The sequence below is a fragment of the Delphinapterus leucas genome, unplaced genomic scaffold (assembly GCF_059928025.1).
Source record: "Delphinapterus leucas isolate spDelLeu-1000000601 "Yukka" unplaced genomic scaffold, BTC_Dleu_Yukka2 spDelLeu_asBTCV2_sq40, whole genome shotgun sequence".
NCBI classification, from domain to species: Eukaryota; Metazoa; Chordata; class Mammalia; order Artiodactyla; family Monodontidae; genus Delphinapterus; species Delphinapterus leucas.
Genome location: NW_028322249.1, coordinates 6,393,785 through 6,465,873, shown reverse-complemented (window position 1 = coordinate 6,465,873; position 72,089 = coordinate 6,393,785). Strand labels below are relative to the sequence as shown.

General features: G+C 38.0%; 1 protein-coding gene across 1 annotated transcript; it reads left to right on the top strand.

Moving 5' to 3' along the window:
- The first annotated feature begins 13,570 nt into the window (after positions 1–13,570).
- Positions 13,571–51,200, top strand: LOC149743971 (uncharacterized). Its single transcript, XM_089905931.1, has 5 exons — positions 13,571–13,648; positions 15,007–15,517; positions 22,047–22,137; positions 29,005–29,190; positions 46,035–51,200. Exons 1-4 carry the CDS (start codon positions 13,571–13,573, stop codon positions 29,102–29,104), a joined length of 780 nt encoding a protein of 259 aa, XP_089762057.1. The 3' UTR covers positions 29,105–29,190; positions 46,035–51,200.
- The last annotated feature ends 20,889 nt before the right edge of the window (positions 51,201–72,089 follow it).

Here is a 72,089-nt window from a genome sequence, read left to right as displayed (position 1 = left end):
AATCGGGCTTGCTGTGGGCGAGATGAGGAGTGATGGCGAGGCTGCAGAGATGAAGGCGTCTGTGAAGGTGCTGACTGTCTCCTCCCACACTACTTGGGACAGGGGAGAACTACCCAGCTTCGGAGAGATACCCATTGCTCAGACAATGACGATCCTGTCTTGGACCTAAACATCGGGATGAAAGAGGGCTACTGACAAGACAGACGTTGTGCAAGCATGGGGTTGCACTTTCATTCCAGACATTGAGGCAAACATTTCACTCCTGGTGATATAAGACCTCCCCTATTTTTAGGAACTTACAAGAAGCGTTATTGCTTGTTCTTACCGGCCAGAAGGAAAGGCGGGAGAACGAGCACACTGCAGTGAGCCCCCATCTCCACTAGATGGCGGTGTACACCTTACTCAGAAGCCAGGCGGGCGGCGCTCCGGGCAGCTCGTTGGCCTAAGCAAGACAAGGGCCGCTCTTCTTTTGGGAGACAGGCGTCTCCTGTCATTGTCGGCACAAACAGCCCCAAACAATTGCACTGACCACACAGCTCTAAGCCACGTTCCAGGGCACTGCCGTCTGTTCAGGAGTGAATGCTGGGAAAATGAACCACGCTGCTAATTTGCTCGATTGGGGGGAAAATAAGATCTCAAGTGACGGTGGGTGTAATTTATTTTTCCAACAAGAATAGGGGCAAAGCCATTTCATCCCCCCCCCCCCCCCCCCCGCCAAGTGCTACCATAAATGAAAGCAATCACCTAGTTAGTCCTGAATTACTAACTGGCAGGGTAAAGATCTGCTGGAAGTCAAGCTGAAGTGGGGAGTCTGGAGAAAGGGATGTGATTTCTGCAGGGGAGGAGGGGAGGGGTAGGGCGGGGTGGGAGGGGCGGGAGGAGAGGGGAAGGCCTGAAGCCCATTGTGAGGTCCTGCGCCCCTGTGGTCTGGGAGCCGTGCTGGCCCTGACCCTGGGAGAAAAAGAGGCTCAGTGATGTCTTCAGGCCGTTTATTTTGTGCAGGAGAATGACTTTATAAAGTGAAGGAAAAAGAACCTGTTGGAGAAAACCTATCCGAGAGTTTCTCTGAAAATGCTACAGATGGAGATGAACTGGCTTGGGAAGGAGAGCACAGCCCTGTGGCGCCTGGCCACCCCGCTGCTGGTGGACCCCCCAGGAAGGTTCTGTCACGGAAACGACAGGCAGATCTGAAACCAAGTTGGGCTTTACGTCATTAAGAAATCCCCCAAAGGAATGGAATAAAGGCCTCCTTTCACACTTTGGGTTTTGCATGTGTCCTGAGGAAGCGCCTCTTCCCCAGCTGAGACAGCGCGCTGTCCCCGCGACCCAGTGAGCGGCCCTCGTCCTGCGGGGAAAGCAAAACAGCAGCGGGGTGGGTGCGCGCCCAGAGCTGCCCCTCTCCCAATTGATCTGTTCAGGGATGACTTCTTGCGTTCTAGCTAGATGTGACTTTAATCGAAGTGCTTTCCTAAGGAGATTTATCACAACTGTGAACCGTCAGTTTGCACAGCTGCTGCTCTTTTAGGGAAACGCACAGGCTCGGGAGACGGAGGGGCCGGCGCGGGCTCCCCTCTTTCCCACGGACCGGCCCGCGTGCCCCTCGCCCACCAGAAATATGTGCGCCGCGTCCTCAGAGGCCGCCGCTTCTGTGCTCGGGCTCCTCTGCTGTTTCTGGCTGCTGAACAGCCATCTCCTCTCTCCTGGGAGGGACAGCTGGTTTCCTTTTGGGGCGCTCCCCTTCTCCCCGTCTCAGCTCCTGCAGCGGAGACGAGGCTGCCTCTCTCTCCCTGCACGCTGTGGGCTGGGTGTGCAACCCGGCTCGGGCCACAGTCCCCCACCGTCCCCTCCGACCCCGCTCGGCACCCACCACAGCCGGCAAAGCCCACACGGGGCGCCCAGTTAAAGGTGAACCGCAGATGAAAACCACGACTTTTTAGGGTGTCTTCAACATTGCATGCAACATACTTCTACTAAAAAAATTACTGTTTATCTGAAGTTCAGCTTTAACGAGGCGGGCATCCTGTATTTTGTCTGGCAGCCTTCTTGGTTCTAAAGAAAATGTTTGTCCAGAGCAGGTCAAATTGCAATCAGCCTAGGACTTTTAACTGGAGCTTTGGGGAAAAAATACTTAAAAGGTATCTGTTGGGACTGCTAGGCTGGTAGGATTCATGCTTGCAACTGCTGGGAGCCAGCTTTGCTATAATGTGGGGAGAGCTGCTTGAACTAGAAGCCAACACCACAGAGAGCAGACCTGTTTCATTTGAACAGGTGGATCCAGCTGTTCTTGAAGCTGGCCCGGTGGGTGGTAGAGGTCAGGGTGCTGATGGCCAGGAGGGATAATAATTTCCTACCCCTCAAATCTGGGAAATGAAAACAGCAGGGCTGAATGTGCCCACGGGGCATGGCTTCTGTTCAACTGGAAGAGTGGTGAATGGCTATTGGGTGACAAAAACAGTCGGTCTACTATATTCTTACTTTGTTTGCTAATTGTTTTGCTGCATGTAAACTCTTTGTTGCATTAGCTCTTGTGCATGACATCATGTCTGGAGACAGGGTCTGATAGACTTACATGTGGAATTGGAGACTTAAATTTCAAATCTGCCTCTGCCTGGTTGAGTGGTTTTAGGGTCCTCGTAACCTCTACAAAGTTGAGTTTCTGGGTCTGAAACCTAAGGACAGAGGTTATCGTAATCCATTTGGGCTGCTATAACAAAATACCAGAGCCTGGGTAGCTTATGAACAACAGAAATTTATTTCTCATAGTTCTGGAGGTTGGAAGTCTAAGGTCAGGGCGCGAGCAAATTCACAGTCCGGTGAGTATGCTCTACCTGGGTCACAGCTGGCGTGTTTTCTCTGTAACCTCCCATGGCAGAAAAGTCGAGGGACCTCTGTGGGGTCTCTTTTATGAGGGCACTAATTTTGTTCATGAGGGCTCTACCCTCATGACCTTATCACCTCCCAAATGCCACACCTCCTGATACCATCACTTTGGGGGTTAGGATTTCAACATATGAATTTTGGGGAAGGCAAATGTTAAATCTATAGCAGAGTACTTTCCCCATAGGATGGGGGAGAGGGAAAGTATGTAAGCACCTGTCATAGGGCCTGGTGTGGAGCAGGTGCCCCATACAGATGTTATTACAAAATATTGAGTATAGTTCCCTGTGCCACAGAGGAGATCCTTCTATCTATTCTATGCCTTCTTTGAATGACCATAGCACTTGTTGTCTGTATCATTATTATGTCTGTTGTTGCTTTGTGACTGAAAATGAAAAATTTCTATTTGTCCATGTCCTGGCCCTTACATAAAAATGTGTTCATCTACCTAATTCATATTTATTGACTACATCTTAGACACCGTGTTAGCTGCTTGTTCTAGATGTTAGTAAAACATAGACCTTCCTGCTCAAAGGGTCACAGTATTTGTGGGAAAACAAAAAAATGAACAACTTACGTCTCAAATAGCTTTGTACTTCCCAAAGAGAGCACACCTCGTAGGTACAATAAATATATGTATTATACATAAATGTATAAAGAGTTAATGGCATTAAAAACGTGAGATAACTGCTTTTCTATTCTGAGGAAATGAGGATTACATTTCACCAGGAGCTCAATACCACTCTGAGAATGAGGGCTTAACCCCCGACTTGACTCACTGCATCGCTTTCCTATATAAAAATACACAAGTCTGTACATACGCTCTAGAAAAAGGCTTCTCTGGCATGAATTTCAGATAGCAAGAAGAAAACTTCAAGAGGTTCAGAGAAGCATCCAGAAGCTCAGATGACTGTCTGGCACTAATACAACTTGCTTGACAGGAAAATAGAGCTGTAAATCTCACAAAATTAGATGATCTTTTAAGAATTTCAAAACCTCCTGCTATTAATTGGAAATCCTAGAAGAATAGCTTCTTTTAAAATGTACTGATAATATGCTTTACAGCTTACTATTCAGAAGCCTATGTTTTGGCTAAGTGAGCTTCAGGAAGGAAGGAAATTTGTGGTTGACCTCCACTTACTTTGGAACCGCTGGTTCCGAACATCTACTTCTATGCAGAGTCATCTTATCATCTGTAAAATGGAGGCAACTCTAAGACAACAGAGTTACAGAGATGTTGCACAGCTCCATGTGTCATTGTCTTCATTTGTTTCAGAATACCAATGACATCTAAGCTACTACTGAAAGAGTGCTATATTATTTGGGGTCATCTAGTGCAGCTCTGTCAAAGTAAAGAAAAGGGACCTAGAATGACTATAATTTTCCCAAGAGGACACAATTATTTTATGGTAAATCTGGGACAAGAACCCTGATCTCTTTGATCCCATTCCATCGTTCTTTCATTGGGTTCTGAACAACCCAGAGAAATAAAGAGAAATAAAACTCCTGTGTGCTGTGTCACTGGTACAGGACATGGCGAGATTGGAATTGGAGCACTACATATTAAGAGGTATCTGAGAAATTCTTCAAACTAGTTGAGATATATACCAGGTACATAGAAAACAGTATGTTTTATGAAGATGATTCTGTGCAATGAACAGAACTGGTAGCACACACTGGAAGGTGAATTCTCATTTTCTGGCACCTTGAAAACTCCACCTCAACATACACGTTAAAATAAACATTTGAACTGGGTCATATTTAATTCTGCATGCTCTTGTAAGTCAGCAAAATATTCCATATATCATTTAAGTTGTCACTCACTTTTTAACTTGACTTTCAATTTCTAAAAGTCTTTCCAAACATAAAACAGAGGTAGGAAAATGGTATATGGGAAGCTGCAGAGATGAAATAAGCTTATTTCATTAGGCATAAAGATGAATATCCAAACAACTTCTTCATGGCTGAAAGTGTCCAAATCTACTATCTTCGTTTTGTAGTCAAGGCTTCCGGAAAAATATGCTAATGGATTCCTAATTACCCAAATGCCCCATATCAGTTTCAGTAGGTATCATTATATATTATGGAAATTTTTCTCAGTGACAGTGAAAGACATCCTGGCTGAACATCCCCCTGCCCATGACACAGAGATGATGGTCTCAAGCTATCTTGAAGGCATTGGAGCCCACACTATCCGTTACTAATATTAATGGAGGATAAAACTTCATATTCTGTTTGCTCTGTATTTGTTCAATCACTTCTTCCCTTCATTAAACTGGATGGCCCATAATTGAGTCTGTAGTGTGTCTATCATTGGAAACTGAACAAAGTTTTGTTGGTTTTATTAATGTCATACGTTTCTAGGGAGGGTCTATTCAATAACTAAGTCTAGTTTCACAGTTACAAATAAATTATGATGTAACTTTGAATAAATTAAGCTCATCATAAAGGAAGGATACTGAGAGTTGCTACTATCCCTTCCTTGAGGGGCTCTTGTAAAGCACTAAGTAAAGTAACAGAGGTGTATATGTATGCATATATTTTCAATGATATTTGTACAGACTTAAAAAGAACTCTACAGAATGCATTATAAAAACCTTAATGCTGTGTGTCCCTAGTTCCCAGCTCTCTCATTAAAACTACTTAAATGAACACAATCTTATCTGTTAGGATAGCTATCAGAGTACTCCACATGCTACTTCTTGCAGTACCCTGTCCCAACCACTTGCCATCCTCTTCCCATTAGTCCTCAAGTCAGAAGCTCCGAAGATCTGTTCATTAATTTATGAACACATTTCTTCATCCAGCCAAGAAAATTGATGGATCCCTTACCAAATTTCAGGCACCATTCTTCAGTATGATTTATAGGCATGTTCAGGAAACACAGCAGTGATTAACACAGATGAATATAGTCTCTCTTGAGCTGAGGGGGGAGACAAAAGTAAATAAGCAAATATAAAATCATAAGTATAGTGCTTCCGTGGTGGCGCAGTGGTTGAAAGTCCCCCTGCCAATGCAAGGGACACGGGTTTGTGCCCCAGTCCGGGAAGATGCCACATGCCGCGGAGCGGCTGGGCCCGTGAGCCATGGCCGCTGAGCCTGCGCGTCCGGAGCCTGTGCTCCGCGTCGGGAGAGGCCACAACAGTGAGAGGCCCGCGTACCGCCAAAAAAAAAAAAAAAGCTATGAAAACAAAACCTATGGATGGAGACCTACATGAAAGATGGAAGCGTTTAATAATGGCCAGAGTACATTACTGTGGCAGAAGCAGCAGCCCTTAAGGAGGACAACTTTATAAATTACAAATTGGATTTAAATAGACAGGGAATTGAAAGTGGAGACATTATTTTCTGCAGAAGATGATGGACAGGGGAGAATAAAGAAAATAAAACTGAGATTGTTAACAAAATACAATGCTAAGCATATAAGTTAGGACTGAGTCCTTAACTTTCAGTTTTATTAATGAGTGGCTGAGTACAGATTACTGACTACACAGAACCAAGCCTGGGAACACATTTTATATTTATGATCTTTGTGCCTAAAACTAGATTCTCCTGCAATTTAATATGACACTAGGACAATGACTGGCCAAGTTTTAGATTAATCACTCTTACACAAAGATTTTTCATTCATATAATCTCAAACAAATACTGCGTCACCGATTAAGTTCCAGATCCTGTGCACTCTGGCTGAAGATATAAATATCTTGCAAGCCCAGCGTCACTTTCCTCTTTCTCTGGTAATAAATCACACTTTCTATTATGACAATGGCCCCAGTTATCGGCCCAGGAATAAACACTTGACTCAGGAAGAGCCAATTAAAGCCTTCCTTTAGAGTTGATCGAGAGCTTTAAGGTTAGAGTATTTCAATCTTATGAAATTTTTGTAAAACAAAATTATTTCAAAATCTACTAATTATTCTTTAAGTTCTAGAAACTGCATTCTGTGACTAAGAGGACAATTTATTTGCCGTCGTTTCTGCTCTGCCCACTTTATGTTTCTGTTATTGTGAGATAAAGGCAGTGGGGAATGGCAAACCATTTCTGATTCATTCAACACATGAGTGCTTCTTAGGTACAAAACACCATTCTGAACATTGTCCGAGGTAAAAAGATAAATAATACCTAGCCGCTTACCCTCAAGGATCTTCCAGCTTAGCAAGGGAAATAAAATATGCACACAGATGACTGCAACAAAAAGAAGATAACGATTGCTGCCAGATATTTGGGGAGAATGAGTAGAGCAAAGAGAGAACACAGAATAAGGCAACATTCAACAGTCAGCAAAGAACTATTTGTTGAGCAATTGCAAGCTGTGACCTGGAAATGGAAGAGGAGAACATAGATCTTCACGTGGGCAGGTGAAAAATCAAGTGTTATTACTTGTAACACAGCTCTTCAAATATATTTTTTGGCACCAAGTGCCTACTAAACAGCCTTAAATTAAAAACTAAATAAGGATACAGTCTCTATCAAATATAGCCTGAGGTACTGATGCCTAAATACTAGGATCACAGTATTTGTGTTCCCAAGGATGCCTTTCTATTGCTTTGCTTCTTTCCCCCTTTCCAAATTAGCTAATGCTGCCTTAACAGGATATCTATTTCACTTGTTCCAGCCTTTTTGATCCAATGTATTGAATAGCAGAATAGGTGAGTTACAAGAGGATATTTTGACTTCAAACAACAGAAATAAAATACTATATAATTGAAAAAAAAGAGGCAATCTTTCAGGCACATGTGGATCCAGGAGTTCACATGTTTTAACCAGGTCCCTTTCTCTCTTCCCCACCCCTTCTTCTCTCTGCCTTTTCTCCTCTCTGGTATCTCTCATTATGGGATTCAAATATTTCCCTGTTTATGTGGGAGCTTCTGGCACAGCTGCGGGCTTATACGCTCGCAGCTCCAGGGCTGGCTGGAAGGGGCGGGCGCATCACAGCATAAGGTTGCACGAGGTGTGCACTTATATAGCAGGGCATCACATCTATGAGTGATGGATGATCACATTGTATACAGGGGTAGCTTCGCATAGCTTTTACATCACTTTTCTTGAAGATGGCAGTAAAATGGTATGTGTTTACAAAATCAAATAGTGTAACATTGTCGAAAGATATACATAAAGCATTTAGAGGAAGGAGGCTCCTTTTTCTTTTAACTCCGGCACGGATTGTCTATTGGACAGTGGTAAGCCTATGTCATCAACCTCGTTACTCCAGCAGAAGTCCAGGGATTAGCCCTGCCTAGCTCTTGTTAGCCTCTATTCCCTTCCTTGAACACTGTAGCCAGAAGGTTTTTTTCCTCCTCAAACCTTAAGTATTGAAACCTGGAGGAGGGGCATGTCTGAAAAGAAAATGATGGACTGGACTCTCCCTAGAAGGAAGATAAATGGGTGGTCAACAAGAAAAAAAAAAAATCCTCTGTACCAGGAAATGTTTGAAGTGTTGTTTGGGTATCAAAAAACGGGTGCCCTACACATAAAGCAACAAAGGATATTGGTCTAAAAAGAACACCATGGCCAAAGGTGCATGGCCTATTTCAACAGAAGATTTGAAAGTTAAAAGTTAACCTGTAAAACATTCAATTCAATTTCATCATTTTACAGATGGGCAAAGTAAAACTCAGGCACAGGAACAGAAGTGCCAAGGTCATACAGGTGGTTGGTGGAAGAGACAACCAACTTCCCAACTTCTGACGTTTTAGGTGTGTGTGTGTGTGTTGTTTTGTTTACGTGCAAGGACATTTTTCTTTAGTACACTAACATTACAACAGAAAGTATAGTCTTGTTTTGGTTTTCTCTGCGCCCTCAATTCTGTATAAGACAGTTTCCCTGCACTCCAACAGAAAGGCTCAGCAAGAGTAGAGACCACCATAAGCAGTACACGTGGGCACCAAGGGCAGATACATTGCCCTTCCTTGTGTAGGAACTAGGGCCACTTGTTGCTTTAATGGGCCAAGTTTGGGCTGGACCTGCAGGAGGGGACACCTTTGAAAAACAGCTTCCTAACTGCACTACAACCTGCTCTGGCATCCTGATTCCACTCCCCAACCCCCCCCAAATCTTCAGCCAGAAAAAAAAAAAAAAGAATGGATCACTGGATCGATGGGGAGATTTCTGTCTGCTCCTCCTACTGTCACCTCTTTCTTGCTATTTCCTGCCCGAGGAAACCTGACATCAGCCCAAAAGCATCTCTGGAAATGGGTAGGAGGGAGCCTTACACCTGTCAGCGCCAGAGAAGAAAGTGCGCTCTGCAGAGTTCTCAGTTGTTCCATCTCTTGCGATGAAAGGAAGAAAAGGAGCGAATCCGCCACAGATTTACTGGAGACCAGGGTTACTTCATACGGCTCCGGCCACAGTAACCCCTGAAGACCAAAGATGCATTTCCATTCCCAGCATTTCCTGTTGGCGTCTTTCCCTACAGGCTAGCCCTGTGCCTGGCCCCGGAGAAGTCTCTGCGTAAAGGTTCTTTAGGTCATAGATCAGGCTCCTGTGTGTATGTGTGTTTTTCTTAGGAAAAACTGGCACAGACGAATTAGCAGTAGAGACTGGGGTCTCCCTACTACCCTTCATGCTTGGCGGCATCACCTTCGACTACCTCGCATTCTCCCGGCGCTGACAGCCCCGGCTCCGGACCTCAGGGTTGGAAGCAGTCAGCCCCAGCTAGAACCGCCCTGTCCGGGGCTGATGCCACCCTGTGCCTAGAATGTGCGTGTGGGTGCAGGCGGGCGAGCGAGCGGCTTCTACAGTGAGACCGAAGCAGGAGCTCAGCCTTCGACTGCGACCTGCAATCCCCAGATTCCCTGGGGACCTCGAAACTCCCAATCGGAGTTACTACCCCCCCCCACAGCCGCCCACCCTTTCCCTCCCCCTTTACCTCAGCACGCAGCCCCTCCCTGCGTGATGATGCAAAACCGTGGGAAGGGTGGGCGCTGGGAAGGGTGGGGAGAGCCTGAGAGCGAGCGAGGGTGGGAGGGAGTGGGCCGAGGAGGAGAGGGAGCCGAACGCGCGTTTAAAGCGATAGGCATCCTCGCTCTCTCCCCAGTGCTGGGCTGTTGGAGAGCTCGAGCTGCAAGCCACCGAGCGCGAGCTTGAGCGCGGCGCGCTGGCCGGGGAACCCAAGAGCGCACGGCGCCCCAAGCTGGCAGGCGCCGCGGGGCCCCCCACCCTCGCCGGCTGCCCTTCCCCGGGTGCCCCTACCCTCCTCGCCCGCAGGAGACCCTGGGCTTCCCCGGAGGAGCTCACCCCAAGGGGCCAGGACTCCGGCGAGCCCGCCACCGTCCCCTCGAGTGCCGCCGCCACCACCGCAGCCGCGGGAGCAGCATGGTCCAGCTGGGGAAGCTGCTCCGCGCCCTTTGATGAAGTTTCCCTGCTGCGCGCTGGAGGTGCTTCTGTGCGCGCTGGCGGCGGCGGCGCGCGGCCAGGAGATGTACGCCCCGCACTCCATTCGGATCGAGGGGGACGTCACCCTCGGGGGGGCTGTTCACGGTGCACGCGAAGGGTCCCAGCGGAGTGCCCTGTGGCGACATCAAGAGGGAGAACGGGATCCACAGGCTGGAAGCGATGCTCTACGCCCTGGACCAGATCAACAGGGATCCCAACCTGCTGCCCAACGTGACGCTGGGAGCGCGGATCCTGGACACTTGTTCCAGGGACACTTATGCGCTCGAACAGTCGCTCACTTTCGTCCAGGCGCTCATCCAGAAGGACACCTCCGAAGTGCGCTGCACCAACGGCGAGCCTCCGGTTTTCGTCAAGCCCGAGAAAGTAGTTGGAGTGATTGGGGCTTCGGGGAGTTCGGTCTCCATCATGGTAGCCAACATCCTGAGGCTTTTCCAGGTAGGGGGGCGCTCCCTCCGGGGCAGAGCGCGCCGTAGCTCCCCGCGCTCTTTTTCCTGAAGGCTGGCTTGGACTCCAGGGGTGCGGGGTCTGGTCAGCCTTCGCTCATTTCCACCCTGGAGATCCTGCCGAATCCCTCCCACCTCACCCGAGGAGGTACTTTCCCTGTTTGATTCATTTCCCTTCCACCTCTCCCCTGTCCGCGCTCCACTCCATCCGGCTTGACTTTCTGGATTTATGGCCCCATTGACAAGAAACAGTCTCCGAAAAACAAGGGGATGATTTAAATGGGTTTGCATTAGAGTGAAATATGGTTCCAAAACAGGCTTGTAAAAGTGCCGGACTCCTATGAGAGCCACTTAGGCGCAAGGAATATGAAAGATGAGAAGACGCCTAGAAACTAGGCATTTCTCAACTCCCCAGCTTCCCTGCCCCAAGCCGCCCGACAAGCTGCAGCTCCCTTGGAAAATTTCGAGAAGAGCTTAGGGAGGCAGTTCTTAAACCGAAGGCTAGTTCTTCACCTACATTTGGACGTGAATTGCCCATTTCGCTCGGGTTGGATTTCCCGACCTGTAACCTGTCTCTGCGAGGGCATGGGGCGGAAGGCGTGGGGACTGTCCTCAAGCGGGGAGAAGCCACCCGCAGACGTGCCCCCAGGTGATTTGCTCTGGGCAGTTGTTTGCACCGTCTAAACTGCCTTTGCGATCCGGCCACTGGCAGGAGCCGGGCGATCAGCTTTCTACTCCTGCCAGCTCAGAGCCCGGAGGTGAGCTCATGCTAACTGCGAAACACAGTCGCTTTTTCTGCACCCACCCTGTGCCCATCCTTTCCCACGACCTCCCTAACGCAGCCCCCAACCCCAGTCCTGGGTTTTGAGGGCGATTCTCAGAGCCAGACAAGAAGGCGCCTGGAGGGAGGCAGTAGGGTGCGCTGAGCAAGGCCGGGCGGTCCTCTAGCTCCGGGTGCAGGCGGGCAACGGCGGAAGATGCGAGGTCGGCGGATCGAGCCAGCTGAGCCGTGGGCGGTGCTGCAGTGCTCTCTCACCGCCTGCTCCCGCAGCCTCGGCCCCACGGCTCCTGTGCCGCCCTAGGTATAGATGGATGGCTTCTGTATGAAGAAATTGAGTTTCAGGGTATGCGTGACTATGGGTTCTCTTGTTTCTCTGTCTTTCTTCCTGTGTGTCTCTCTCCTTGTGTCTCTTTCTCCCTGCTTTTTTTTTTTTTTTTTTTTGGTCTCTCTGTTTTTATGTTCTCCCTTTCAATTTCTGCCTCTCTTTTCCTTCTCTACCCCTATCTCCAAGTTTTTTGTTCATCTCTGTCTTGAAGTGATCCTTTCCTAATGCACAGCTCTCTCCCTGCCTGGTAGGACCCAAGCTCAGTTAGTCCCTTCTCCAGGTGTTCTGGCTGACCCTTATGCTCCCCGTAGCTAAAAAGTTGGCTCCCTCTCAAGTGCCTTTCCTGAAGCATGTTGGGTTTCTGGAGGGGACTCCTTGTGAGATTCAAGCTGTCACTACATCAGCACCCAGGGGTATGAAGTTTGTGTTTGTGCCAGAAGGAGGGGTGTCTGTCTAAAGCTGCAGCCTGGTATGGCCCCTCTGAGCCTCTGAGCATCCCTAGCACCTGTTGAGTATGTCACCTCTAGATGTTTGCAAGGCCAAAAGTGCTTCTGGGCAGCCTTCACTTTGAGGTAATGCTTTCAGGAAGAGCCTGGGTTGTTGTAAGCAAAACCCAGAAGCACTTCCTTTACCTCTGAGCTTAACCTAGAGAACCTGAGGAGGCAGCGCTGCAGGGAGGATGAGGCCAGAAGTCACCTGAGAACCACAGGCGCAACTCACCGTGTTTTTACTGGAGCTCTGGGGGTTGAAGGCACATTTGCTGTTTGACATTTTAAAAATTATTTTGGTGCCTTCACTTGGAGCTTGGGAGCTTGCAGATGGGCCTGCCTGTCGAAAAAAGAGTGAAATCTTCAAGTCAAGAGAGAGCTTGCAGACTAGGCTGAAGGATTGTGTTTGCTGAAAAAGATTCCAGGGGGAGCTGATTCCTTCTCTGGTGTGTGGATCTGAGGCACTTGCAAGAAAAGAGAACGCTTGCCTTATGCTTAGTTCCCCCGTTCCCTGGGCTGGGAAGGAAAGGAACTGAATGCCAGCATTAGCAGTGTGGGTTGGGACCAAAACCATTCAGAGAAAACTCTGTCATTTTCCTCTAATTTGCAAATTGCAGCTATTCATGTTGGATTGAACAGCTGAGGGAAAAGAGCCCCCAGTTTTCACCTGCATTTATTGAGAAGAGGCTGGTAGTAGGAGGGATGCACCAACTTGTAGCTTGTGCTGCAAGCTGGATATAAGCTTGGTGTGAGCATCCTGGTTAACCACTGCCCATGTTCAAATATACAGAGATAGATTCCAACAATCTCTTCCCGCAGCCTTATTTTTGCGTGTGATCTTAGAAGCTCCTGGCATGTAAGTCCAGTCCCCAGTTTCCCAGCCTCTGTAAACCTGCAAAATGAATAGAGAGAATAGTGGAACACAGACCCATTGTTCAAAGACACAGTCACTTTAGGGAAAGAGGAAAAGAACGGGTAGGTGAATCTTCTCTGGGATTGCAGGGTTCAGCTCAATGAAGACGGTCCTGTATAAAAGAAACTTCTCTAAATGGTTGAATTCTTAGCTCTCCAGAGATCTGAGTTTTCTTTTCCCCAGTCCCTGTGGGTTGCTGTGGGGAATGTGCCAAACCTATCATTTGAGATAAAAAGTTATGGTGAGGTAAGCTTCTAGGCTGGGGGAAGGAAGACTTAGTGACTGAAATGGGGGATGCTAAGCACTGGGGGGCAGGAAGGAAGAAGGAGCTAGTAATGGATGTAACAAATGCTGCAGCTGCCGGCAAAGCCTGGATTGAAGTTCCTTCCTGAAAATGAGGACCCGGGCAAGAATGACCACTCAGATGTAAACAGTGTCTCTGACTGGGAATTCTCATCTGCCTGCCGGTGGGCCAGAGCTGAGCAAGTCCTTTCTCTCCTCTGTATGCACACTGAATTGGTTAGTAAGTGACGTGTCAGAGGACAGGAATCATATTCAGTGGATCTTTCAAATCCAGGAGTTTGAGGCTAATGAAATTAGTGTGTGGCCAGGGCTCTGCCAACTAGAATTAAGTCACTGCAGCCACACTGCAATGCATTTTCAGCCTGAAGGGAGCATCAGGGAGGAATTTCGGGAGATTTGTTTCTGAGCCTGTACAAAATAATACTCATAATGCTAAGAAAGATTAAATGTAAATTAATATTGACTACGAGTAACATATTTAAAAAATAATCGCCGAGTGGGGGATGGCTTAAAGTGGAGAGATTATATAATATGGTGTCCAAAGAATAAATCTCCCCTGACCACTGTTTCATGGGCTATAAGTAAGATATATTACAATGGAAAGTAATGGGAACGTTTTTAGTCAAGGCTTCTCTGCTATTGACTTGAGAGCAAATACTCTGAGAGTATAAATTACTCTTGCTATGTGCTGACTCCGAATGAACAATATTTCGTGTGCAGTGACATGGTCTAAGCTATAGACTTGGAATTGAATGGCATCTGTTTCAATTGTTTTGTTCTCTCAAGAGCAACTAGATAGAAAAAAGTGGTCAATTTGACCCTTGTGGGAGCGTGTTGCAAATCTAAACCTGTGTCCCTCATACCATAAATGAAATACATTTGTAAATTTGTAAGTGTTTTCTTTCTGTTCATTGATGCTTGAGTATAATCTCAAACTTTGGGAGCAACATTTTATACATAAGTAGTTGGTTTTCTTCCTTTCTTCTTTCTCTTTCTCCTCTCTCTCCCTCTCTCTGTTTCTATCTCTCTCTCTTTCTCCATCTTATGTAATTGGATAGAACTGGGCACCTAGGATGATGTGGTGTTACTATAGTGGGATTTTTTTTTTTAAAAAAACAACTCTTAACTTACCCTTTTAAAAATTTCATAAATACAGGTGTCAGTGCCATTTGGAATAGTCTCTATAACAATTTCTGTCTCCACATTTACTGTGTTTCAGCAAATTTACCTAATAGATGGTGAGTGAGCAATTTTTAAAGGGGCATTTTTTAGAAGAGCGGAGAGGGAAGGAATAGAGACAGGCACATACTGTATTTGAAGTTACCTCCACGTGTATTTTATGTATGTATACCCATACAATTAAGAAGTCTTTGGATGTTTTATCTTCAAGAATAATTCAGATAATGGATTACTTGAATATCATAAACATTTAGGGTTTAACAGATTTGTTACATATAGACGTTGTATCATGGATTTAAAAGACCATAGCCAGCGGGCAGCGGCGGGCGGAGCGACCGCGGGGCGGCGCGGGCTGGGCGGCGGGTGCGGGGGTCCGTGCTTCCTCGCGGTGGAGGGCTGGGGTTCGCCGAAGACGCCGGGTTGCGCCGCGTTGCCAGGTTACCGAGCGCGTGCCCCGCGCCCGCTCTTCCGCCCGGGCCGCCCTCGGCGCCGCCTTAGCCGCGGTGCGGGCTGCGCGGGGCGCCGGTTCCGCGGAAGCCTGGGTCGGGCGCTGCGTGCGGGACTCTCGTCGCTCGTGGACGGGGCGCGAGCGCGCGGGGGACGTAGGGCGCCGACCTGGGCCTCCCCGGCGCTCCGGCTCCGCTCAGGGCGCCCGCTCAGGGGCCTCCGGCGCGAGGCCCCCTTTGTGGTCAAGATGGCGGCGCCCAGGCGGGCGGCGCCGAGGTGAGCTGGAGTCGGGCCCGGAGAGGGGCGAGTCTGCCACGCCCAGGACTTGGACCCCGGGCAGGTCTCCCGTCTCCCGCGGAGCGGCAGGTGAGTGGGCGCGGCCGCGCGTAGGTCCCTCTCGTGGGGTGGTCAGCTCTCCGTGCGTCCGCAGACTTCTGTCGTCTGATAGTCAGATCTGGGGTGGCCCAGGTTGGAGGCGAGGGTGCTTGATTGGGGAAACCTGAGGGGTTTAAGGACTCTATTGGGATCGTTTCAGACCCCAGCAAGAAGCTGAGCAAGTTTCCTCCTGACTCTCTTCCCGGCTAAGTTTTCTCCCTTCTCTGAAGGCGCCAGCTTTTCTGAATCACCTTGTTACCCGGGGGGATACAGTTGGTGGTTCTGACCGTGGAACGGAGGACCTGGCGCGGGGAAGCCTGAGCTGGTTCTAGTTACTTTGTTTGCAAAGCACTTGTTTTGTCTTTGGAATCTTTGTGTATGTTAACCAACGTTGGGAAGAGCCAGCGTTTTCTCCTCCAAAACACTGTGAGGGGTAACTTTATACGTAAGAAACAAGATGGCGTTCACATCCGTCTCTTTTCCAACCACTGAGTTTTGGTTGTGTTTCCTTTCTTTAAGTTTGTCTCGTTCTGAAGTGATAACAAACAAACAAACAAAAAGACCATAGCCAATTACACAAAGTATACTCTAGTCTCAGTCCTGCCATTAATTAGCTTAAGTCATTTAATTTTTCTAGGCCTCATTTTTCTCGTGTGATGTTTTTTCTTTGAAAAAGTATAGTTTCTAGAAGTCTCTAATCTCTGTGTCATAGTTCAGCTTGGAGAAAACCTGTTCTTATCCAAACTCCATGACATTGTATTTCCAGCTCCAACTTTGGACTTTGAGTGAGTTGGGGGCAACTTTTTCAGGATATTTTCACACAGCTTTTTTAGTTAATACCAGTCTAGCTGACTTGTCATACTCAGACTTTCGTCCATATTCTTTTACCAGTGTGTTCCTTAGTCATATATATAAAGACTGTTGTGCGCAAAATGACCTCCTGGGTCAGCTTACTGCATGGTCATCGACACAGGGCAGGGAGTAAGATTCTGTGGATTTTACAGAAGCAGATACAGGTTTCATTATCCATGTCCTCTCCCCTTTCATCTTACAAAAACAGCAGGCTTTTCTTGGAGAACTGCCAGATAATGCCATCCTGCCTCCTCACGGGCCCCGGGGATGAACTCCAGTAAAGCAGGTGATGGCTCATGGGTAGGCATCTGACCTCGGGTGAGTCTATCAGACTCCTCCCCAGGACTTTTCTCTCAGAGAAAAATGGAAGAATTGTCTTTTCTCTCTGGAATTTCTAAGCTGGGGAGATATGACTCTGGGACTCCCAGTGACCATCCAGCAGAAGAAGAGACTTTCTGTAAAATAAAGTCTTGCAGAGGTAAGCAGGGCTGAGCGATGGAGAGAGAGCTGGAACCCTGCTGATACTCTGGAACTTGCAGATCCAACTGTATCTGAATATGGCTGCATCCCTGAATTTCTAGTACTTGTTTGTTGAGGTGGTTGTTGTTGTTTGGTTTTTGTTTTTAAATTTCCTTTGACTATTTTGAATTTGTTTTCAGTAATGTGCATTTGAAAGCATCATAGCTAAAAGAGCTAATTTCCTACATTAATGTCAGGTTTGCTGAGTGGCATTCCTTAAGTGAAAAATAATATCCGCTATTTTCTTTAAATAAAATCCTTCTAGCTCAGGTTTGAGATACTCAAAACTCTGCCTCCTACCCCCCTCTTTTCCAACATTTACTATATCACCTTGAAGCATTTGTGACCACATCTTTCCCATCTAGACGCAGTTGAGAGAGAGAGCAAAGACTTGTGATATAAACTGCAACCTATATGCCTCCTACCTGGAAGCTTTAGAACATACTTGATTCTTGTCATTAAAGCAAATCTTTTGTTGTTGTCTCCAGGGCACAGAAGCGTTTTCATGGCATAATGGAGTACAAAGTACATTAAGCCTAACTCTACTTCTCACCCTCTTTTACTTTAAATAGGCAGAAAAGAACAATCTCAAACACATTTTCCCAACAAATAAAATACATATACGATTATGTTTAGAAGACGTTTATGCAACACATAGTTAGACTGATTAATTAATGGACCTTTTGCCAGTTGGCACAGTAAATATATATGTTCAATGTGCTTAATTAAAAAGAAGACAATAACATTTTTACAGGTTAATTATCTGAGAAGAGTATTGTGCCAGCACACTTGATGCTACAGTATTTCATGTTTGACAGGTAATCTTCTTTCAATTATATTTACTGCTAAATGTTTCTTGGATCAAGCTATTAAATTATAAGGTCAAAAGTAAAATGATACGAAATTACAATGATAAAGGGACACATATCCCACTTTATGAGAATAGAAGTTCTAATTTCTTTTCAATACTACTAGTAGTGACCACAGTACTAATTTGAGCCCTTACTATGAGCCACTGTGCCCATATGCATTTAGTTCTTACAGTAGTTCTGCAAAGGGCATATAATAATCCACACTGCAAAGCTGAAGAAAGTGATTCTCATAGCTGAAAGTCACATAGCTGGTGAGTGGCAAAGTCTAGATTCAAACTTAGAGTCGTCTGACAATGCCCAGGTTGTTGACCACTATGTACACTGCTCAATTGTTGCACCAATAAAGAAGTGCTTGAAATAATTATAGATTTGCCTACCCTGAAACTGCAGTGATTTAAAGACATCAAAGTTGCCAGTTGCTTAACCACATCTACTTACAGTAAGAAATTACATTTTATTTCATTTCTAAAACAAGATTAATTCTGCAGGCCCATAGAAACTTGAGCACACAAATCCTACCTCCAAATGAAAGATGCTTGTTTTCCACTATTCAACAGATGGCCCTGTACAGAGGCAATAAATATATAGTAGAATTTTCATTCAAATAAATGAGAAGAGAGGTTTCTTCTTGTCCTGATTCAGTGCCCATCATTATGGATTATGATGGCTCTTCCCAAACTTTACTTCATTCACTCCACTCTTTCTACAAAACTCCAGTAATGGAATCCATCATTCAGATATATGTGCAAAGCGAAAGGACTGTATTAATACAGTTGCTGAAAGTCAAGTTGATAGAGCACAGGAAATACATCCTAATAAATGCAACATTAATGTTTGTGTGGGCCTTGGAGTTAGCAGTAGAAAACTTTTCAGTTTAATGGAATATTTTGCCTCTTGCTGTGGAAGTGTGGCTTAATAGTCTTGTAATTGGTCATTTACAGAATCCTCCATCTCTGGGTTTCATGCTTTCTTTACTCTGCAGCTGTTGATTCCTTCTCTTGTTCTGGATGGAAGATAGCAACGAAGCCACTTCAAAGGGCTCAGCCTGCCTTTTTGTGTTATTGTTTAGATGAAGATATTTCCATTTATTAAAGCACACTATTTAAACATTTTTATCATGTTTCAAAGTTGACTGTGTTCTGAAGGTATGAGCACAGGCAGACATAATGGGGGATGTTTTCCAGGAGAGAACATACCCTTATCAAAGGAATTATCAGAATTTTCATGTATGGATTGAGAATCAAATTCTGGAGTTAGACCTGAATTTAAATTCATACTCACAACTTATTACCAGTCTCATCTTGATCAAACGGTTACCACACTTCTCATCAATTTCCTTATCTTTGAAAGCGGAATAAGAGAAGTATGCCTGGTGGAGTTACACATAAAGCTCATCTGATAGAATATTCATAAGGATTTTGCACAAAATATACATGGATATATTTTAGCACCGAGTTTAGCATGCGATTCGTCTTCAATACATTTAAGAGCTATTATTTTATTATTATTATGCTATCGTTAAATATCACTATTACTTAAATGTCATTATTGCTAAAATTGCTGTAAAACTACCGCAATAACCCATGATGAATTCCCCTCTTCTGTTTCCTTTGTTTAAATGGAAAATATATATATAAATCTAGACAGAGAACACTTTAGTGATCCTATTCAGTGGAGTGAGAATTTCCATGGCACTGATTAAAACAAATCCTGAATTGCATGGACTTAAGATAGCAGAGAGGGGCTTCCCTGGTGGCGCAGTGGTTGAGAGTTTGTGACCCGATCCGGGAAGATCCCACATGCTGCGGAGCGGCTGGGCCTGTGAGCCATGGCTGCTGAGCCTGCGCGTCCGGAGCCTGTGCTCCGCAACGGGAGAGGCTGCAACAGTGAGAGGCCCGCGTACCGCAAAGAAGAAAAAAAAAAAGATAGCAGAGAGGCTAAGAGATTTGAAGTTAGACATCCCCAGGTGTGAATTCTACTGTGACCCTCTTCTAGCTCTAGAACCTTGAGGAAGTTACTTAAACTTTCTGAGCTTCACTACTAGTTTCCTCATCTGTATCTTTTTCAGGACTATTTATCAAGCATCTTCCTGTTCTCTATGCTTGGACGTATCAATGAATAAATCAGACAAGAGCCTTTGCCTGCGTGCTCCTTCTTGCATGCTTTCTCCCTCCTTACACTCTCGTGTGGAAACGGATGTTATAAATAAATTCTGTGCTTTGTCACAAGTTGACGGGCGCTGCGGGATAAGGAAAAGGATGTGAAGCTCACTGAAGAGGCTTGGGTTGGGAGTGCTGGAGGAGTGTACAGGTAGGTTCCGATTTTAAATAGGGTAGTCAGGGTGGATTTTATAAGTTGACATTTGAGCAAAGACTTGAAGTGAGGGAGTTGTCAGAATGTATGATGGGGAGACCACTCCCTGGGAGCAAGAATAACCAGTCCCCAAACTCTAAGGCAGAAATATGCCGGGCAGCTTGGAGGAATATCAAGGAGGCCACCCTGGCTGACTTAGTCAGTGGGGAGGAAGAGACAGCAGGAGGGCTGGAGGTCGGATATGTGATGGGTTGGATTGGGTAAGTCCTGGGAGGCCATCACATGCATTGTGTCTTTTACTCTAAATGTAGGCAGCCAGGGGCAGGATTTTAGCCGAGGTGTGGTATGAACTGTCTCTTGTTTGAAAAGCATAACTCTATCTGTGGCCTTGAGGATGTGGGGAGAGAGTGGAGTCAGGGAGAATCTCGGGAGGCAACTACAGGATCCTCGAGGTCTATGCTGGTGGCCTGCACCAGGCTGCTAGCGGCTGGTAATTCTCAGAAGTGGCACATTGGGAAGGTTGTGACAGCATTTCGTGGTAGATTGAATGCAAGAATGGAAAGGAAGAGGGAGTCAAGGGTGAATTCGAGATTTAGGGCCTGGGAAACTGGAAAGGTGTGGTTACTGTCACCCAAGATGGAAAAAGTTTGGGGTAGAGCATGTTTGGGGGATTAAAGACCAGTTTTGGAGGTATAAGATTTGAGATGTTTTCGTGACGTCCAAGCAGAGATGCTGAGTACACAGTTGGATACACAAGTCTGCAGTTCTGAAGAAAGGTCTGAACTAGAGATACACTTTAATACAATGGAGATATTAAGAATAATGACATGGAAGCGCTATTTTAAAGATAAAATGAAGTCATGCAGTTAGCACTCTGTCTTCTCAAAACATTTAATAACTGTTAGCTAAAATAATTACCTGAAATGAAAAAATACCTATAGTTTGTTTTGTTGTTTGCAGTAAAAGTGAATAAAATGTCACAATTATTTTAATAGTATTTGTGACACAGTAGTTTTAGTTAAGACACCATGACTACAAACATTTACAAGAAACCTTTCCGTCTCCTACTTTTCACTCTGATAGGGTACTTGGAACCATATTTTGTAAGGTTTAAGTTAGTTGCCATAGGGTACCTCTTTAATTAGAAGTAATTCTGAACTTTCTAGTTCCATGCAGTTTTGTATACATATATGTATAATTATTATTTTATGATTTATCAAACTCAGTTGAAAATTTGCATCACTGATATACATTAGAATTTAAGCATTTACCCAGGTATTCAAGGGAAAAAATGTACTTGTCTTGTAATTTCCATAGGGGAAATTACACATCTTCCCTTCACTTTGCAACTGAATTTGCAATTGAATGCAGGGGAAATACTATCTTACTGGTCTTTGAGTTCCCCTTAGCTATCTGCAAGTCCTTAAACAGCCTTTGTGGCTTAACCAAAATTCTCTTCCATCTTCATTCCGCTAACAGATATTGGTCTAAGCATGTGCTTATACTAAAAAATGCATGACCACGTTGTCTCTACACATCTATAATTTTATGTTAACACTATCATTATGTAAGCTATACTTGAATTGTAATTATAACAGATTTTATGTCAACACACATCCATTTCTAGTGTTCATCTGGTGTTCAAGGGGAGAGCAGCATGTCGTAAATTTTATCAAAATATAACATCTGAAGAATAGAACAGAGGGTAATTGTGTAATTCTGTATTCACTCTAATTAAGTTCAGTGGAGTTGGCATAATAGAATTAAGGTGAAAAAAAAAAAAGACATTGAGGTACCATGGCTCCCTCTCCTAACACACCCTTTTTGTATCCGAGAGCAGAGACTCAGCACCTTTCTGTACAGAAATGGAGACAGGAAGAGGCCAGAGGATGAATGACAGGCACGAATGAGGTGGAACTTTGAAGAGCAACATGGAAATGAAATAATTCTTTTGTATTTGGTAGGTGGGGAAAATGTACCAGCGTGTATGCCTACTGGGACCACGTTTTCCAGAACAGTTAAGCCCAGTGTCAACTATGCTGTCCCACCTTCCTCGTAAGTAGGAACATACTGTTACTTGAATCTTTGCTTCCTGTTTCTTGATACCTGGTTGAGAAGATTATCACAAGAACTGCATCTTGTTAGCAAATACACTGTTTTGAAATGATTGACACTCACTGAAGAGTGGCAGCTCCAAGCTTGCTCTCTCTTGATCTTGGAGTATTTAAGTCTGGAGTGCAGGAGTGGGTTATGGGGAAAGACCATTGGAATTCTTATGTCTTCAGCATAATGGTTATAGCATAATGGTTAGGAGTGTAGGTGCTGGTTCCAATCTCTGCTTTCCACTTGCTAACCATATGAGCTTGGGCAATTTACCTGATTACCTGAACCTCAATACTCCTGCCTATAAAATGATGTTAATAATATTTCATCCCCATAGACTTGTTTTCAATGTTAAAATGAAGTCACTTACACCAAGCACATAATACAATGCCTAGAGCATAGTAAAGTCTATTATTATTACTATTACTACTACTACTATTATTATTATTACTATCACGATGCCAGGTGCTATTTTTCCTATGCCTTATTCCATTATCTTCTGCCCTGTTCCCCCATTTCTGTCTTGTTTCTGTACAAGGGTAGGTTTGTCACAGAGCATTTTCTTTCCCTAGTGTCTGACTCTTAGTCATCAAGGTGACTGGTCCACGACCCCGGCATTCATTGCTGCTCGTTGAAGCAACCCATTTTGAGAAGGGGAGTTGGATATTGATGCCAAGTTGGGTCAAGGAGAGAGAATTTTCTCTCTTCTGCACTCAGAGAGCTAAGTGAAATATTCAGGCCTCAGAAGGAGAATCAGGCAAAGGGCAACATGCTTAATTTCATACCTTAGTGATTAAGAACAAGTCAGACAGGCTGGATTTGAACTCATTTCCGTCATGTACTGACAACGGGATCTTAGGTGCTTTTGTAACCCGTCTGAGGCTCAGTCAACATCTGAAAGAGACGAATAACATTATCAGAACCTAGTGTATAGCCTCGTTGTAATAAGTGAGTAAATCCTTTTAAAACGTTCAGCACGTTGTTTGGCATATAAACACTTAATAAAATTTAGCTTCTTTGACTACTACCGCTGCTAATATTATTAAGTAGCTGAGCAGATCCGAGGCCCATTTTTTTCTTAGATTGCACATAATCATTTGGACAACCAGCTCACATTGATCAACCGTTGCTTATATATAAACCCCCATGAACCCAAAGGTGCTTTAACTCTCTCCCAGTCAGAGCCTGTTCTGGGGGCAGAAGCAACACCGGCACTACCCCCGTCATCTTTGCCTTTATTGTCACTACACTCGCCTGCCGTACTGAGCACTTTCTGTTTGCCAGGCACCAAATTTAGCCCTGCGTATGCACTATATTATGTAGTTCTCACACTCCACTCAGGTGGGAGACATTATCATCATCCCCAGTTTTCAGGTAAAGACGCTGAGGTGTTGGAAAGGTAAGAAACTTGACCCACAGCAAGAGATGGAGCCGGAGTATTCAAACCCTTCTCTCTGACCTCAAGAACCCTTAAATATTAGCATACTACTACATCCTGGTAAGAAAATCTGCTTCCAGCCACTCTGGTGAGAGTAGAAATGATTCTCAGTCCCCACATTCCTCTATTGCCCATGCCACCCTAGCCTCAGGACTAGGGGGGAAAGGAAGTGATCTCTTCAAAGAGCAGCCAAAGGGAACCTACTCCCTTCTGCCTTTTCGTAATCAACTAACCAATATTTTATTTCCTTCTTAAGAGTCCCCACATGTTCCTTTTGGTACTTAGCTTGGCCTTTTAGAATTCTGACATTCTGTACGTGACTCATCCACTGTATTTCATGTTAATTTATTGAGGTCAAGTATAGGGTCTTACTCATCCTGAAGTCCAGTTATCCCCTGTCACATCTAACTCTGTTCTCTTCTTCTTGTAGGACATCTGCAGGTATTTATTTGAATTTTGTTGAATTGTTCTCATCAATAGTACATTAAAAGTTATACAGAAAGTGCTTTCTTATAAGGAAAACCATCTAAATAGATTTCTAGCTCTTTACTTTTTATAGCACTATTGTAGAGATTTTAGATCTCCAGGTAATACTTTTTAGATTGAGTTCTTCATATCATCTTATTTTTACATATAATGATAAATCTGAATTTTCTCTATCAAACCTCCGAGACTTCACTGGCTTGTAACTTAGCTTGTTGATTATGTGTTGTTGACTTTTCCATTTACAATGATATTTGATCCTGGTAAGGATGGGGCTGGGTGGGAAGGTACATCTTAGGGCCATAAATTGGTTTTGTAGAGAACTAACATAAAGATCTAAAGCCTCATCATATTTCTGCAGAACTCATGAATCATTTTATTATAATTCCATTCATTCAGGGAGTATAAAACCATTTTCCAATTGTTATTCCTAATTTGTTCATCTTCTCTTCCTTAGTCTTAGTGAGAAGAGAGCAGGCTGAATGGAAGAAAGTCATTATGACCACTGGGGCCCCTAGGGTAGGCATCAGTCCCAGAGTTTTGTTTTCATCTCTCCGCTATTAATATTGGCTAATGTCTTGAGTGCTTACTTGGTGCAAATTACTTAGCCGACCATGGCAAATGGATTGTGTCATTTCATCCCCTGATAGTCATACAATTAATGTATGTATTATTATGATATCCCATAATGCATACATGGAACAGAGCCTCAGAAGTAGTTATTTGCTCACCAAAATATGGTAGATGTGGAATTTGGACTCAGGTCTGATAGACTCCTAAATCACTCCTAGTGATTTTTACCACTAAATTAAAGTTGTATACCTCTGGAGAGTAGATAGTTTCTAAAATTTCCTCAGCTCTAACGTTTTATAATTAAATTTTTGTCTGATGGCAAGCTTAACAGTTAAGATGGGTAGGAAGGAATGCCAGCCTGTTGAATGGAATTTCCCTGAAATAAGCCTGTTTTATGACACCAGTTCACTCATTCATTCACTCAGCATGTATTGAATGTTTGCTCTGTGCAAAGGCATTTTAGGCATCACAGTGGAGTGAGCGCCCCTTCCATAGACTCTCCTGCAGCACTCAGAGAAGTCTTGGACTGGTTTGCCTGTTATGGAATGGGGCTTGGTGATAGAAGCCTGGTTTGTCCTCCACTGATATAACTAAGACATACTCATATGAGTTTATAGGCATCTTGAAGCCGTGGGATAGTAACACACATGAATCTTACCATTTTTGCCTGGGATTAATGATATAAAGGCTTTGGATTTGGGTATGGAAAATGGGTGCAATTATGGGCGTGTTGGTTCTACATATATATGGACATCACGTGTCATCAGCCTGCAGCTACCTGCCATTCCTCACTACTTCTTTTCACAAACCAAACAAGTACCTTCTTATCTCTCCTGTGGATAAGCTCTTGACAGTGGCACTAGGGCCTCCCTCAATAAGTACATCATTGGCTAAACCAGTGCTTTCTCAGATATGCTCATTGAACAGCCCTTAAGGTGGATTGACATTCCACTGCCTAGAATAGAATATGGTGTTCTTTAGAAATCGGGGGGAAAAAATAGGCCACCAGATGTACTTTCTTTACTTTAAATTGTTTATATATATATATATATATATATATATATATATATATGAACAATTGTTATATATGTGTATGTATACTTGTTCATATATATGAATGATTTAAAATTGAAGATATATATATATACACACACATATATATATGTATATTTAAATTTTGGCTTCTGTTAGCAAGTAGTAAATTAAATGATTAGCAGATCCATACTGCAGGGAAATAACCAATCAGATTTCATTCAATAGCTTGCTTTTTTGTAGATTTATGGTTGTGATTTTATATCTGCAGGTATGTTTGCTGAAGAAAATATTTCTACCACTTTACGCAAAATTAAATTCATTTAATACCAATGCGGCATGTCCCAAATGTCTTAATACAGTTTTAATCTTTAATCGCATCAGAAGTATGGAATTAGAAACATACCCCAAAATCATTTGAAGATATAATTACTTTCATTTCCCTTATACTTTTGAGACTTTTGAAAAATAAGTATTTAGTTGTACTTATCTGTTTCTGTCTCTCTAAGGATAGCAAACACTGAAACACAATTATTTTTAAAAGTCAATATTAAAAGTATATTGTCCAAGATGATCAAGACTAAGGAAGTGGCAAAGAAATTCAAAAATTTAAACTTTCAAAGGGTGCTTTTTTTGTGAATGTGTAGTACTTGTTCTTCTGAAGGAATTAATCTTTTTAAAAATTTAATTAACTTATTTTTTATTGAAGTATACTTGGTTTACAGCATTGTGTTAATTACTGCTGTCCAGCAAAGTGACTCTGTTATACATATGTATATACATTCTTTTTCATATTCTTTTCCATTATGGTTTATCACAGGATATTGAATATAGTTCCCTGTGCTATATAGTAGGACCTTGTTGTTTAGCCAATCTATATATACCAGTTTGCATCTGCTAATCCCAAACTCCCAGTTCATCCCTCTCCCACCTGCTTCCCCCTTGGCAGCCACCAGTCTATTCTCTATGTCTCTGATTCTGTTTCTGTTTCATAGATAGGTTCATTTGTGTCATATTTTAGATTCCACATATAAGTGGTATCATGGCATTTGTCTTTCTCTTTCTGACTTACTTTGCTTAGTATGATAATCTCTAGTTGCATCCATGTTGCTGCTGCAAACGGCGTTATTTCATTCTTTTTTTTATGGCTGAGTAGTATTTCATTGTATATATGTACCACATCGTCTTTATCCATTCATCTGTTGATGGACATTTAGGTTGTTTCCATGTCTTGGCTATTGTGAATATTGCTGCTGTGAAGATCAGGGTGAATGTGTCTTTTTGAATTATAGTTTGGTCTGGATATACGCCCAGGAGTGGGATTGCTGGATCATGTGGTAGGTCTATTTTTAGTTTTCTGAGGAACCTCCATACTGTTTTCCACAGTGGCTGCACCAACTTACATTCCCACCAACAGTGTTGTAGGAGGGTTCCCTTTTCTCCACACCCTCTCCAGCATATGTTATTTGTAGACTTTTTAATGATGGCCATTCTGACTGGTGTGAGGTGGTACCTCATGGTAGTTTTGATTTGCATTTCTTTAATAATTGGCAGTGTTGAGCATCTTTTCATGTGCCTATTGGCCATCTGTATTTCTTCTTTGGAGAAATGTCCCTTTAAGTCTTCTGCCTATTTTTTTGATTGGGTTGTTTGCTTCTGTTGTCATCAAGTTGTATGAGCTGTTTGTGTATTTTGGAAATTAAGCCCTTGCTGGTCGCATCATTTGCAAATATTTTCTCCCATTCTGTAGGTAGTCTTTTCATTTTGTTTATGGTTTCCTTTGCTGTGCAAAAGCTTGTAAGTTTGATTCTGTCCCCTTTGTTTATTTTCATTTTTATTTCTATTGTCTTGGGAGACTGACCTAAGAAAACATCGGTATGATTTATGTCAGAGAATATTTTGCCTGTGTTCTCTTCTAGAAGTTTTATGGTGTCATGTCTTATGTTTAAGTCTTTAAGACATTTTGAGTTTATTTTCGTGTGTAGATAGGTTCATTTGTGAAAGGATGTGTTCTAACTTCACTGGTTTATATAAGGCTGTCCAACTTTACCAACACCACTTGCGGAAGAGACTGTCTCTTTCCCATTATATATTCTTGCCTCCTTTGTCAAAGATTAATTGTCAAAGATTAAGTGAGGTGTGTGGGTTTATTTCTGGGCTCTGTATTCTGTTCCATTGATCCATATGTCTGTTTTTGTGCCAATACCACGCTGTTTTGATTACTGTGACTTTGGAGTACTGTCTGAGTCTGGGGTGGCTATGCCTCCAACGTTGTTCTTTTTCTTCAGGATTGCTTTGGCAATTCTGGGTCTTTTATGGTTCTGTATGAATTTTAGGATTATTTGTTCTAATTGTGTGAAAAATGTCATGGGTAATTTGATAGGGATCGCGTTAAATCTGTAGATTGCTTTGGGTAGTATGAGCATTTTAACAATATTAGTTCCTCCAACCCAAGAACATGAGATGTCTTTCCATTTCTTTGAATCATCTTCACTTTCCTTTATTAATGTCTTACAGTTCTCAGCGTATAAGTCTTTTGCCTTCTTGGTGAGGTTTATTCCTAAGTATTTATTTTGGGGGTTGTGATTTTAAAAGGCATTGTTTTTTTACGTTCCCTTTCCGATATTTCATTGTTGCCATAAAGAAATGCCACCAATTTCTGTATGTTAATCTTGTATTCTGCTACCTTGCTGAATTCGTTTATCAGTTGTAGTAGTTTTCATGTAGAGTCTTTAGGGTTCTCTATATATAGAATCATATCATCTGCATCTAATGACAATTTTACCTCTTCCTGAAGGAATTAATCTTGAAGTTCTACTAAGACTTTTGGGATACCTGTTTTAATGAGCCATTACTTCCTGCCTGAGATTGCACTATGCACCAGAGATTCTAGAATTAGCATAATAAAACTAATAATGCAAACAACAGCAACAAATCTTCACAAACCTTCCTTGCAAGGAGGTAAAGTCCACTGGAAAAACAGACAAGTGAAACACACATTCAAAATGGCAGTGATTCTCAAACATTTATGTGCTGAAAAATCATGACAAGCATGATAACCAGGGCAATTACTAGACCCCTTCTCCAGCTGGTCAGGTGTAAGGTCCTGTAACTCAATTTTTGGTGAATGCCTCCAGGAGAGTCTGAGACAGATGTTCTCAGTTGTCGTCAACCTTTAGTGTGCATCAGTGTGCATATCTAACTTTTCTTGGTTGACACTGGGGTCACCCTTCTCCCTGCCAGCCTGTAGCTCTCACTTCAAGGAGCTCAGCTGGTGGTCCACTCTATTGCAGGCTATTCTACAAGTTCCGGACGCCAAGGGAGATTGTCCTCTTGCTGACCCTTCTTCATGGCCCTCCAACCCAGACTTACTTATCCAAGAGCCATATTTAACTCCTTTCAGCAGCCACTCTTCCAAGAAAAGGAGCAGCAAAAGTCCACAGTTCCCAGGCAGAGACCTGTGAGGAGAAGACTTGAAGGTAGGGGAGGGGCAGAGGGGTGAAGATAGAGGATATTCCCCTTGAACTCCTGCAAGTCATGACTAAAGTAGCTCTTTGTGGCATTGGATTTGCTTTAAACAATTAAAAATCAGACTATTGACTAGCACACAAATATTTATAAAATATACAAATAAAACTATTGATATCTTTGAAGCCCATTTTTAAACAAAAGGAACATTTTTAAATGTGCCAGGATATAAATTATGGGTACCTCAGGATTATTATAACTTTTCTATAACATTTTATTAGATCTTTATGGTGTTTTTAAAAATGTTGGCCACTGATATTTGAAATTTGATAGGTATTTATAAAGTTTCCTCAAAGGATTCTTCTGACAGCTAAATTTTTTGACTATTTAGACAGACACTTTTGGCTGGCTACTCGGTAAAGTACCACGTGCTGTGATTATTACTTTTTGTGCTTTCCAAGTCAACACCCAGATGCCTGTGAACCTGACCTGCACAGAGTAGTTATTTTGGTTCTTTAAACTGCCTGCCAGACGGTTGCAGTAGCTTTTTCATATGGGCAGATGGCCACTCCAGAACAAATCAAAATATAATATTTGGTCTCTGAACTTACTTCTGAATTCAAATCTTTGAATATGAATGCTAACTCAGATTGAATTTTGGGTTTGACTAATTGTTTTGATGTTCTTAGGCAGTTTTCATGAAACATATTTGATCAAATAACTTAATATGGACTTCACTTCTTATTAGTTGTATAATGTCCCTTCTGGTGTGTTAAATGCAATAAAAATTTGAGCATATATACTAATATGTAGCTCCTACCCAGCATATGATGAACAAAATATGTATTAACAAGAGACATCAATCCATTTCTGAGGTTATGCACGTAGTTTACTGTTGAAATGCGGTAAAACTTTAAAATTTGTAATTTCTGGTCAGAGTTTATGAGAAACATGAATATGAGCAAGATAGGTAAATTTAGTGTTTTTTTAACAAGGTAGGTATGGCACAGACTTCAAACTATAACACAGATTTCAAGCAAACAAGGGTAATTACATTGATTTAAGCAGTTCTTTCCCATTTATTCATATATTTTTTTGTCTTAATTCAGACCTAGCTTAATTCACCCCTCCCTCCCTCCCTCCCTCCCTCCTTTCCTCCCTCTCTCCCTTCCTTCCTTCCTTCCTTCCTTCCTTCCTTCCTTCCTTCCTTCCTTCCTTCCTTCCTTCCATCTTTCCTTCCCTTTCTTCTGTTCTGCCTTTCTTTCTCCTATCTCTTTAAACTGCAGTCCTGAGTAAAATGGATGGTTTCAGATTAACCTAATTAATTACAACTAAATAGCCACTTATGTCATTAACCCAGGATACTTCCCTGGGCTACTCAGATCGAAATGTAGGTTTCATATTTTCAATGGAACAATGTTTGTTAGAAAATATATTTCATATTATAATCTTTATAATGAGAAAAATGCTAATTAAAACCAAAACCATTAGTCACCTGTAAGATTTGAAATATATGAAAAGTTTGATAACACTCTGTTGGTGAGGCTAAGGAGGAAAAAGCAGTCTAATATCTTGTTTTTCAAAATGTAAAATGGGACAACATCCATGGAGAAGATTTTATCAATATCTAACAAAATCATAGCTGTATTTGGCCTTTGATCTATCAATCCCTCTTCCAGGAATCTGTTCCAAAGATCCAAAAAATGACATGTATCAAATGTTCTTCAATGTAACATTATTGGTACTAGTAACAAAATTGAAATCACCCTCAAAATCCAAAATTCTAACACCAAAATCCAACAGTTATATAAACTGCAATATATCTACACAGTGGATTACTATGTACTTGCGCAAAGCAGTTGGGAAGATCTCTACAAAATGGATTAAATGGATTATATATTGTATATTTTGGAGTATAAATTGTTAAGTGATAAAAGGAAGTTGCAGAAAACTGTGTATAGTATGTCACCTTTTGTGTAAGATACCCTCCCTTCCTTCCTTCCTTCTTTCCATCCTTCCTTCCACCCCTTTCTCTCTCTTTCATCTCTGTTTCTTTTCTTTATTATTTCACAGTTTGTGCTTTTTTTTTATATTTGCAAAAATAAATAAGGGAAGGAGAGAAGAAAAACTCATAAAAATTGTTCCCTATAAGGTAACTGTCTCTCCATTCTTAAAAGTGAGACGTTGAAATCGTCTACTATTATTGCACTTCTGTCTATTTTTCTAGTCAATTCTGTCAGTGTTTGTTTTATATATTTAGGTGCTCTGATGTTGCATGAATATATATTTGTAATTGTTATATCTTCCTGGTGATTTGACCTTTTATCATTATATAATGTCCTACTTTGTTTTTGTGATAGTTTTTTGTTCAAATTGACAGTAAATTTTAAGCATAATTAACTGTCATTAGCACAAATTCATGAACTGTATCTTCGCTTTTCTCATTTTTTGAAACCTTATATTTATAATCATAGTTATTTATATTTGATAAATAAAATTATTTATAAAGAATTCAAGTTATAAGTAAATGGAAATGTATCATTCAATTTTTGTTTTCTTGCTAGTGGAGGACATTAAGCAAAACTAAGATTTTTAATTCATAAATATGGTAATAAAATTGAACATGTATTTAAAGTATTGAAATAGTATAACTGAAGAATAAAAGAAACATTATAATAAATGCTTTATTATCATTAATGTTAAATTCTTTTGATTACTGATTTTAATTGAAGATTTTAAAAATACACTAAAAAAATAAAAATACATTATAAATATATTTGCATTATAAATCTATATTTAAAACTTGTAAATGTTGATAGAACTAATTGTCCTGTTGAATAATGGAACAGAGTTCCTCATCTAATTATTTAATTTTTATGATCCTTGTGAAATAACAGTTAACTATTTGAAACGTGCTATTCATTTTTGTATGTGTTTTACAGAAAGAAATTGTATTCTGTCATAGCTTACATTTCTAAATTCAAAAAGGCAAATATTTCAAGGCCTTTATTATCTTGATCATTTTGACACATTTAAAAATCATCCAATTTTAACAAAGATGTCCTTACCAGGAAATGGTAAGTTCTACTGACAAGTTAAAACAAATGATCAATTATTATTTTTAATTACATTTGTTGCTGGGAAAAAGAAATTGTAGAAAACTAGTCAGAGAAGAAGGATTATATCCTTTAATTTGTAATAAATTGATTTGTAAAGACGGGTGATGTGATGCCTAGCTGTGAAAATAAGTAACATGACAAGTAAATATTAAAGCCATGGAAGTGATCTAAAAATACCTGGATAATTATTGCAGATTATATAAATGTGGGTTTCTGGGGTAGGATTAGAGGTACCAGCCACTTTCCACTGGAAACAAAGCTTCAGTGACTTATATTCTATTGCCAGAAGAACTGGGGAATTTAAACATAGAAATAGAGTAATTGGATGATTTATTTCATAAGCATACATTTTTAAATGTTGCTGATGACTTTTCTTGAAAGTAAAGCCAGAAGGATTTTAAGATTCTTAACTGTAAATATTAGAAATGATTATTATAATACTTTCCATGATAAAATTATTTGAAACTTACTCTTGTATATTCCCAATGAAAGGTGATTCTTATTTTTTATTGTGGCTAATTTAATGAAATAATATTTTATACAAAACACAATTTTCCTAACTTGGAAATTATAATTAAGAACACATTTGAGTTTTGAGTGTTGTCATTTAGACTGTGGGCATTATCAGGGCACAATAATCCACTTGGTGAAAATTTAGTCTAGTTGAAGGCCAATTATTTTACTTCCTTGTAATTCACATGATATGTCCTTGCAAATAGAAGCAGCCGCTAGCCAAGTAACTAGGGAGAAACGAAGAGCCTTGGGTGGGTGATATTTCAAATTCAACAGTATAAAGCAAAGAAAAATAACACATTTTAACACATAAAAAATGCTAGAAAAAATGTTTACATGCATGATTCTAGTTTGGTAATTGCTTCTATTCTAAATTTTTTCATATCAATTCAACAGTAAGCACCTTCGTATCATATAAATCACTATCACTTATAAGTAAGTAGGTTGTAGTTTTAAAGTATTTGGTTTTATCAAGTAATATATGCTCATTAAAAAAAATCACATGTTAAAGAATGTTTTATATTAAATATCAACAGAGTCAGATCACTTCTTCACTTCTAAGTCTACTCTCCAGACAAGTTCTTCACAATTGTTTATATTTTGGTTATTTCCCTTCTCAAACAATATATATTTTCTGAATTTATTAATATCAGATAACATTTATTATTCCCCCAATATCAAATATAAATATTTAACTCACTCAGGTCCTCTTCTCCAACTGTTTTAGTCAATTATGTTATTGTTTTGGTTTTTCTGTCAATTATCTTTAGTATAAACAATGTAATTAAACTCAATCATTTTTCTATAGTCCTTTAATTCAGTTTTCATACTTTATATGACAATTTTAATGCCCTTGTTTCTCTACCCAATATTCTTCACAATCTGCTTTGTGTAAGTTACATTTTTATCATAGCTCTTGGATTTTCATTCCATCCTTAAACATAGCATCTTCTTTCCGTGGCCTGAAGATTGACTCAAAATTGAAAGTAAATAAACAATATTTTCATCATTATGGTTGCAATTGAGCAATAAAATACCAATTATCTTCCCATCTTTAGGAGTTCAAATCCAAATGCCCCTTGAGGGAGAATGTTAGGCTGAAAGGATTTCCTCAGTTGGTAAAAAATCATTTAAAATTATATTTGGAAAATAATTTCCATCCTCAGTTTCTGTCATTTTTGGAGGTTATATTGGCCATTTAAAAATTGCATGTACTGCTTTTATTCTCAACATTTTTCAGTTCTAAATCATGCTTATCATTATGTTCTACTACCTTTATTTCTAAAAAGTACCTGTAATGATCTCCACTGGAATTTTATTACCTTCTCTGTTGGGTTTTCTCTTTGTTTTTCTTTTATCATAACTTTCTTTTGCTTAATTTACATATTAGTTTCTTTTCTTCCCTTAAGCTCATAATGAAAGATCTTCATAAACTCTGAAGTTAGCAAATAACATTCTGAGTCCTAAGCACTATAGTTTTGATTTTATAGCTTAGGAATTTCTTTAATCTCCTAAAAATGAAATATTTACATATATATAGACAGTATGTGTTCCCCCAGCTGATTGGTAAATAGGACTCTCTTCTATTTAGGTCTGAACTCAAGTGGGGTATTATAGGATGAGAGGCTACACACAGTAATCTCTTTTTTTCACCTGATCATAGCAGTCTGCCTTGCTGTTGATAGCACAAGCACCAAACTGACAAAGGCTTTACTATGAATCAACATTCAGACTATTGATCTTATTTAGGATTTAAATGTTTTATTTAAATTTTTAAAAAAGTTTCATTTTGAAGTAATTGTAGATTCATTAGCAGTAATAAGAAATAATGCAGAGGGGTCTCATGTACTCATTTCCCAGTTTCTCTCAATGGCGACATCTTAGATTATAGTACAATATCACAACCAGAATACTAATTTTTATGTAAGATGTGTGACAAGTCAAGGCCCAGTTTTTTTTAACCTATCAGATTACTCTAGTACCATTGGTTTAAAAGGCTATCTTTTCTCCATTGAATTGTTCCTTTCACTTTTGTCAAAACTCATTTGGGCATATTTGTGAGTTTATTTCTGAATTTTCTGTTCTCTTCTATTGGCCTATGTGTCTATTCCTCCACTCACACCACACAGTCTTGATTACTAAATATAGTATAAGGATGAATTGGGAGATTGGGATTGACATATATACACTATTGATACTACATATAAAATGGATAACTAATGAGAACCTACTGTATAGCACAGGGAACTCTACTCAGTGCTCTGTGGTGACCTAAATGGGAAGGAAATCCAAAAAAGAGAGGATATATGTATACGTATAGCTGATTCACTTTGCTGTACAGTAGAAACTAACAAAATATTGTAAAGTGACGATACTCCAAAATAAATAAATAAAGCAGTAATTTAAAAAAGATAAAGATAAAAAATAAGGCTTAAAATTGGGTAGACTGGCTTCTTCTACTATATTCTTCATTTTCCAAATTCTTTTTGTTCTTCTAGTTCCTTTGTTCTTTTCCATATATATTTTTAAATAATCTGGTCTATACAAAAATTCTTGCTGATGTTTTGATGAGAATAGTTTTAAAGTTATATATCAATTTTGGCATAATTGAAATCCTTACTGTTATGAGCTAAATTGACTCTCCCCAAAATTTATGTGTAGAAGTCTTAAACCCCCAGACTTAACAGTATGATAATGTGACTATATTTGGGATATGGTCTTTAAAGAGGTATTTAAATTAAAATGAGGTAATTAAGATGGGCTCTAATCCAACCTGATTTGCAATTAGGACAGACACACATAGAGGAAGACTCTGAAGGTACAGAGAAGAGATGGCCATTTAGGAGAAAAGAAGAGAAGCCTTAGGCAAAATAAAACCCTGCTGACATCTTGATCATGGACTTTAATAAGCCTCCAGGATTGTGAGAAAATATATTTATTTTATTTATGCTACCCAGCCTTTGATATTTTGTTATGATGGCCCTTGCAAAACTAACAGTTACCAAGCTGAAGCTTCCAATCTATAAACACTGAATGTCTTCCATTTATTTAGAACCTCTTTGATTTTTTTCATGAGCATTTTATAGTTTTTGATGACAAGTCTTGTAAATACTTGATTATTTGGATATATTTCTATATTTCATTTTTGAGTGATTATAAAAATCTCACTGCCCATAGTTAATTCCTAGCAAATAGGTTTACAATTAATATTTTATGTTTGTTTTATATCCTGTATCCTTGCTTAACTTATTAATTCTAAAAGGGTATTTTTTGAGTATATGTGTATTCCTAGACTTCAGTTTGTATATAATCATATCATCTGCGAATAGAGACAATTTTATTTCTTTCTTACCTACATATCTGTCTTTTAATTGTTTTTCTTGCCTTACTGAACTTGCTAGAACACCTCATACTATGTGAAATGAGTGCGGTGAGAGTGAATATCCTTGCCTTGTTCCTGATCTTGAGGAGGGAAATAATTCAGTCTTTCATCATTAAGTATAAGTTAACTTTGGGATTTTTGGTTTTGGTTTTCTTTTTGTTTTTGATTTCCATAGGTGCTGTTTATCAAGTGGAAGAAGTTATTCTCTATTCCTATTTTTCTGAGAGCTTTTTGTTCGTTTGTTGTTTTTACAACATGAATGGTTGTGAAATTTGTCAAACCCTTTTTCTGCATTGAATTATATGACCATGCAATTTTTTTTTCTTTAGGATTGGGTAAATTACATTGATAATTCTTGAATATTGAACAGGCTTTACATGCTGAGAATGAATATCAATTGGTAATGGTGTATAATTATTTTTATATATTGCTAATTCTATTATTAATATTTTGCTAAGGATTTCTACATTTATTTTATGATGGAAATTGGTGTGTAGTTTTCTTTTTGTGTATTGTGTTTTTCTTGTTTTGGTATTACTATAATAATACCGTCATAGCAATAGAAATAAAAATCCAGTATTTTACTTCAAAAACTGTGATCCTCATGAACAAGATCTGTGATTTCTGTCATTAAAGATGTGGGGATAGGGAACTAACAAGCCATTATTTTTAAGTTTAACACTTGTAATTTATTGTCTGGAATCGTATGATCATTTATCATATGTGATTGCCAATAGGTGAATTTTACAACTACAGTAAGGGGTGGTGGGGAAGTACAAAGAGATTCTTCGAATACCAGACACAAAACTGAATTTCTGTGTAATTTAGAACAAATTGATTTAACCTAATGGAATTGAAATCTCTATGCTGTAAAATGGGAATTATGATGCCAACTATTAACAGTATTGGGGAAATCAAATGAAATAATATAAGTAACATCTTGTAAGAACATAGATTTTTTAATAAGCTCGGTGAGAAATTAACTGTATCTCTATTCTCTATCTATCATCTATAGAAATAGAAAAAAATAGAAAGATCGGTGTGGGCTGGGGATAAACAGGATTTCCACTTCCAACATCCATCATGTCCTTAAAAGAGAATGTAGACTAGGCTTTGGTGGGTTTGACAGGAAAGTCAGAATCCAAGTTGCTCATAAATATTTCACAGGAAGGACATAGATGCTGCTTAAAGTTCTTTCTGAATGGTGTTAGGTGACTTGATTCTGAAAAAGCTTTGAGCTTAGAAAAAATGAGCTTTGCGTATTGACAAGAGTCCTCACATGGGAACAGAGTCAAAATTAACAGACTCTGCAACCCAAAGGAGGCTGGCTGAATATTCCCGCTACCTTTGCTCTGATCATGTGACCATCTCACGCTTCTGTCACTTTCATTAAATAAAAATTAATCTTAACATATTTGGGCAGGAGTGGGGGTGGGTTGGCATGGGTGTCTACTCTTGTCAATTTAAAAAATATCCTTTAGTTCTCATCACCTAATCAGTTGATTTCAGCTCCATTTTCTCCCTTTTCTTTCTTTATCACTGCCTAACCTTGTCCCCTAGGAGTTTCAGACCTTGTTATTCATAAATGGCATAACTTCGTGCACCCTTTTCCTTTTTACTCAAAAGTTTTCTTTAAAATCAAAGGATTACCTGGCTGATTATAAAATTCTTGCATCACATATTCTTCCTCTTAGTATATTTTAGATACTGATCAAACTGTCTCCTTGCATGAATATTACTGTGAAGATGTCGAATCCATCTTGATATTTCACACTAGTAGGGGGCATGATTTTTTCCCCTCCTACTCCTAGGATTCTTTCTTTGTACCTGAATTTTAACATCCTTACCAGAATATGCTTTGATTTGGAATGGTAGGTATGAATGTTAGGTTTCATTATTTCTTGGAAATCTATGAGCCCCTTCAGTCTACACATTCAACTTGTTTTTATTTCAGAAAAATGTTGAAAAAATTATACTTTAGACTCTTTCTATATTTTCATTTGCTTAGTTCTTCTTAAAAATATCAATAATGCATGTTAGATATACCTTTTTAAAGTCTAGCGTTCCTTCTGTGATCATGTTTACATTCCCCTTTCTCTCTCCCTGCTCCACCTCCCTCCCTCCCGCTCTTTCTTTCTCTCGGAGTCACCCTCATAACTACTTATAAACATCTAACTTTTTCCACCTATAACGGGCATTATTCTCTACACTGGCTTTTCATTTTTTGTCATATTGTGACATTTTGCAACTCAATTCTATATTCTTTGGACATCCTATAAAGTCTCTTTGGAATACTTTTTTCTCATTGTTCAAATTTCACTTATTACTTATAAAGATGGTATTATCTATACCTTCTGTGAGAATAATGAGAAGCATTTCTTTCATTCCTTTGTTTTACTGTAACCATCTTTTTATCAGAAATGACCGTTTACTGATTTAAAGAAAAATGTTTTGTGCATAGAGCACATATCATTTCCTTTCTAAGTATGATCCATCTTTGAATTATTTTTGCTGCTTGCCAGAGATGTTGACAACTATGGTAACTGGGACTATCTGGGGCGTGGATTCAGAGGTGTTGACTCCAAACTTTTCCTCAACAAATTGCTTGGGTGACAGAAAAATCTTCTTTGGTATTCAGCGTACATTTGGCAGATGTGAAAACCATTCAGTATTTAAGGATGGGGAAATTTATAGCTGATCACGGGTGACTAGAGTGATGGAATGGCTAAAGGCGTTAAGGGAAGAGGAGGGTTGTTCTTCATAGATCAAGAAACTGTCACTGCCTTAGGCTACAGCTCATGTGACCATTTTCGCCCCAGAGCTGCTGACAGTATGAGGGGTAAGCTCTCTGTGTCTGCTATGTTAGAAATGTATTTTGCTATTAAGCAAAAACCAGGAGCCCACTCTACCATTGCTGCTAAATTACTCTCAAAGTTGCTGACATTCACTGCTGCCTAAAATCACCTTTAAAAAAACGGCTTTATAAAATATAGGTTAAATATTATAAAATTCACCCATTTCGCGAGCATTTAATTCAATAAATTTTTGTATATTGTAGAGCTGGTCTGCCTTTCTTTGCCTCCACCCCTGCATGCTCTTCTCCTAGAATGGAGGTTCCATGCCAAGAAGACCATGAGCAAGATGCCTTCTTTTGTCGTTATGGTCCTGCTACTGTCACAGCCCCTAGGTGCTGAAAGAAACTGAAATAGCAAAGTAATATTCTGTTTCTTCTTTCTTCCTTCTAAATTCCATCTAGTGCCTCCAATTGGCAGAAACCAAGAGAAATTCAGAAAGCTAGGTTGTCTGAAATACGTGGCTTGCATGTTTATCCCTCAAAAGTACAGAAGAAAGTGCAGAAAGGAAAGTGTAATATTGAGAGCCCATCATGTTGAAAGCTAGAGTATCCAGAGCACCCCTCAACTTATAAAATCATGGATTGCCTCCTCTATTCCTGTCTTAGCCCATTCAGGCTGCTATAACAAATTACCGTAGACTGGGTGACTTATAAACAACAGAAACTTATTTCTCACACTTCTGGAGGCTGGGAAATTCAAGATCAGGTGCCAGCAGGTTTGGTGTCATTCATTCATGAGGGATCTGCCCTTATGACCTGATCACCAACCAAAGGCCCCACCTCCAAATGACATCCCACTGTAAATTAAGTTTTAACATATGAATGGGGGCACTAACATTTAGTCTATGGCAATGCTTTTCCTTCTCTCCTCTATTCAGCTCTCAGTGAAGTAACTTTCAGGCTAGGAAAGAAAGTGTACAGATGGTTTTATTTATTTTTATTATTTATTTGTTTTTTATTTGCCAGGTATCTGCTTTTCTGTCGCAAATATCTGGGTCCCAACAGGATATATTCCACAGTACCCAGAGCCTTCCTATAACTCTTGATGTCTTAACTGTCATTTTGTAGAGATTATGCAGAATAAGATACTTAATTTTTTTTTTGGAAATGTACAAATATCTTGGAGACTGAGGAAGTTTGTGAAAATAAATATCATGCACTCTTGTTTAGGTTAATATTTCACATTTTTTAGCTAGTATAATTCTATTTGTATATTGAAGGGTTTTTTTTCTATTATATTAAATCTTGAATTTTCTACTATTCTTTTGTTCTTTTAGGCATTTGACAGGGGTCGAAAAGATGAGATTGAAATAAAATGCTTTTATTCCACTGATTTTTAACAGAAAATTTGCATTCTCTACTTCCAGCCTGTCTGAAACCAGTTTCTAATTGTCTCTCAGGAGAAACAATACTGTTCTTTCACCCAGTACTTTTTGTTTGTTGTTGTTGTTCCAAAGTTAATATCATGGGTCTGTCACATAAACAAAATTATAAATTGCAAGTCATTAAGGTATGGTGAATGCCCATCTGTGTAAGAACATGTCAAAGAAATGTTTACCCAGTTGGAATATCACTGGCCAATCTACTATCTACTACTGTATATAGTATGTGTATTAATATCCTAGCGCTGCTATAGCGAAATACTACAAGTATATGACTTAAAGCAACAGAAATTTATTTTCTCACAGTTCTGGTGGCTAGAAGTCTGGAATTGATGTGTCAGCAGTGCCAGGCTCCCTCTGGAGACTCTTGGGAAGAATCCTTCATTGCATCTCCCTAACTTCTGATGATCATTGGCAAATACTTGGCATGCCTTGACTCGAAGTTTCATCCCTCCAACCTCTGTCTCCACCATCATATGGCCCTTTACCCTGCGTGTCTACCTCTCTGTGTCTCTTTCTCCTTATAAGGACACTAGTCATTGGACTTAGGGCCCACCTCAGTCCAATATGACCTTACCTTAAGTTGGTTAAATCGCAGAGACCCCGTTTCCAAATAAGGTCACATTCACAGGTGCCTGGGTTCAGGACTTCAATATATCTTTTGGGGGGACACAATTCAGCTCACAACAGTACTAGATATTATTAGTAGCATGGAGCTGGAAGATCTGGTAGATTTTTAGACCAATGGCAGCCAACATATAGTATATTGATATTTATATCAAACTGACTAAAATTACCTTAAAATTTCCAAAAATGAATAAATCTTCAACTTTGAAACTACTCACCTGCTTATTCCATTTTCTATTCAAAATAAATATACAAAGTATGATGTGTGTGTGTGTGTGTGCACATGCTATATGTATCTACATAGATTTATGTGTAGGACTTTTCAGAATCCTCATTTCTAATTTACAATTGTAAAACTGAATTCTGAAGCTTAGACTAGACAGAAATCAGGGCTTCACGTTGAGGTGGTAAAGTTACACATACATCAATTCTGATAACTAAATTATTCAACCAATTACTTTTTTTTCTTTTTTAAATTGAGATACTATTGACATATAACACTGTGTAATTTTAAGGTGTACAATGTGTTGATTTGATGCATTTATATATTGCAATATGATTACCACCATAGTGTTACCTAATACTTTTAATGTGTCATATAATTATCACTTCTTTCTTTGTGATGAGAAGAATGAAGATCTAGTCTCTTGGTAAATTTGAAGTTCATAATACAGTATTGGTGACTATAATTACTATGCTCTACATTAGAACTTCAGGATTTATTTATCTACTAGTTTTAAGTTTGTATCCTTAAATAACATCTCCCCAATCCCCCAACCTTCAGCCCCTGGTAATCACTATTCTACTCTCTGTTTTTACAAGTTTATCTTTGTTAGAATCCACAAATAAGTAATATCATACAGCATTTAATCTTCTTCTGTCTGACTTAGCTCATTTAGCATAATAAATCAGGGTCCATCCATGTTGTTGTAAATGGCAGAATTTCTTTTTTTTTATGGCTGAATTATATATATATATTATAATATTAATTATAATATAATATAAATATATATATATACATACATATATATTTTACATCTTATTTATTCATCCATTGATGGACACTTCAGTTTTTTCATATCTTGGTTATTCTGAGTAAAGTTGCAATAATGACAGAAGTGCTGATACCTCTTTGATACCTTATTTTGCTGGGAAAAGAATACTCTCTTCGACAAATGGTGTCTGGAAAACTGGATAACCACATGGAGAAAAATGAAATTGTACCTCTATCTTATACTCCTCATAAAAATTAACTCAAAATGGATTAAACACTTCAACATATGACCTGACTATAAAACGTCTGGAAGAAAACATGTAGGGAAAGCTCCTTAACATTGATCTTGGCAATGATTTTTTGGATTTGACACCAAAAACACAAGCAACAAAAGCAGAAATCAACAAGTGGGACTATATCAAACTAAAAAGCTTCTTCACAGCTAAAGAAACAATCAACAAAATGAAAAGGCTACCTACAGAATGGGAGAAAATTTTTGCAAACCATATACAGAGTAAAGGGTTAATGTCCAAAATATATAAGGAACTCATACAACTCAATACAAAATAATCCAACTAAAAAATGGGTAGAAGAACTAAGTAGACATTTTCCTAAGAAGACACCCAAGTGGCCAACAGGTACATGAAAAGATGCTCAACATTCAATCTGGAACAATTCTTGAGTGTACAAATCCTTCACCTCCTTGAACAAACTTATTACCAAGTATTTTATTCTTTTTAATGCAATTGTAAATGAGATCGTTTTCTTAATTTCTCTTTCTGATAGGTATTATTAGTGTATAGAAACACAACTGACCTTTGTATATTGATTTTGTTATCTTGCAACTTTACTGAAACTGTTTATTAGTTATAACAGTCTTTTGGTGAAGTCTATTATAAATATTATATCATATCATCTGCAAGCAGAGACAATTTAAATTATTATTTTCTGATTTGAATGCTTTTTATTTCTTTTTCTTGACTAATTGCTCTGACTAGGACTGCCAGTACTGTGTTAAATAATAGTGAGAACAGGCATTCTTGTCATGTTCCTGATCTTAGAGCAATAGCTTTCGGCTTTTCATCACTGATTGTGATGTTAGCGGTGGGCTTGTTATACGGCCTTTATTATGTTGAGATAAATTTCTTCTATATCCACTTTGTTAAGAGTTTTTTATTAGGAAAAGATGTTGAATTTGTCAAATGCTTTTTCTGCATCTATTAAGATAATCACAGGATTTTATCCTTTATTTTGTAATGTGGTGAATCACATTGATTAATTTGCAAGTGTTGACCCATCCTTGCATCCCAGAAGCAAAGCCCACTTCATCATGGTGTATGATCCTTTTAATGTACTGTTGAATTTGATTTACTAATATTTTATTGGGTAATTTTGCATTTATGTTCATCACATATATTGACCTGTAATTTAATTTTTTTGTATATCCTTGTCTGGCTTTGGTATCAGGTAATGATGGCCTTGTAAGATGAATTTCAAAGTGTTCTTTCCTCATCTATGTTTTGGAGAAGTTTGAGAGGGAATAGTATGACTTCTTATAATATCTGGTAGAATTCACCAGTGAAACCATCTGGTCCTATAACCAAAGATAGGAAATCTGAGAGGAATGAAATATTATGATAAAACATCATAGCCTAATTGAAGTTGGGGGACAAAGTCTTGGTTGCTGTGACGGTAAATTACTCTTAGTTTGAGTAAGAGCTTCTCACATACCACTATGTTCTATTTAAACATGACTAGGATTTCGGGTGATCCTATGACCAGAGCTACTCATCGTCAACTGGGCATAATCATATCATTAAGCCATAAAGTCACAGCAGAAGTTGACTATATAATGAAAATGATACCTTCAGGATTAGGCCAAACAGTTTGAATTTGACTTCCTATCTTCTAACTGTATTTTTTTTTTCTTTTCTGTCATTATCCAAGATAATTTTCTTTCTCATGAGTAGTCCTAAATGGTTTCTTTACAAATCTATCATGGTAGTTTTGATATTAATTTGGGGGATGGAAATAGCAATAATAATAAATGTATGTAGGGCATTCCAGTGACTTCTGGAGAGACATGTTCTCCTGATCTGAAAGGCAACAGGAAAAGGAGAGAGAGGGCACAGCCTCTGAATGTTTTTATGCTTTTGCAGAAATGCGGTTACCATAGAAATTCAATGCAGAGTCATGTTAAGGGGTTAAAATATACAAGCAACCCATCTTAAACATACTACATAAGGAAAAATCTGAATTTTGTTATATCTAGTGTAACACATTTAAATTAACATTACTATCAAACACTCAGTAATTTGGCATTGTAAATCTCTTAAAAACAAAATTATCATCAACTTCAAACAAATAAGTCTCTCACAGCTTAAAAACAAACAAACAAACAAAAAATGGGGCCTCACGTTAAGATTCAATGTGACTTTTTTCAATTTTGAAAAACTTATGAGTTTAATAGGAGTTAAGAAGAGGAAGGACAGGGGAGAGCTTGCTAAAGGATTTCTTCCTGGGGTGATGCAAATGTTCCAAAATGAGATAGTGGCGATGCTTGCAGAACTCTGTGAATATACCAAACAATGAACACTTAAGCACTAATGCTAAACATTGCACACTTTAAAGTGGTAAAATGTATGGTAAGTAAACTATATTTCCATAAAGCTGTTACTTTGAGAAAAAACAACTTATAATAGGCAGTCTCTTCCTGGGTGCTGGCATTGTATATAAAGATCGTATATTACCTAGTTCCTGAAATGTGACCACTTTTCTCTCTAATCAAACTCAGGAGTATATTTTTTCTCTTTGAGTAAAATTAAAACAAAATTTTAAAAAGTAAATGATTCAAAACACAATTTAATTTATACCAGAACATGAATTTTATTAATTTGTAATTAATTTAAAAAACTGATTAAGACTGTAACTCTTAAATTTTTACCTATATTTACTTATTCTGTTTCCTTATCCATAAAATGGGGGCATTTATCATATAATAAAAAAAATGGAAAGCAATTAGAACTTTTCCTAGTGCCTAGAAGGTGCTTTGTAAATATTTATTATTATTAATAAGTAATGCACAGGCCATATTCACTTCTCCAATAGAATATTTTTATACTTTACCAAATAAATTTCTTATTTTCCAGTAAGTATTATTTTTTCCTCAATTTTTTTCACAAGCTGTCCACTCGAGAACACAAGAATTTTAAACACCAATCTTCAGCTCAATTAGTTTATAAAGTAGGTGTGAAGTCACAAAACTTCAAGATATTGTTTATTTTTTTCAGAAGTCACAGGTCTTTTCAAGAATTAGGAGGTTCCCATCACATATGAAAACAAAGTAACATTGTTAAAAGAATACCATTCAACTGGCATAAACATTGAAACATTCTTCAGTTTTATAATTTAGTGAATTCTAAGCTCCTATTTACCATTTCCACACCTAAAATCTTGATATTAATCCAATTCCTCATGCTCAGTTCAGTAATGATTATGCATTCTCATTATGAAATTTGGAACTTACCCAGTTGTACCTGTGAGTGGATGGATGCAGCAACCCCAGCCAGACAGAGGGGTGATTACCAAGGTCTCAGTCCCTTTAGAAATTTAAGTTTGGGCCACAACAGGGCCAGATTCATGGGCATTTGACCTGGGCAGTCCCACAGGTCAAATGAAGGGCCCCATACTTAAAAGAACCTCATGCTTGGTCTATTGCTCTGCTGTCACTGTTTTGAAATTCTTAGTAATTTTTGAACAAGGAGGCCTACATTTCATTTTGCACTGAACACAGAAAATTATATAGCTAATCCTGGGTCATAAAGCCAGGTAAGCTACCAAATCCTGTGGTAATAATTAAGGGTAGGAGGAAGTTAGTATAGGTGTTTGAGGAGGGAGAGGATGAGTATTAATGGTACCCTGAACCTACCTGCAGCAATGGTGTCTGTACCTCTTCTCACTAACCTCTCATAAGTTTCTCCTCAGAAACACGGACAAGAACTACGGAGGAGGGACTTCCCTGGTGGCACAGTGGTTAAGAATCTGCCAGCCAATGCAGGGTAAACGGGTTTGAGCCCTGGTCCGGAAAGATCCCACGTGCCGCGGAGCAACTAAGCCCGTGTGCCACAACTACTGAGCCTGCACTCTAGAGCCCGTGAGCGACAGCTACTGAGCCCTCATGCCTCAACTACTGAAGTCCGTGTGCCTAGAGTCTGTGCTCCACAACAAGAGAAGCCACTGCAATGAGAAGCCCGCTCATCACAATGAAGAGCAACCCCCACTCGCCGCATCTAGAGAAAGCCTGCACACAGCAACAAAGACTGGACACGGCCAAAAATTTAAAAAAAATTAATTAAAAAAATGATTCTGGTTCAAAAGAAAAATGCATATACAAAGCTTAAAAAGAAAATGATGAAGGAGCTGTTTTCCAAACCTCATGCACAGAGAAGAGAATCTGTATGAAGCAAGGGATGGATGGGAGGTGTCTTGCTTACATCTCTATTCAAGGAAGACTTCTGCAGGAAGGATAGCTGGTTGACAGCCTCCAGCTGCCCCAAGATTGGCCAATGTGTTCTTGCCAGACTGCTTCCCCAGTGACTAAGCACTATGACGTACTAGAATCACTATATTCCTGCCCACCCCTAGATTCCTACAATCCCTGTAATGGTAGACTTTGCTTAGGGAGTCTGATTACCTAGTCAGTTAGCTAGCATCCTCTCTCTCTCTCTTTCAAATATATATATAATCGCTATTGGGATCATGGGTAAATTTTTATTTCTTTCACCCTGCTTTGCTTATGTGTATATTATTTTTTTCTGCAAATGCATGTGCTACTTCAAGGACTTATAATATTGTTGGAAATCATCAAGAATAACACATTTTGTGATCTGTTTGAAAGGAATAAATGATTTCACCCACCTACATTTACTGACTACTCATGAAATGTAAAGCTTCACCTTACTTTACCCTATCATCAGAAAAATGATTCCAGTTTTGGTACAAAAGGATACTTCCAAGTATCCTTTCTGCAAGGTTGTAGAAAAGCAGCCTCATGTATATTACATGATAGCTTTTACATGAATTACTGCTGCTGCAAATCAATGGGCAATGTATGTGGACAAATACTCAATGTTTTAATGTTTTTTTAAGTATAGGTTGCACTTTTGCATTTCATGGTGCCTTTTAGAATTAACTATATCTTTTTTATTTTTTCTTTAATGTCACAAACTATGTTTTGAAATATTCAAACACATGAGAAAAAGGCTTATTGAAGTAAATATTCTGCAATTAGTATTTCTCATGCCACTTATACCATGATTACATGAAATGTAAAATCACTGCTTTTGAGTATTAGGAAAAAAATAGAAGGAATCATAATTATAGGCAAGTTTTATTAGGAAATGTTTAGGTTAACTCTGAAATTCAAGTATAAATAAGATTTTTTTAAATCTCAGTTTATAGTTATCACAAGTATGTGTGATAAGTTTTGCTAACCAGTAAATTGGGGTGGTCCTTGAATCTTCCTTTGGCAGTTCCTCCCCTTCATTTCAAATCAATCAGAAAGTCTTACAGACTCTACGTCCTAAACCTATCTTGAAGCCCTCTCCTCCACCCTATTTCTGCTGGCATTGGGCTCATGCTCATTTTTTCTTCATTTGAGTGCTCACATTCTGGCCTCCCTTCTGACTCTCCACATTGTTGCCAGTGTGATTGTTCTGAAATGGAAATATGGTCATTCCTCTGCAATTCACATGTCATTGAGTTCCCAGAGCCTAGCTTGAAGTCAAATAATTGTTGGCAATATATTTGAGAACTTTTTTGATCTTACTCCTGCTTGCTTCTCAGACTCATCCTTGTCTGTCTACAAGACCTCTCTGCTCTGGCTCTGAATTCCCTGTCATCATTCAAAAGTTCCATGAGTTTTCACAGCCCTGCAAGTTGCATCTTCCGTTGCCACTGCCTGGAATATATTCCCCTCAGCCCAATCCTGAAAAATATAACTCATTTCTCTTTTTTCACCTATATTTTTTCTTAAGTTCATGATTAACATTGCCATTTTACAAAACCTCAATGCAAAGAATTTAATTTGCACACCATAAAATAATTTAATATTTCTGTATAAAATATTCTTTTATTTCCCATTTCAGAATAACTAAACCATAATATCACATGACAGTTTTTCTCAGCTATTTCACTGATTTTCCCCCAGCAGATAAACAACTTACCTTGAGTTAAACACTTTCTCCTCTGCCCTTTGCTGCATGCCGAATAAAGCTCTAATAAACATCTTCAGGTATTGCATGTGGCAAACATTCTAACATGTCCAGGAAATTCTTAAAGCCAGAGACTCTCTTTGCTCGTTTCCATTCCCTAAATGTCTTGGATACTTGCTACATGGCAAGTACTCATGTAATATTTGTTTAGAGAATGAAAGATAGCAAATAATTGAGAATAAAACTTGATTTTTTAGTGTTATTTTGAAATTTTTTATCAAAATGACAGAACATAGCTATTCAGTTATACATTTATCCTTGGTCATGTTCTTGCTTAAATAGTGTAACTATTAACATACAGTTCACTCCAACAGCATTTTTATTTTCCTACGTATTAGGTATTTTGTTGTTTGCTTGGGAAACTCAGATAAATACAACGCTGACTCTCTATTCAATGTTTTCTTATTATAAGTGAGTGATGAAATAATAGTTGGCACTATTCACTGTACTCTGTGCCACCTACTATTTAATCACCTAATAAGATACTTCGAGGTGAAATTTAATCATCAGCAGTCTTATTTTGTGTATGTGTGTAAAATAATTTAAATGCATTCAAAATATGCATTGTGTTGTGGCAATGTAGGTAAATTTATGTATAAAAATCATTGGATATAATGGTTATTCAATTAATATTTTGGATTGATTGAATATATCACTAACATGAATGAGTAATTCATACTACTATAATCCTTTCATTTCAGTTGAGCTCTCTATATTTTTTTCTTTTCTGAAGAGAATGGCACTTCAGTATAATCACAAAAAGAGTGAATAGATGGGATTGCATAGTCTCAATCAACCTACTTTTTACATGCAAAAAATTTAAAAACACATAATTATAAATTTCGTATATTTCACAGTAAACATTATTGTTCAAATCTTAGAGTTACAACAATATAAAATGTTAGTAAAATCAATGTTTTGTTGAAATTATAGTAATTCATGTAAGATTTTTTAGAAACTGACACTAGTGGAAACTCTGAAGTAGTGTAGTTTTTTGGCATTTATTTTTCAAACTTCCAATTGGAAGCTCAATCACAAAGGACCATCCACAGAGCCACACACTATCTACCCTGATTGCATCTCATGATCCTTACTTCCCTGCCTCCACTAAAACACTGAGTTCTTAGTAGTAATTTTTCAGGGTTTTGATCTCTGATCTGTGCCTTATAATTTGATGAAAGTAATTTTTGAAAGGTTAATATGTCAAGACATTTTTTGCAAATGTTCTAAACAGGTTCTCTTGTATTACTATGATTATTAGTTTCATAATGTTGCCATAACAAATTGCCACAAATTCAGAGACTTAACACAGGCATTATCTCACAGTGCCTTCACAGTCTGAAGTCTAGCTTCCTTGGGTCTCAGAAGGCTAAAATCAAGGTGTCTACATGGCTGTGTTCCTTTCTTGATGCTTTAAGGCAGAATCCACATCCTGGCTTGTGTGAGTGATTGGCAGGATTCACTTCCTTGTGGTTGTAGGGCTAAGGTCCCTGTTTTCTTGCTGGTATTGCTGGTTGGCTAGACATCCGGGATCTTAGCTTCTAGAGGCTGCTAGCATTCCTTGGCTCCTGGTCCCATTCCTCCATCTTCAAACCAACAAGAGTGGGTCAAGTCCCTTTCATGCCTCAAGTCACTCAAGCTTCATCTCTTTGACTGATGATTCTGTCTTCCTCTTTAGCTTTTAAGGGCTCATATGATTACATTAGGTCCACTCAGGTAATCCAGGATAACCTTCCTAATAGAAAGCAACTGATTAGTAACCTTAATTCCATGTGAAAGACTCTTCTCAGCAGTATCTGTATCAGTGCTTTACTGAACAGCTAGGAAACAAAAAATCTTGGGGAGATATTTTTACAGTTCTGTCAACCACTTCATGTAATGATTTTTTTTTTCCTTCTGGAAAGCATATTGAATAAGTTAACTAAGTAAATATTGAGCATTTTTTTAGCACTTTATCCTATGATGGTTTTCTTTTTCAAAGAAAGAGTACAAACAAGGGAGAAAAACATAAAAGAACATTCTTCATTCTAAGTCTCTCTCTCTCTCTCTCTCTCTCATTCTCTCTCATCCTCCTCTTCTCTCTTAGTTGTTTTGTTGCTGTTATAAGTTTTTCTTAAACATGCAGCTTCTGACCAATGCCATTGAAGGCCCAGGTACATTCTATCTTCCTGCTTCGCCATTTTTAGCATGTGGATTCCATTCTCCCATTCATAGTATGGTTGATAATCTTCTAACAACCTGCCATTATTCCAAGCATAAAGAAGAAGAAAGGGTGGAAAAAACATAAAGTGCCTAAGGGCAAAAGCATAACTGCCTGCCTATGGAGCCTCACCATTCTTCAAAACATTCCCAAAAGCTCAACTCAGTGACTTGTTTCCATCTAATTGTTGGAATCATGCTACATTGCTTTCCTTAGATGAAAGAAGACTAGGAAAACAGTGGGGCTGAATAGACTGGGTTGATGAACACCATTGTATCTGACACACTATCATCAGACAGAAGATAGCATGGTTTATATTTGAATATTTCTTGTCTAACATTGAACAGAGAAAATAAGGAAATTTGTGCTCATCCGACTGAACTGTGCCTTGGTGTCCTGAAATTAATTTTATGTGGATTGAAGAAATCAATAATCACTAAATTTCAGAATGGAATTTCAATTTTCATTTAGTAAATCCTAAACCATATGTAATATTTGTTTAAATTGTTAATCTTTCTCAAAAACTATTGAAGTTTTTAATGTTAACTTTATGGGATTAAGCCAAAGATATCAAGAGTGTTAGAAATTCCATACCCTATATATTGTGAAGTGTGGAATGGTATGAATATATGATCTTTTGTCTTATCACAAATTATAATAAATAAGCTTTTAACTTGACTATCTGTTAAGTTCTGTAGCTTTTCTAAAATTAGGATTAAGTTAAATTTGAGCTAATATATTCTAATCCATGTAAAATTTACATATCTGGTTTTGTGACTTTTTGTGACTATCCTTCAAATCAGCATTTCTATAGCAGAGCCTATCTACCAGAAACAACAAAATTTAAGGCATGTTATTTTGTACTTTCAGTGATCTTCGTCCTTGCACTTAAAAAAACTCCATATCAATATACGTTAATGGGAAGACTTTGTAATGTAACAAAATAATCAACAATGTTTTTTTACTTCACTATTCTCTTGTCTGGGTGGCATAGTGTAGATGATGGGTAATAAAAAAAAAAATGAGATTCAAAGCAATTATTTTCCAAACTGCTGGCATTGAAAAAATTGTAGTCATTTGGAAACATTTAGGGCTCTGAGCCAAATGAACTTACTATTATATAAAATGCAAGAATCAAAATACATAACAGTAATCCCTGAATGTCAAGGGCAAATCACTTAGCTATAATAATTTTAAGTCCTTGAGCATTTATTATAAAGCATACTGACAATGTGAATATACACCTGGCTATATATCTCCCAATAACACATTGATTTTCAGCTATTTCAATAATGGAATAGATCTCAGCATAGGACTGTTCTATGATAGAAGCAATCATTCTAAGTAAGGTATGTATTTAAGGTTATGTCAAGTTGTGAGAAACTTACTAAGTACTTCTGTTTAAAAAGTTCCCTGTTTAATATGTTAAAACTTTGTTTACAATATTCCAAGGGTATTTTATTCCAAAGGTCTTTCATCATAAAATATTTTCAGTGTAACATTTACTATTATGTGACAATTCAAGCAGGTAATACATACTTAAGAATTTACAGTTTGTCAGAGTCAGATGTGAAGTTGTCTTTCTTAGAAAGTGACATCTAAGAGAAGACTAATGTTCCAAATAATACAATAGTACTGCTATATACAGAAAAAAACACGTTCTTAAAACAACACAAAACAAAACAGAATTGGTAGGATGCTAGAAGAGCAGACACTTGAAGAAGGATGATTGCAGGCTGGCAATGCCATGTGAAACAACACTGCACTGAAGAAACTGGAGGAGTCTGCATGCCCTGAAGGACTCTTTCATGAACCCCATTGGCCTCTCACAGCAAAGGGTCTGAAAAATCTACTAAGAAGTGCCTATGGTGATACAGACTGGAGAGGGGAACACAGTCATGTGGGTGGGACAAGTATATGCATCCTGATGCTTCCTCCTTATTTCCACCACAAGACAAAAGCTTTAATCAGAAAGAACAGTGACATTACTGGCCTTAGGGTATATTAAGGCCAGTTTTAACGAGCTTATATGATAGGTGAAACAATCATTTGAGGGTACAACCTGATTAATTAAAGGTATATTCATTAAAAATATAACAATGTATATTTTAAATTAGCAGGAAATTACTACAAACTTTATAAGAGATGTATAAGTAATAAGTCAATAGTGGAGGTAAAATGATATACTATATAATGTTTACTTAATGCAAAAGAAGGCAAAGCAAGAGTATATAATAAATTAAATAAATACAAAACAGCTAGCAATTTAGTAAAGTTTTTATCCAATGATATCCATAATCACGTTACTTATGAATGGCTTAAATATAACTTTCTTAAGAATGCAATTGTCAGATTGGATCAGACAGCAAGATCCAATTCTACTGTGTCTATTAGAAATGCAGTTAATATATACTGATAAAGATAAGTTAAAAGTAAAAAGATGGAGAAAGATATGCCATGAAAATATCCCCCAAAACCTTGAATAGCTATGTTAATATCAGAAAAAGCCAGCTTCGGAACAAGGAATACTATCCAGAATAAAATGGGACAGTATATCATCATTAAGGGTCAATTCTCCAATAAGACATAATGACCATAAATATATATATATATTACTGATAACAGAGCATCAAAATAAATGAGACAAAAATGGAAGTTAGTAAAACAAGTTGGCAGTTCTAAAATTATAATTGAGACATCAAAAATCCTTTCCCAGTAACTGATAGAACAAATAGGCAGAAAGACAGTAAGAGTATAGAAGATTTGAACACTATCAACCAAATAGTCCTAATTGACATTTATAGAACAATTCACCCAACAGTAGAATACACATTATTTTCAAAGACATATGAATATTCAACAAGATAGACCATATAATAAGCCAATAAAAATATCTCAAACAATTTAAAAGAGTAGAAATCATAGCTACATTTTAATAGCATAATAGAATTTAGCTATAAATCAAACAGGAATAAATCTAAAAAATTCTCAAATCTTTAGATATTAAACATCCCATTTCTAAATAACCCAGGGTTAAAGGGGAAGTCTAAAACCAATGAAAAAATAGTCTGTATGAAATACAGATAAAAATACAGCACATCAAAATATGAGGGATACAGCTATAGCAGTGCTTTCAGGGTCATTTATAGTATTGAATACTTATATTAGGAAAGAAGAAATGACTCAGATCAATAATTTAATTTTTCATCTTAAGAAATTTTTTTTGTGTGTGTGTGTGTTACGCGGGCCTCTCACTGTTGTGGCCTCTCGCGTTGCGGAGCACAGGCTCTGGACGCGCAGGCTCAGTGGCCATGGCTCACGGGCCCAGCCGCTCCGCGGCATGTGGGATCTTCCCGGACCGGGGCACGAACCCGTGTCCCCTGCATCGGCAGGCAGACTCTCAACCACTGCGCCACCAGGGAAGCCCCATCTTAAGAAATTTTTAAAGAAAAATAGAGAAAACTAAACCCAAAGCAAGTAGAAAGAAGTAATAAAGAATGGAGAAGAAATTAATGAAATTGAAAATAGAAAAATTAAAAAAAATCAATGCAAATAAAAGCATATTCTTTGAAAAGTTCAATAAAATCGACAAACTTCTAGTTACAGTGACCAAGAAAAAAGGGAGAAGAGCTTCCTATAAGAATGAAAAACTTCAATATCAAGAATGGAAAATAAAGGGACATTGTTACTGGCAACATTGGCTCTAAGAGGAGTCCGGTAGATAGCCTGTGACCTCAGTGTTATCACAGAGTTGGATTTCAGAGTGGTGGATTTGGAGCCCTTAGTCAAGTTCATTCCTGGTATTTGGAAGTAAGTGAAGAAAATTCTCAGTCACAACTGTGAAAACGTCGTTATAAAAATAAAAGGAATATGGGTTGTTCTAGATGACCAGAAAATTCAATATGTGATCTTTTATTAGATCTTGGATCAGAACTAAGAAATAAAAACAACTAGAAAAATATTCAGTGGCATATTTGGAGAAAATTGTTATATTGAACACGTGACATAAATATTAAAGAACATTTTGTATATCAGGCTTAAATTTTCTGGATGTGATAATTACATTACAATTAGATAAAATATCTTAAAAAAATGAAATACAAGCTAAAATATTTGTGTGAAGTATCAGAAACTTAGTTTTAAATAATTGATAAATATGTAATCAAAATGTGTATTGTTGTGAGTGTATGTTTAGGTAGACCGAGGGTGACAGATAAAGGATATATAGCAAATAATGAAACCTGGAAACTCTAGGTAAGGGATATAGGAATGCAAACTTCTCATTTTTGAAGGTCACATATTTTTATACTAAAATTTGGGTTAAAAATAACAACGGTTTACAGTACATTCTTATGGTTAGCAGTTTATAAAAAGCCAACCCACTTCACAGTTCTTATAATTATTTTTTGCTGTCATACTGCTCAAGTGCCTTAGCCATTATAAATCTGAACTCTTCACCTTCCACCTATATCTCATCCAAATGACACATAAAATCTTTAGTGATTGTGCTGTTACATGGTGTTCTTATTGCTTTCAGCTGAGGGTAAAATTCAGTTCCGAAATTCCACCTTGAAGATTAGCATTCTAAGTACAAACTGGTAGCTTAGTCTTCCCAGAAAGCTGAGCCTGAGGCAGAGGAGTTATGTTCATTTCTAGGGAGCAGAAGTGAAAGACAAAGTGGCAAGGAGGAAGGGAGAGATGATACAAGTATAGATTATTGAACTGCCTACCACTAAGTAAGACAAATTGCAGAGTACCATGATTACTCTCAAAAATCCATACTAGCTTCATTTTGGGTCCTTCTATTGGAAGGGATAAATAGGACTGAATTTACCCACAAATTACTGAATCCTACTGTTCAAAGTTTATCCCTTGGGACATTAACTCCCACATACTTTCAGGTTGTGCAAAGGAATGTGCCAAAAGAGGTCCTGTAACGGCTCAAACAAAGAAGTCGTCAGACAGGGAGTAAGAGGGGCACAGTATGGGCGTTTTGCAAAGCACTGTCAGCTTGTGCGTACGTGAAGATTTTTATGGTTCAGCCACAGCTTATGGTCACCCTGGGAACATAGACAGTGAGATGGAGAAGATCGGAAGGATGGAGTGTGCATGTGTGTGTGTGGTGGTGTGGGTCGCGGAGGGAGGGGCTGTGGGTGGTGGAGGCTGGACTTATGGAGTCCTTTGTAACATAGAATAGCAGAAGGGGTGACTTGTCATTTCCAAGATTAGGCTGTAAAAAGACTGGCTTCCATCTTGGCTGCTTTCTCTCATGCTTTCTTGGATTTGATCACCATGTTAGGCCACCTTGTCGAGCAGCCCTGTAGGAGGCTCATGTGTCGAGGGACAGAGACTTGCCAACAACCACATGAATGGACTTGTAACTGGATTTATCCCTCCTCACTTTGAGTCTATAGGTGTGACCAGAGCCCCAGGTGGCCTATGGACTATAATTTCAGTATTGATGTTAGACAAAGGCACTTAACTAAGTCACACTCTGATCCCTGACTCCCAAAAACTGTTAGAAAATACATTTTTATTGTTAGAAACCATTAAAATTAGGTAATTTCTTACACAGCAGTAGATAATACACTCTCCTATCTCATTCCCCTTTGTGGTCTCTGCCTCAGTCACCAGGCCTTAGGCTCTCCACTGTGCCCTGTTTTCCCTCATGCCTGGAGCTTTCAAATAGTGCCACCCATGTAAAATAATATTCCGTAACACTTCTCGTTAACTGCAGCATTTCTCTAAAATCTGAACTGCTAATCACATGCCCCGTGGCATACATTAAAAGCTTTCTGTATTTTCTTGGGCTTCCCTGGTGGCGCAGTGGTTAAGAGTCTGCCTGCCAATACAGGGGACACGGGTTTGAGCCCTGGTTCGGGAAGATCCCACATGCGGAGCAAATAAACCTGTGGACCACAACTACTGAGCCTGCGTTCTAGAGCCCGCAAGCCACAACTACTGAAGCCCGCGTTCCTAGAGCCTGTGCTCCACAACAAGAGAAGCCACTGCAATGAGAAGCCCTCGCACCGCAACAAAGAGTAGTCCCCGCTCGCCACAACTACAGAAGGCCTGCGTGCAACTAGAGAAAGCCTGTGTGCAGCAACGAATACCCAATGCAGCCAAAAATAAATAAATAAAATAATAAATTTATTGAAAAAAAATCTTTCTGTATTTTCTTAATGGAACCTATCCAATTTGGAATTATATTTCTGTATGATTATTTGGCAAATGCCTGAGATTACCAGTAAATTGTAAGTTTAATGAAGCAAGGTTTTGCTTTTTGTTTTTTCACTCCAACACTCAATGCAGTGCTTGACACAGCTCTTGATTAATATACATTTTTTCAATTATCATATGATTATATGAGAGGCATAAGTGGTATAAAATTTTAACAATTTACAGATACATTACCTAGAAAATTTTAGTAATGTAACAAAAAATTAAAATAAGCAATGTGTTAAATTGGTGATCTAATCATATACCAAAATTACTTCTCCTAATAAAAATTGATAAGAAACATCATAGAAAGAAAAAAAAAAACTCTGTTGCAATAGAACAAAAATTTACATATTTAGAAATAACTCATTCAATACATTTTAGAAATTCAATAGATAAAATAGTGAAGCATTATGGAGAGTCTTCAAAAAAGATATGACTAATGGAAGTAAATACCTTGTTCTTGTATGGGAAGAATCAACATCAGAAAGGTGTCTTTCTATTAGTCATGTGATACATTAACATGGTACATAGTAATTATATAAATATATGTTGTTTTCAACTTGCACTATTAAAATTATGATTTTAAATAGAAGTGTCTAGCGGGGAGGATTATGGGAGAAGTCTCTGCTGTCAGAGAGTGCTGATGCTTGCTACTTACAGGACATAGACAAATAGCTTCTCTTTTCTTAGACTAAATTCTTTATCAGAAGTATAAACTTAATTTGTAGGAACTCAGATTTTTATAAGGATTAGTGGAAACCATTAAAAGAAAGTTCATAGCAGACTGACACCTATAAAGCTATTAATTTGTTTGCTCTTGTAATTGTTATTATTACTATTACTCTCATAGTTAGCATTGCTGCAGCATTATCAAATCTGATTAACTATTTCTGTTGAGCTCTTTTATTGAGTGGTAAAATGAGTACATACTCTCTTGGAACAGTGTCTCTCATTAGAATTACCTGGGGATTCTTGTTAGGAATTTAGTTTCTTGTGAATCTCATTAGGATATTTGGAAATGAGGACCAGGAATGCACACTTTAAAAAGAAACCGAGGGCTTCCCTGGTGGCGCAGTGGTTGAGAGCCCGCCTGCCGATGCAGGGGACACAGGTTCGTGCCCCGGTCCGGGAAGATCCCACATGCCGCGGAGCTGCTGGGCCCGTGAGCCATGGCCGCTGAGCCTGCACGTCCAGAGCCTGTGCTCCGCAACGGGAGAGGCCACAACAGTGAGAGGCCCGTGTACTGCAAAAAAAGAACAAAAACAAAAAGAAACTGAGGTGATTTTCCACCCACACTCAAGTTATGATTTGTAAAACTCACTGTATTACCTTTTGAATTAAAGTTACATTCTCTGTGGAATTTCTATTCTACACCCAATTTAAATCTAGGATATGTCTATTTCTAATTATTTCAAACCAATTAACTTTCCTTATTTACTAATAAAATTCACATTTACTTTATTAGTGTATTTTTTTCTTGCTTAATTTTTAAAAACACTTTTAATGTGGATGTATTAATCATACCTTTCATTTTAATTAATGATAAACTGGATTCCAGAAAACTGTATGTAATTTTATTAAAATTAATCATAATGAAGTTAAAATAATCACATTTAAGAATGTGCATTTCCTTCTAATAGGGATTAGATTTCAACTGCTGTTTATATGTCCATGTATAACTCATAGAACCGTACTCTGTATTAAACTCTGATTGTTAACTGTTTTTTCTGTTCCCTCACTGTGATAATATTACCTAAAAAAAAAGAGAGACTTGGGGTTTCAAAATGGCTGACTAAGGCCATGTTTTAATCTCTTCTTCCTTCAAAAATCCCATTGAGATTATAGAAATCACAAAATATAGTAAATAAACAGTTAAAGACTTGGAGGTCCTGAAAAACCAAGAGAAGTCCCTAGTAAGAATCAATTATTCAGTTATTTCTGAAGGATACAGAGCCAATAAGATCAGATTGCCTTGAGAGGATAAACCTAATCTGAAACTTCCACAACCCAATATAAGCAAAATTAAGACACTTCAAAATAATGTGATTTCAAACGTCCTTAAATGCATCAGGTCAAGAAATATATGGGAAACTAGAGAAGACTGTCTTGTAGCCAAGTATGAAAGCTGTTAATTCTGTGCCAGTTACCTCTTAACATTTGCTGTATCTAGAGGATTTGTCCCAGAATACCTCTCCAAAGAGATCAAGTATGGCAGGTTCCCAGAGTGTTGAAGCTGGAAGGAGAAGCTGAGAGGTGTGCTGAGGAAAACTTTTGGTCATCACCATAGAAAAGGCTATTTCTTCCTGTTCAACAGAAAAACCAGACCAGACTCAAGTTCATAATTACAACCACAGCTAGAAATCACATAAAGTAAAAGTGCATCTGCTGTTTGGAAAAGAAAAATATTTAGTGTTGTGCTGAGTGAATAAAAAGAAGCCACTTAAACAACTACTATTGATCAATGCTAACTACTGTTATAAATTTACACAGAAAAATCCATAATGACCAAATATCTGAGGGGAACATAGAAGAGGAACACTGGCTGGAGCTAATGAAAGAACTATCTATTAAGGAAAGAAATTAATGGAAAAATAAACACAAATAACTTAATAAATATGCTTAGTAATGTTTGAGAAGGTAGCATTCCTGCAAAATACGAAACTTTTCTTTAAGGGAGCTTAGGAATTTAAAATAAATGCGTATGCAACCTCAGTAACATATATCCTACTAAGGGATAGAGAGAATATAAGAGCAAAAGGTATTTAGATAAATAAATAGTACAACGTATCACTGAATTAAAAACAACCCCAAAAACCCTGTTAAGATTGATGGTGCTTTCATCTGAAACATTCAGACAAAATTAATGAACAAACAAAATAATAATAAATTGCTACAAACTCCTAGGGAAAAGGAATATTTACACTTTAAAACAGTCACATTTTCTTTATTATCTGATGAGGTAATAAAACATGTATTGAGAGATGAGCCCATTCTCCAAAACAATATAGCGACGTGTGCAAGTGTGGTCAAAAAAAAGATATTGCAAAAACAACTCTGTAACTAATTATGCAAGTATAAAAAAACAAATATATTGAAGAAATATAAAAATTTAAAAATAAAGTACATACATTTTTTTTCAGAAAAAGAAAATTAATCACATAGATAAGGTCAGTAAAACTGATAATAAATTTATATATAAAAAAACTATATATGTATGTACATATATATGTAAATAGCAAAACACAGCTTATGCTAAATTGTGATAGATAATTTTATGTGTCAACTTGCTTGACTGGGCTGAGGGATGCCCAGATACCTTGTGAAACATTATTTCTGGGTATGTCTGTGAGGGTGTTTCTGGAAGAGATTAGCATCTGAATCAGTAGACTGAGTCAAGAAGATGGCCCTCACCAATGGAGGGGGGCATCACGCAATCCACTGAGGGCCTGAATAGAACAAGAAGGCAGAGGAAGGGTGAATTTACTCTCTGTTGGAGCCAGGAGGTCCCTCTTCTGCCCTTAGATATCAATGATTTCGGTTCTCAGGCCTTCAGACTCAGACTGGGACCTACGCCATTGGCTCCCCTCCACTTAGCCTTTGGGTTTGAAGAGGAACTACGTCACCAGTGTTCTGGGCCTCCAGCAAGCCAACTGCAGATCGCGGAACTTCTCAGCCTCCATAATCACGTCACCTTCATAAAAAAATTCTCTCTGCATATCTTTATATCTGCTGCAGGCTCTGTTTTTCTGGAGAAAACTGACTAAAACATAAATACTTTTTGACAACACTACTTTGGAATGTAATGCAATTTAAGTACTAAATATTTGTATTGCAAAATAATACAAGTTCAATGCAATCACAGAAATAAAACATTTTCTAGCTCCTTCAAGCAATGAGTTTTTTAATATATATATATATATAACTTATTACATCTTTCCTCATGAATTTAAAAAGATACTGAAACCCAGCAGGACCCTATGGGGCTCCTGGGCACAAAAGCCTTTCTGTATCCCCTTCTCTGAGTTCCAAAGGCCAGGTTCAAACAGTTGCTAATCAGGAGAGGGGGTGGGGGATGCAGAGACAAGGGAGGAGCAGTCTAGAAACAATAGTACAGCCTTGAGGGCAGGGTCCTGGTCCCCCCCCCCACCCCCGCAAAGGATATTCATAACAATACCTTTGAGCTCTTCTGCAGAACTAAAACCCTCACCAAATGGAAGATGTTAACTACTTGACGAAGCACTCTTCATTCCAGAGAAGGTAACAGTTTGCCCATCACCACCTGACGCCAGATGATATTTGGATTGAAGGAATGCACAGCCCGATCCTTATCAGCAACCCTGCCCCCTTGACTATAAGACTCTTCACAACCCCCCCTCCCTTTTTGGACACACAGTTTTGAGGACATTATACCGCTGTGTCCCCCTTTGCCTGGCAAAGTAATAAAGCTATTCTTTTCTACTTCACCCAAAGCTCTGTCTCTGAGATTCAATTTGGTGTCAGGGTACAGAGGCTGGATTCGGCTTCAATACCATGCACCCATACGAAAACATACATACACACAAACACATATGTAGATGTGTTTGCTGTTTACTTCTATAAAGAACGGAAGCAAACTATGCACAGTACTCTGAAACCCGCATTTCCCACTTAAACATCAATCAAGATATCATGTGAGGACGGACATACAAGTCACATATAAAAACGGTAATATTTCTGTATTTATATGTACTATCATTTATTCAGCATTTTTACCATTTAAGAACGTTCATGTTGTTTGCTGTTTTTGTTTGTATATATAAAAACTTATAAACAAGAAGAGATATTTTAGATGGTAGGACCAACCCTTGGGTTTAGAGGTAGGGAGGGGAGAAGGATCAAGAAATTCCATGCAAAATGTATTGCTATGTTATAGGAGAAGTTATGCATAGTGATATTTTTGTTATTTGTTTTACCAGGGATATATACATAGTTGTTTATGCTGCAGTTAAAGTTGTTTTACATTTAGATACGGTCATTTCAGTTACCTGTGATGTCGAAAGCTCAGCTTCTCTGTACACCAGTGCCGAATCGAACCTCGGAGACAGGGCTTTGGATGAGATAGAAGAGGATAGCTTTATAACTTTGCCAGGCAAAGGGGGACACAGGGGGCTTCTGCCTCAAAAAACTGTGTGTCCCCACCCAGGAGGACTTGATAAGGAGTTTTATAACAATGCTTCCCAAGGGTGGGGTTGCTGACAAGATTAGGGTGTGTGCAGGGTCTCAGTGGCGGGTCTCCTAATCTAGATGAGCTTCTCTGCTCCCTTTAATCTTGCCTCAAGTGGTTTTTTGGCTCCTCCTCCCTTGATTAGCAACTGTTTGAATCTGCCCTTTGGAACTCAGGGAAGGTCAAGGAGGCTGGAATCTCGCCGACTAGAAGCAGGGGACAAAAAAGAGACCTCCGTGCCCGGGAGCCTCAAAAGGGCTCTGCTCGGTTTCACAAGTACCATTTATAAAGAGAGGATAGACATTTTTAAGTGTTAGAGAAAAATAAGAACCACAAATATAAAATACAAACTATTTCTAGAAAAGTTTTTAAATTGGAATACAAGAAAATGCAGAAACAAGGGAAAAAGCAAAAGAATTTCAATGAAAACCAGATATAAGAGGAAGTATATTATGGATCATAATAATTGTGAATTGATATAAAGCTTGCATTAAAAGACAAATTTTCCTAGACTGACTACTTAAAATTCTATCACTATATTATTTATAGTAGACAAATCAAAACCAAAATTTAAGACATTTAAAAGTATCTCCATTTATAGACCTGGAAATTTTAAGCAAGATTAAAACAAGATTTTCAATGTAAATCTCAGTCAAAATAGAATTTACGGTAAAAATGCTTTAAAAATCAAGGGGTTTGCTTTATATCAGTAAAAATTATGATAAACAAGAACAGAGAAACATCACAAGTGTGTAAAACTTGCACAATATAACACACATGTGAATGAGGGAAATACTCTAAAAAGTGGAATAAGAAATAGAAAATTCTAGCAGTTAAGACATACTTAAGAATTTACAATTTGTTAGAGTCAGATGTGATGCTGTCTTTCTTAGAAAATGACATCTAAGAGGTAACTAATGTTCCAAATAATGCAATAGTGTTACCGAGTCCAAGCTCACTCTCTTCGCCGCACGACAGGCCAATAAATCGGGACAGGAAGTGGTGAGGCAAGGGTTCCCAAAAAAACATCTTATCGGGGTCTGGATGCCAGTTTCTTTTACAGAACAGAGAGGGAGAGAAGGTGAAGAAGTAAAGTAAACAAGGCCATTTATCTTGCAAAATAGGAGGAGATGTGTTAATTTCTTCTTAACTGCAGCCATTCACAAGTGGGCAGGGTCAGATCGGCTCCCTGTGAGCTGAACAAAGGCAGTTTAGTTTAACATTCAGGCAGAGGGGCAGTGTTCCTTGAGGCAGGCCATTATGTATGATATAATAATAAAAGCAATGAAAAGCAAAGGTTAAATTCAAAGAAACAGATCTAACCTGCAGTCCAATTTAGCTCTTCACTGTTACAATAGTACTGTTACATACAGATAAAACAAGTCCTTAAAACAACACAAAAGTAAACAAAATTGGTAGACACAGCAGGAAGCTGGTAAGAAGAATTTAGTTAGAAGGACAGACATTTGAGGAAGGTTAATTGCAGGCTGGGAATGCCATGTGAAACAACCCTGCACTGAAGAAACTGGGGGAGTCTGCATGTCCTGGAGGACTCTTTCTTCATTAAATCCATTGGTCTCTCACAGTAAAGGTCTGAAAGATCAACTAGAAATGCTTATTAGTGATGCAGATTGGAGAGGGGAACACAGCCATGTGGGTGGGACAAGTATATGCATCCTGATGCTTCCCCTTTATTTCCACCACAAGAGAAAAGTCTTTAGCTAAAAAAACAGTGACAATGTTGGCCTTAGGGCATTTTAAGGCCAGTTTTAAAGACCTTATATGACAGGTGAAACAACATATCACCTATAGGTAGAAACTGGTTAACTAAAGGTCTACTAATTAAAGATATAACAATGTATATTTTAAATTCACAGGAAATCATTACAAACTGTATGACATGTGTAAGTAATAAGTCAATAGGAAACAGTTTTGTTCAAATATAGCAAAGCAAGCAAAAAACTAAGAGGAAAAAACAAAGAAGGGATTATATCATAATAAAACTTGTTTTACTTGATATTAAAAAGTATCTATCCATACCCCTCTATATACTAACCTATAATATATGTGTCTACGATATGAATAACATTCAATCTATTCAAACATCTATAATGTTTTACAGACATAGAATATGGGCACTAAGAAAAATCTCACTAAATTTGCTTAAATGGCAACCATATGGACTATGGGCTGATGAATATATAATATGATAAAAATAGTTCTCAGAAAGACATTGATGTTTCAAGAATTAACTAAAAACCGAGAAATAAATTAGCTAAGCCCTCAATCAAGAAGATAACATAAGAATAATTTTTCCAAGTCATAAAAAGTTTCTGTAACAATTCAGCAGATACTTGGCTTAAAACAGCAAAATGTGTTCCATTTATTCTCTCACAGTTCTGTCAGTATTACTTAATCTGAGTCATAGTGGCGGCAGGGCCATGGCCCCCCCAGAGGCTCTTAGGAGAATTTTTTCCTTGACTTTTCCAGTTTCTGGTGGCTGCAGGCATCCCGTCAAATGTGGCCCCATCATTCCAGTGTCTTTAAGTATCTCTCTGCTCCATCTTCACGTTGCCTTCTCCCCCATCTGTGTAAAATCTGAGTCCCTTTTATAGGGATACATGTGATGGCATTTAGGATAATCCAACATAATTTTCTGTCTTAAGATCTCAATTTAATCACATCTGCAAATACCCCTGTTTTTTTGCAATATAAGGTAACATTCACAGGCTCCAGGGATTAGGTTGTGAATATTTTGGGGGGAGACATATTTCAGCTTACTACGATGCAATTACAATATTAATAGATACACAGAGATATAATACTTTAATTTTAACTGGTATTGAAAATATTTAATATTTACTTTCAAAATATTTTCAATGACCATAGGAAAGGATTAGAAAAATGTTTCCTTCAGCTGAGAATGTGTATTTATAGAAACCATCACCATCATTCTTCACTCAGGCACTGTGATAAGACAGATGATGCAAATGAATGAACTCTAAATCTCTGAACAAATAATAAATGTTGCTAAAAATCTACTGATTCTACTAGAGAGTCAAGGATGTCAAAATATCATCAGGATAGTATTGGTCATATTTTAAAGTCTACATGTTACCCTGAATCAGGCCTGAGGAACTAGAATTCACTGGTTATGGAGCAGAATTCCATGAGTAGTGGTCATAAATAAGTAAACAAATAAGTTTTTCAAATATCAAACTAAGCTTTCATACTGTTCATTAATCTCACTGAACTAGCATCTGATCCTCAGAGAAATGGTCTCAATCTCATTTAGTTGAGGCAGCTGCCATTCCAAAGAAAATAAACAGAGAGGAAGAATATATTCTATCTATAGGAGTATTTTAAAAGAATGCCCATCAGAAGCTCTGTGGTTTGAACAAGTACAAAAATACATCTATTACATTTAACTGGAATAGGGCAGAGTGAATCAGTTTCCCAGTTCTGAAATGTTAAAGGGCAGACATTTCATTTTATTTCTTCCTGGCTTCTCTACATTAAAAAAAAGATTCCATTCTTGACAGACGGCAGCAGTAGAAGGCCTTGTTAAAATGCACGGTCATTCTGGTGAATGACTTTGATTACCCCGGGTCCTGGTGCTGTGAAAATCCGGTAAAACATATAAGAATAGTTTCTTTTTAGTAAAAAAAGGAAAATGCCAGGAAACTCTCTCTTGAAAGAAGAAATATCCCTTCCTATGGAAGTGAGAGAAAAAGCTGAAGCATCCTTATTTTACACAAGGTAAATGCTTTAATGAGAAATGGATAATTTTGTTTTTGAAATTTGAAAGATATACTTTCTCTCTCTTGTTTTTTTTTTTTCTTAACTTAAATCAACCTGAAATTTTATATGAGTATATAATTTATCTTTAATTCTTTGAATTGAGTCTGTTTTAGAAACAACAACAAAAGTTCTTTACAAAAGACTTTTTAATATAATTAAGATTTATAAGACTGAGCTCCATGAGTTTAGGACTGATGTCTTTTGGAAACTTACAGAAATTCCATAGCTTGGAGAAGGACCTGCCCCTAAATCAGTGCTCCATAAATATTGTTGAATGAATTAATGATAATTTATATTTAGTTTGGACTAAATGACCCTTAAGTAAATGAAAATTAATAAAATAGGTTGTTTTATTGCTAGCTCAAGTCTGTTTCACAGTGAGCCCAGTGAATATTAGATAATATATATTCTGCAACTATTGTGATGCATTTCTAAGTGGTATCCTATTTCTCAATAAAGGGTGTCCTTGTGGTTAAGTGGCTTTCGTTGCTTTAAACAACAAAATCCAGTATGTAAAAATGATCGGTGTTGAATTAGTTCATGGTACACCATTATTAGAAACATTTGGGCTTCCCTGGTGGCGCAGTGGTTAAGAATCTTCCTGCCAATGCAGGAGACACGGGTTCATGCCCTGGTCCGGGAAGATCCCACATGCCGTGGAGCAACTAAGCCCGTGGCCACAACTACTGAGCCTGTGCTGTAGAGACCACGAGCCACGACTACTGAAGCTCGCGTGCCTAGAGCCCGTGCTCCGCAACAAGAGAAGCCACCACAATGAGAAGCCCGCGCACCACAAGGAAGAGTAGTCCCCGCTCCTCAAAACTGGAGAAAGCCCGCGCACGGTAACGAAGACCCAATGCAGCCAAAAATAAATAAATTAAATAAATAAAATTAAAAAAAAAAAGAAAGAAACATTCAAAAATGTGCTGAAGTTCATAGGCTAAAAACCTAACTTGGAAAATAAAAAGTTAGATTGTTTCAGGAAATATACCAGGACTAACATTTATTTGGTGAAGGGAAATTCTTCTTTCAAAACTGCAATACTGGCAGTACTTTGAGCTATCGGCTATTCACTTAAAAGTGAATGCATGTTGTATTTTGTTTATTAACAAAATGCACATAAAATATTGCCCCCCACACCTAATCACTTATTAATAAGATTTTATTATGATCGTATCTAAAATATTAATTTTATTGATTGTAGCTTTTGAATATGTCTGTTACCCAGTGGAATAATTTTCAAGTCACTGCTAATGTGAAAATGGGCCCAGTCTCACGGTTATCCAAAAATAAGCCCCCAAACCCTTAAAGTATAACACCAGTGACCTTAATTCTTGCATTCAAACTGAAGTATACAAAAGTCTGAAAAACGAGACCCATATTAGAGAGACACATCACGCCATTTTAATTATTTCCAAATAAAAATCTAAAACTTTTTCAAATACACACACATATACAGATGGAGGTGGGGATAAGGTGGTACCAGAGAACCTCTTTAAAGGGATAGATCATGAGATTGAAATCATTTCATTGAAATTTTTCTATAAATAAAGAAGACTCACATTGAACTCGCTGCTGCTTTTACATTTTTACTATATATAATATTGCCAACTTTTTCCATAAAATGAGGCATATGATTATATGTATGTTGAAAATGGTATATAGTAAATATATAAGATTTTTTGATAGTTGCTGATTTTAAGAATTTCTTTTTCTCTTTCATTTCATGTATACCTATTTCTTACATCTTATAGTTGCAGTTATTTTAACTTTCTCTTGAGATTAACTTAGAAATAAATAACTATATTTCAAATTTTTAAAAATCCTATAAGATTTTTTAAGATAAAATCATTAAAAAACATTTGTGTATGAGAGTCTCTTCCACTGAATATCAGAATGTATGAAAAACCCACTCTGGTACAATTATTTGGAAAAACAGAAAGTAACTTCTTAAAAATAAAATAAAGAGAAAAGGCATAAAAGGCAAAATTTTTCAGCCCCAAAGTAACATATTTGTTAACAAAATTATTGCACAAAACAGAAAAGTATAAGGAGAAATAATCACATGTAATAGCACTAGAAATAGTCAGTGTTAAGCTTTTGTTTGCCATCATATAGATGCATTAGTAAAGTTCTTAAATTGTGTGATAAATAGTAGGAACTATAGGAATGTTTGTCTTTGCTATTGTTTTTGTTATTATGTATTTTATCTAAATTATAAGGTTTTTTAGATTTATCTTGTGTTTAAGGCCCAAAGGTTTAGAATATATCATATAGTTATATAATTAGAGAGGTCTTACTAATTTGTATGACATTTTTATTATTCACTATTATCCATTTTCAGAAGGTTTGTAAATTATTCAAATAGAAAACTAATTGGACAGTATACTTCTTGAAATATATTCTTGTTAACAAACTAAGTTACAGCAACTTAGTCATATTAATGCAATACCCAATGTTTGTAATATTATGGATGAGCACTATGTGAGAAAAATACATTTTAAAATATTGTAAAACCACTAGTAAATACAGAGGAAAAGTACTACCTTTTCTTAAAGTTAAAATTAGAAAACAGAGCAAAGGCAAATGTTTATATAGATACCCACAAATAAAAGCATTTGGAAAATAATTGAATCTTAATTCTAACTATACATTACATAAGGTATTACATATACATATAAAGTATTAAGTTACATTGAATATTCTAAAGTCATTACTTTTATAACTTAAAAATTACCTATGAAATAACAACGAAAAAGCTCAAGTTATACATGTGATGGAGAATGATTCAACTCAAAGCTCATAGATAAGTTATTTAAGATCTGGATGAGGATGAAAAAACGTCAAAGCAGAATACAATCTTTGCTACAACCGAGGTGATAATTATTATGGGACTTAAGATGGAGAGATGATCATTTATATCAGGGGATTTAGTTGGGCTTTAGGATGAAGGAGGGAATGTCTGAAATGAAATTTGAGAGGACAATATCATCAGGGAGAAATTTCAGTAAAGTAGGTTAAACAACTATAGAATGTAGATCAATCAAGGGGGAAACACATACATACGGAAAGCATGTTGCAGAAGTGAAAATAATTGTGTTGAGAATTTTTTTGTTTTTATTGTGGTTTCTAGTTGTTATAAAATGCCCCTAGGAAATTAAATGTGAAATGAAAATTTTTATCACTGGATAGGAAAATAGACTAAATATAATCACTAACACACAGTACTTTAATGTAGATAAGGCTGCATTTGAAGTGTTTCTCGTGTATTTATTTATTCTTGACAACAGATATGAATATATTATCTCCATTTTACAGATGAAGAACAAAGACCCAGAGACATTAAATAGCTTGCTCAAGTAAACACAGCCAATAAAAGGCAGATGTATTTATTTTACCCAAATAGTCTGACCTCAAATCTGTGCTCTTAACAATTACACTAAATACTGTTTCTCAAATTTTTAAGAGTAATGTCCTTGAACAAATATAACAACACTTCAAATTCTCATTGTTCTTCCACTTATGAATTCAAGCTATGCCATCTGCATATAATGACAAGTTTACCTCTTCCCTGCCAATTTGAATACAGTTTATTTCTTTTTCTTGTCTGATTGCTGTGCTTAGGACTTCCAATACTATGTTGAAGAGAAGTGGTGAGAGTGGGCATCCTTGTCTTGTTCCAGATGTTAGCAAGAAGGTTTTCAGCTTTTCAGCATTGAGTATTATATTGGCTGTGGGTTTATCATAAATAGCTTTTATTATGTTGAGATATGTTCCCTCTATATCTACTTTCATAAGGGTTTTTATCATGAACTGATGTTGAATTTTATCAAATGATTTTTCTGCATCTATTGAGATGATCATATGGTTTTTATCTTTTCATGATGTGGTGTATCACATTGTTTGATTTGCATATGTTGAACCATCCTTGTGACCCTGGGGTAAATCCAGCTTGGTTGCAGTATATGATCATTTTTATGTGTTGTTGGATTTGGTTTGCTAATATTCAGTTGAAAATATTTGCATATATATTCATCAAAGTTATTGGCCTGTAATTTTGTTTTTTGGTAGTGTCTTTGGTTTTGGTATCAGGGTGATGATGGCTTCAAAGAATGTCTTTGGGAGTGTTCCTTCCTCTTTAATATTTTGGAAGAGTTTCAGAAGGATCAGCATAAGTTCTTCTTTGTATGTTTCATAGAATTTACCTATGACTCCATCTGGCCCTGGACTTTTATTTGTAGGGATTTTTTTTTTAAATCACAGATTCTATTTCACTTCTAGTGATCTGTCTGTTCAAATTATCTATTTCTTCTTGATTCTGTTTTGGTGGGCTCTATATTTCTCAAAAGTTGTCCATTTCTTCTAGGTTGTCAAATATGTTGGCATACAATTGTTCATAGTGTTCTCTTATGGCTTTTGGTATTTCTGTGATATCAGTTGTGATTTCTCCTCTTTCATTTCTTATTTTGTTTATTTGGGACTTCTCTCTTCTTGGTGAGACTGACCAGAGGTTTGTCAATTTTGTTTACCCTTTCAAAGAACCAGCTCTTGCTTTCATTGATTTTTTTCTATTTTTTAATCTTTATTTTATTTTTTCCTCTCTTATTATCTCCTTCCTTCTGTTGACTTTAGGTTTTGTTTGTTCTACTTTTTCTACTGCTTTTAAGTGGTAGGTTAGATTGTTTGAGATTTTTCTTGTTTCTTAAAGAAGGTCTGTATTGCTATGAACGTCCCTCTATGCAGTGCTTTTGCTGCATCCTATAGATTTTGCATGATTATGTTTTCATTGTCATTTGCCTCAAGGTGGTTTTTTTTACTTTTTTCTTTGATTTCATTGTTGACCCACTGTTTTTTTAGTAGCATGTTGTTTAGTGGTTTAATTTCCATATAATTGTTTTTTTTCTCATTTCTTTTTCTGTGGTTGACTTCTAGTTTCATGCCATTTTGGTCAGAAAAGATGGTTGAAATGATTTCTATACTCTTAAATTTGTTGAGGCTTGTTTCTCTGCCCTAGTATGTGGTCAATCCTAGACAATGTTCCATGTGCACTTGAAAAGAATGTATATTCTTTTTTTGGATGTAATGTCCTGAAATTTCAATTACATTACTGTTCTATTGTATCATTTATGTTCTCTGTTGCCTTACTGATTTTCTGTCTCAAAAATCTGTCCATTGATGTGAGTGGGGTGTTAAAGTATCCTACTATTATTGTATTCCTGTCAGTTTCTCCCTTTATGTCTGTTAGTATTTGTTTTATGTATTTTGGTGCTCCTATATTGGGTGTATATATGTTGATGAGTGTAATATCCTCTCCTTGTATTGATCCTTTGGGCATTATAGTGTCCTTTATCTTTCTTTATAGCCTTTGTTTTAATGCCTGTTTTGTTTGATATGAGTATTATGACTCCCACTTTCTTTTCATTTCTGTTTGCATGAAATATCTTTCTCCATTCCCTCACTTTCAGTCTATGTGTGTCCTTTGCCCTAAAGTGGGTCTCTTGTAGGGAGTATATTGTAGGCTCTTGTTTTTTTTATCCACTCTGCCACTCTGTGTCTTTTGATTGGAGCATTGATTCTATTGGCATTTAAGGTAATTGTTGATAGATATATATTTATTTCCCCTTTAATCTTGTTTTTCCATTGATTTTATATTTCTTCTTTGCCCCTTCTTGTTTTTCCTTTTGTGCTTCAATTTGTATTATAATTATGTTCTCTTCTTTTTGGTTTCTGTAAATCTATTGTATGTTTTTGATTTGTGCTTACCCTATTTTTCAAGTATAGTATTCCCTTCCTACATCTACTTGCCTTAGACTGGTAGTCATATAGACTCAAACATATTCTAGAAAAAAAATCTATATTTTGTTACTCTTCTCCCCCACACTTTATAATTTTGATGTCTTCTTTTACATCTTCTTGTATATCCTTTTGCTGTTCATTGTGGTTATCATTGCTTTCACAGAATTTTTTTGATATTTTTTAATCTGTGTACTGGCTTATTTAAGTTACTTACTTTTCAATTGTGATTTTCTCTTTCCTATAGATTCCTACTTCTTTTCTATTTAGAGAAGACCTTTCAATATTTCCTTTAGGATAGGTTTAATATTGCTGTATTCTTTTACTTTTTGCTTGTCTGAAAAATTCTTTATCTCTCCTTCTATTCTAAATGATAATCTTGCTGGGTAGAACATCCTAGGTTGCAGATTTTTCCCTTTCAGTACTTTGAATATATCTTGCCACTCCCTTCTGGCCTGCAACATTTCTGTAGAGAAATCAGCTGATAGCTTTATGGTTCTCTTGTAATTAACTCTTTTTCTCTTGCTGCCTTAGAATCCTCTTTAAAT

Bases quoted from the DNA above. Each gene is read 5' to 3' on its own strand.
- LOC149743971 (XM_089905931.1), top strand. From the start codon at position 13,571: ATGCTGCAGCTGCCGGCAAAGCCTGGATTGAAGTTCCTTCCTGAAAAT. The intron at 13,649-15,006 runs GTAAACAGTGTC...TGGATTTAAAAG, and splicing joins GCAAGAATGACCACTCAGAT to ACCATAGCCAGCGGGCAGCG. The intron at 15,518-22,046 runs GTGAGTGGGCGC...TGTATTTGGTAG, and splicing joins CGTCTCCCGCGGAGCGGCAG to GTGGGGAAAATGTACCAGCG.